We start from the raw sequence: 72089 nt of genomic DNA on the forward strand, positions 1-72089 counted from the left end.
TAAACAGATAGGGTTGCTAAATATTGAGCATAAAGATAAGTTGATAAATCATCACTTATGTGCTTCCATGACTTTGAATACTGACCTCATGGAGAAAAAAATGCTTCTAACCATCACAGATACTGATGAAAAGCATGGAGAATTTACAAAAAAAAAATCTGATTTCTTAGAGCATCATAGAGAATAATTCAGTGTCACTGAATCTGAGTAAATATTAGAAGACGCAGGAACTATATGAACAGTATTCTGTCAGTTGGACTCATAAATCTTGGTCCTACCCATTTAGGGTTAGAGGACATGTCTGAGCATCCAGATGGCTTTTCAAAACCTGGCATTTTGTCCAAGTTTTGAAAAGCTTCCAACTCAGGATCGCATTGGGAGGGCATCTGTGCATGCATGGATGTGACGCGATGGCATCACGTACATGCCCATGTGTGTGACACGGTGACATCACACACATGGGCACATGTGCAGGTGCCCTCTCGACACGGCTCTGAGCGCAAGAACAGGTTGAGGGGGCGGGGCTGGGGGGGTGAGGCTGGGGCGGAACAGGGTGTGACAGGTGGAATGGGGCAGGGCTGGGTTGAACTGGGTGGGCCTGGGGGCGGGCCATAGGTCTGGATTTTACACTAGTAAAATCTGGTAACCCTACACCCCCTATGCTCAGATGAGATTTACCCATACAGTATTCAGTAGAAGCCAATCAAAACTGAAATTGCCACCAACACTGTAGTCAAAACTCATCACCTAGTTTTGACAGAAACTGAAACCGTGAATGTGAATCAGTTGAGTTGCTGGAGATGGTCAGAGTTTACAGTATGCATTTCTCTGCTAAACCTACAGTATCCAAGCCACAATATAATATTTAGCTAATAGTTTTCATTTAGTCTATCATTACCTAGTAGAACCTATTTGTTGTATGTATGTTTGAGATTCCTCCTATACGACTTTGGAGTTCCTTTCCATTTTATTGTAAACCACTTTGACCTTTTATTAGCTAAAGAAATATATCAAATTTTAGAATAAACATAATTTAAATAATGAAAGACTGTATTTTACCTCCAAGCAAAATAGCCTCCACACACATGGAACACAGCTAATGAAAACAAACTAAAAACCACAGTGCTCTACGTACAGGAGCTGACTTTGCGCCACACTCAGAGCGACAGCTGATGTCATAGTTCCTCAGAGAGGCTAATTCCTAAGCCGTGTGTCATCCCAAATTTAAGGACTTTAATATCTGCTACATTTTTGTATCAAAAGCATTTATTCAGGGCACTGTACCATATAGTCTATTGCACAAGATCACAACTACAGTATTTAAAAAGCGGCAATACAAAGCCTTCTCCAGGATTACAAGTTTCAAGTTTATTTTAATTTGATAAATCGCTTATTTAGATTTACTAAGCGAGATACAACATTAATAAAAAATAAACATATATTTAGACATACCATTTAAAATTTAAATATGATGTGTTAGACCAACAGACTTACAGACTAATCAATACACATGGTAAGAAGAGACAGAACTACAATTCAATGCTTTTTAAAGTACAGAGAACCATAGATGGAAAGAACATTAGTGAGGGAATTACCTTACAATTCCTGGTAGTCTAGTGGTGTAGTCAGGCCTGGAGCAATTTCTCAGTCATGGCAGCCATTTTGAGAGCAGAGCCAGAATGGGCAGGAATAACTGGGCACCTCTCCTGTCCCAAGTATACCCACAGGCCACCAAGTATTTTAAGATTGATTTTAGAAGGATGGTATCAGAGTAGAGAGACAAATGGGACAAAACACATATTTTCAGCTTCTACCAAAAACACATGGTCATTTCAGGCAAAACTGAAAACACGGTGAGCCAAGACGGGATGGGAGCAACACCCCCTAAGGTGAGGCACTGGGCCCCATCCCAGCCACCAGCCAGCTGCAGAAACACTACATGCCCCCTCTCCCTCTATCCCTGCCACATGACCAATGCACATTCCCTCCCTCCATTCCTCCACGCTGCAGATATTCTGCATGAATAGTATGCAAATTATATGCATGCTATTCATGCAGAGAGCCCTGTAAAAGGAGGAGGAACTGTTCCTGGTGCCTGCTCAGAAAAGAAATCACTAGCCACGGATCCCTCCTGTCAAAATTTAAAACTGCTGCTCTCCCTGCCTGCTGAGCTAAGCCAGCAGGGGAAGCCCCAAACAGCTGAGCCTGTTGGAGAAACCTGAAGCCGGAAGCTTTGGGAAGTCCTGTCAGCTCATCCCTTCTGCCGGGAGGGGCTTAGGCCCCTTCTAGTGCATCCCAGGATGCACCAGGAAGTCGAAGGCCTGCCATTTTGAAGAGGCAGGCTTGTTGGCAGGCCACCAGTGCCACCAGTGCCACCAGTGCTCCTTCCCATGCCCTTAGTGCCCCCAGTGCCTCCTTCCCATGTCCATAGTGCCCCCAGTGCTCCTTCCTATGTCCTTAGTGCCCCTTTCCATGTCCTTAGTGTCCCCAGTGCCTCTTTTCTATATCATTAGTGCCCTCGGTGCCTCCTTCTTATCTCCTTCCCACTGCCTTCCAGCCTTTGTCCGTCCCCCCACTGCCATCCAGTCTTTGTCTCACCCCTCCCCCGAAGCCAGCCTGCCTGCTTACCTACCTCCCTGCCATATCAAAGCAAGCCAGCCTGCCTGTCTGCCTACCTACCTCCCTGCCTGCCGTGCCAAATCTAGCCTCCCTCCTACCCTCCCTCCAGTGCCGATTCAACCCCTCCTCCACAGTCCGCCACCACTGCTGCTTGCCACCCAGAAGCCTTCTTCCCGAAATCAATTCTGACATCGGAGAGGAAGTTCCAGGCAAGCCAATTGCTGCCTGGCTGGCCTGGAACTTCCTTTCCAACATCAGAATTGACATCAGGAAGAAGGCTTCTGGGTGGCAAGTAGCAGCAGCCGGGGGTGGGGTTGAATCGGCGCTGGAGGGAGGGAAGGGTGGAGGCTGGCTTTGGAGTGGCAAGGAGGGAGGGGAAGCGTTCGCCTGTCCCGTTGGCCCCGCACACAGCTTCGGGATGCTGTCTCTGAAAATGGGATATTTCAGCATCCCGAAGCTCTTTGCAGAGACAACGGGACAGGGGATCTAAAAACGGGACGGTCCCATTCAAAACGGGACGTATGAAACATAGAAACATAGAAAGATGACGGCAGATAAGGGCTATAGCCCATCAAGTCTGCCCACTCTCTTGACCCACCCCTTGGAGTCAACTGACCCCTTTAATTATACTGCCACTTTACTTTACCCTAGTGACCCTATTCCTGGACTTGGTCACCTTACTTATGATGGGAGCTACTTTGTAGCTGGATTGAATTCCTTTTCTTATGTACGTGTACTGCTGCTCTACTCTGGATTGTTGCTACATTGTTGTTCTTGGTTGTGTTATGGTTACATTGCTTGACCCAATAAAGATATTATTATTATTTTTTTTTTAAAGGTAGATGCACTGAGGGCAAACACATCTAGGAAATGGCCATTTTCCATACAAAAAGTTGGACTTTTTCTGGTTTGAAAATGGCCTTTTTCTTTACTAGATTTAGGACCGTCTGCATATTATTGATGGTTGAGGCTTTTTCTCCACTTTTGAGTAAATGGTTTTCAGCGGGTGCTTCCACCACTCTGGCAAATAACATTTTTCTTAGATTTTTTAATTAATTGTTATTTTGATTTTTGTTCTTGAGAGATGTTTAAATACCTATGTAATATAAATGTGCATGAATCGAGTCTCTTTCATTTGAAAGGAAACTCTGCAATGAGAGGGCATAGGATGAAATTAAGTGGTGATATGCTCAGAAGTAATCCAAGGAAATAGATTTTTACAGAAAGGGTTAAAAGATGCATGGAACAGTCTCCCGGAAGAGGTGGTGGAGACAGAGACTGTGTCTGAATTCAAGGAAGCCTGGAATAGGCACTTGGGATCTCTTAGACAGAAAAAGAGATAATGGTTACTGCAGATGAGTAGACTGGATGGGCCATTTGACCTTTATCTGCCATCATGTTTCCATGTTTCTATATAAGATTATTCTCACTATGTGTACTGAGATGTGCTGAGGGGAAAAAAGGTAGGGTAATTTTCTGACAGCTGACATATAAATTACTCTTCATATTGAAGGTGTTTTTACAAAAGATTAGCACAAGTTATCTGCAGCAGGGCCCAAGGGAATAAAATGGGTCCTGTGGTACATAATTTCCATTAACCCTAAGTCAATGACCTTTGTTTTAAAATTGCTGTCCCCAGGAATTTCAGTAGTGACTGTAATGAAAAATGCTATTCCTTTTTTTACGAGTACATGATGGTATCAGTACAACCTTTGTATAATATAAAGATTCCATCCTATTAGGTATGCTAGCTGTCTACATAGAATTTATTAAATCTAGCTATTGAGTATTAGAAGTGTTATAATTCCTGCTGAAAACATCTGGAGAAATTGGATTGCGGCATTCTGCCAACTACAACACAATGTTATGAAAAGACCCGGAGGCTAAAAAAAGAAACTTAGGATCTTTACAAGACCTGATATGTCATGAAATGATACATGACTTTTAGAGGATCATAGTGAACCTTTAAATTTATCTATAAGGCTTTAATGGTGCTTAAATTCAAGTGGTGCATTTTTCTACCTTGGGAAGGACTGGGTGGGTGGTCTTATGTCTTAGAATTTGTAGATAGGGCTACCTTCTTGGTCTCCCCTATCTCCTTCTTTCTCCTTCCTTTTGTGCTCTCTCTAAGGATGCACCAAGGGTGAGGCAGTGGGTGTTGTCTACCCCAGGTGCAAGCCATAAGGGGGTTCGTGGAGAAGCCACAGGGCCACAGTCCAGATGTATGTGGCTTTTGGCTCCGCCAGCACCCCACCCCCTTTGATGTCAGCTTCCAGTTCTGAGATACTTATACAGACCGTACTCCTCCTCTGCCTGGAAGAGGGGGATGATGCACCTCGAGAGACGGTGTTCCGCCCTGAATAGAAATTCAAGCCAGGTATACTACTGAGTCTTTCTGGTTTTCTTAGAAATGCATATTGCAGAATTTCATGCTGGTGCAGAAGTCAAATTAATTTTTTTTTTTTTTTTCAGGTCAAAAGAACAATCATATCACCAAGGAGGGTTTTTTTCCCCACTTTATTGTTCAATTATCAAAATACAACTAAAAGAAAGTATCCAATATTACAAGCAATAAGCAAAGATTTCAATGGTTACTATAATCCATATCACAGAGTAAAGGAATCAGAAGAATATGATCTCAAAAATAGCAATATGTGGGCTTCACTCTATATTGAAACCCCAATCAATCAACTTAAGCACCAAGAAAAAAGTACAGGAAAATTAAATCAGACGTCATGATATGTTTTCGGTAATGGCGCCCCAACTCTGGAACACTTTACCTCAATATATAAGAGAGGAAAAGGACCTTAGTCGTTTGAAAAACAATTTTAAAAGCTTCCTTTTTAAAGATGCTTTTAATTTTAAAATTAAAATTTAAACAGTAAAGTAGTTATCCTCCTGAGAGACATTTGCCCTTCCTCGTGTCCTTTCCTTACATGGTTTTCTTTCTGCTTCTCTAAAGCACCAATTTTGTAACTTTTATTCCCTCTTTCCTTGTGTATCCATTGTGTCTGTAAGTCTGTCTGTCTAACCCATTATATTTAAATTTTAATTAGAATATCGAAAGATATGCTCATTTTTGTTTTCCTGTAACTCGCTTAGTAAATTTTGAATGAGCGATTCATCAAATCAAAATAAAACTCGAAACTTGAAACTTCATTTCCCCAGTAAAAAAAAAGATTCCAGTTGCAATGGGTCAAAAAAAGTATAGATGTTCCCCGGATAAGTAATAACATACTTGTAAGGAAACCTAAGGAAAAAAATTGCACCCAGCTGTAATCCTTTAGGCTTCGGAGGGAAGAACTATCTCCTACACACCTGTGTAGCCCTGGACACATCAGAGAAAATGTTAACTTTTTGACAACAAAAAAATTTCATCCTATGTTGGAAAAAAAGTTTTCATACAGCTATTTCATCTTGTTCTTTAACAAAGGAAACCAGAAGTGTGTCTCTAAAAAAGCTTTTAAATCAAATGACATTTCATGCACCAGCTCCCTTCCTTCCTCATTATTTTTGGAAACAATTTTAGCAGAAGAAATATAATACATACTTGAAATCAAAACAGAATCAGCTTAAGGAACCTCCAAGACTTCTTTTTAACCCTTTAATTGGCAGATGGTGAAACGGCTGCTTTACGTAACTTGATGTGGAACAAGTGCAACAGTGCCAAGGTAACAAGCATTTGGAGATGCAGATGTCCCATAAGAGCCATAGAAGACACATGTTGCTTCTGAGCAACAGTGCCAAATAAAGGGTTAAATACTATATTTATTATTCGCTCTTTCGAGGCCAGTAAATGAAGTTTGGGGAAATTGTGAGTCTTAGATTCCTTGACCAATATGAATTTTCTAAAAGCTCATCCTGCTTTTGCAGGAACAAGTTATCCTTAATAAACAAAATATTAGCAGACTGGATAGCTGAAGCTTGGTTCTCCAAAGTCTCCCCCAAATTCTATTTAGCCAGCTGAGAGTCCTGTTCTGCAAGCTTATTCACAGTCTGCTAAGAGAACTGAGCAACTTGGGAAAGAAACTGCCGAATCATCATTCTAGTCTCAGATACAAAAGTTCATTTATCCTTCAAGGAAACATCCTCTTGAGAATCTCTACTAGGAATGTTCTTGCTCCCTCCTAATCCAGACAATATTACAAGAACAGATGGTAAAGGAACTGACTCCTTTGGTGTGGGTACAGAAGAGCAGACGCTCATATATATCACCCTCACTGGGACTGGAATGGAAAAAGGAGGGGTCCTGTCAAGCCCCTGATACAGAGGAAGGTGAACAAAAAAATAGCTGACACATTCTTCATTACTTGAGAAGCATGCATAACTTCCCTGATTCTATAAAAGATGCCTAAAGTTAGTTGCCTAGATCAGCGTGCATAGCCGATTTAGACACATTGGGTAAAGCACCCTGGTGTTGTGGGTTTAAACCCACACTACTCCGTGTGACCCTAGGCAAGTCACTTAATCCCCCCTGATTGTGAGCCCGCCAGGACAGACAGGGAAAAATGCTTGTGTACCTGAATAAATTAATGTAAAGTGTTCCGAGCTCTTCTGGGAAAACAGTATAAAGAAATAAATAAATAATTCAATTAGGCTTAATTGGTGCCATTAATTAAAAATCACAAAAAGAGCTTGGGCATCTCCTCTTCTTTTTATCTTTCTTTATTACATATGGTTGTTATGTTGTTCATATCTCCTATGCTGATGGTGCTTGTTTTCCATTGCTCACATCCGCTTCTGTTTTGCATCTGCTTATCCTGTATTCTGTTTGTTCCTCTGGTTGACTTTAATTAAAATGATCTACAAAAAAAATAAATAAATAATAATTAGATGGTAGACACCTAATTTGGTAGATGCCTTCAACTTCCAGGAGACACCTAAACCAAGTTGCCTACCAAAACGTAGGCAGGGTTAGGGGCAGATTGTGGGCAGATCTTGGCATGTTTTGCATATAGGCACCTAAATTGGACTTAGGCAATGGTATTAAGGCCAAGAAAACCCTGCCATAAATAGGGGGGCTTAAGGTTTTGATGCCTACCGGCACCTAAGTCCAATATAGGCTCCCTAGGCACGATTCTATAAACGGCACCTAACTTCAGATTGACAGCTGCTATGCGTTGCGTGCTTGGCACCTATGTTTGACGTGTCATTTAGACAATTGGGGCCAACATGCTTATCTCTAGGACAGGACTTACAGGAGCTGAAGCTTTGGTATATTCCCTGGATTTAGGTTTTCTCTTCAACATTATCAGCAAATTATTCTGGGTCTCACAAACTCCACATGAGCTCCAAAGGGTGTGACCTCAGAGGGGTTATAAACCCTTAGATCATACATTTGGGCAAGCACAGCTGCACTTATAGGGGGACCGTTGAGGTTGTTTGACTAAACATTGCCTATGAGTGGTATATGGTTAAATGTTATGAGGTTAAACATCAAAAGTGGAGTAATGAAAATCTCAGTTTAAAATTGTTGTAACATCAACATTCAATAATCCTTATACTACTCATACTGGCAGTAGATTTCTATTCAAAAAGAAGGGAAAAGACCTCAGACTCCTTTCAAATCATTAACACCGGGATCTGGACAGGCCCCATTGGCCTCTTGCCCCCCCTTCCCCCCCCCGCCCCACACCCACATATCCACACCACTCCACTTCCTTAGCAGTCAATATGTATCACTTGACAATGTACCTGCATAAATCAAAACATAGACACTTTTCAGTTGGGAAAAACCGGCCGCAGCTCTGTTTATTGGAAACCACAATTGGTGCAAACATTAACATTAGAATAATGATTCCTGAGCTACAACATAAGTGCCATGAGAAATCGAAATAGATATAGCCCCCTGGCCCCACCATATCTTGCAAGGGCCTAGAGGGTGGCAAGAACCTTCATGCCCCATTTCTGGGTCACCTGACCCAATGGCATCAGCTCCCACAGTTTACTGCCAGCCAACCGCTCATCGCCGGATGAGCCTAGTACCCAGTAACTCAAGATCACCACTAATGTGACATCCAGTGCCCATATACACCACACCACATAGAAGGAAAGGCGGGAGGGAGGGAAAGCTGCCTCTGAGGATCATGAAAAGGCCCTGAGCTTCAGAGTTCCTGACCTTTTATGCCCCTCCTAAGACTCACCGCTTTCATTCCCCTGCCATTCAGCTCCCTCTTTCCAACTCTTACTGCCCAGCAAGTCCACGATGAGCACCAATGAAGTCTTCCCTACATATTTTCATAGTTGCAGAGCCTAGTGTTCAACATATCTCACAAAAACATCAAGAAACACAGCTTACTCCATACTTTTATAATAGCAAAGCATGGTTCAAATCTCAGCACGAACGCCCAACTGTTATGGCTAGATCAGTGCTGTTGGAACCCTTCGGTATAACGCCTCAATAATGGTGTCCTAAATCAAAAAGGGTGCCAAGGCAAAATATAGCCTCTCTCTTAAGCCTACGTCATACAATGCTGACCTATCATCAACAACCACACCCTAGCTTGAAATGTGAAGGGCAATTCTATAATTTGGTGCCAAAGAGCAGGAGCTAAAATGGAATTCGTGTAGCCCCAAGGCTCTAATGGCCCTTGGATGCCTAAGTCATTATACTTAATCCTGGCAGAATTCTGCGCAAAATTTTTGAAAATTCTGCAAAGTTTATTTGTAGTGTTTTGCATAGAATTCTCCTACCCTGAGGTCTGAAATTCTTTCCTGCCTTTTCCTCTCTCAGGTTCCAGCCTCCTCAGTTCCCCCCTCTCACTCCAACTGCAGTTCTGTCTCCCTCTAAATCCCACCCCTCTCTTACTTGCACCTTGAATCCTCTCCTGAAGCCGCGGATTCGGAGGGGGAAGCGTATTAGATAAAGAAAATAAGTCATAGGGTGTCATAACATATAATCCAAACTAAACATAATAATATTTAATCCTTGAAATTAAGCAAGCAATCCCATACTTTCCTAAATTTTCTCAAATTACCACATTTAGGGGTCTTTTTACTAAGGCGCGCTAGCCATTTTAGCGTGCACTAAATGCTAATGCGCCCATTATATTCTATGGCCACATTAGCATTTAGCACACCCTAATATTTAGCAGGCTAGCACGCCTTAGTAAAAGGACACTTTAATTGCCTATATTTTTTCATATTTATTGTATAAACGTATAGAGTGTTCCTTCACATATTATATTCCAGTTTAGAAAATTATTTACAATTAGATAAAATTGATGTGTTATCATTATTAAGTTTTTCAATAATTGTGTTTTATAAGAATTTAATGTAGAATTTAACCCTAAACCCCCTAATATGATTATCAGGTAAGTTAATGGTTCTGATATAGAAAACAAGGTTGAAGTTGTTGACCAAACTTTACTTCAATAAGATACCACACAAGAACATTTGAAAAACATTTTTCCCATTGTACCAGTTCTATTCTTACATGACCAACAGAATTTCCCTTTGGAGGTATCTATTTTTGATAATTTAATCGGGGTCCATAACACTTTATGCATTAAAAAGAAAGAAGATTGCATTAAACCTGCTGAGTGTAATGAAGTAGTGATTGATTTCCAAACAGATTTCCATTGAGATTCATCCAGATGTTTATTCCTTCCTTTAAAAAAAACAAAAACAATGTTAACCTGGATGACTCATTGTTTCACCTCATATCATACCCCACCTTTCTATTTTCTAAATATTAGACCAATGGAGTGAAATACTAAAATGCCAGATGCTGTCTAAATGCAGGATTGTCTCATCGGTAGAAATGATAAATGTTGGAAACAGGGCAGGATTAATCCTTTGATGTACCCTCAGCATACAAGTACACTGGGACCCTGACCCAGCCCAGCCCAGCCGCAGCCCCACTCGTCTGGCTATGCCACTGAACAATGCAAACTTAATATATTCCAGTTAATTCCAAAATAAAATACCCTTTTTCTACCCTTGTTGTCTGAACATTTTGTTTTTACATTGCATACACACACACACACCTCAGCCACTCTGCCCTTCTCTCCTCTGCCCCTATCTCCCACCTGCCCTTGGCCACTCTGCCCTTTCCCTCTCTGAGAGCTTGTTGATTTTGCTGTCTTGTGAAATTGGGAGTTACAAGATCAACAGGCTCTTCTTGTACTTCCATACATATCAGTTACTGCAAAATGTCTAAAACCCTGAATGCATGAGGGGATCAGGATTGATTAGGATTGGTATGAATGAGATAGAGGGATTGTGTGATAGGCTGTTAGCCAGTATGATGAGGACGTCAGGGGAGGGGCTTATTTAAGGCTTATTTAAGGCTCAGGTTTGCTGCTGCGGCCATCTTAGAATGTCAGCAGCAGTGTGAAATGGAACAAGCTTTTGTTTATCCTTAGGTAAGGGTTGTTGTTTTTGATAACTATATTGAAAATAGGGGAGTATTTGAAGATATAATGTGGTTTTTGTATTTATTGCAATTCCCCCGACCTTTGATAAAGATACTCGAAACCTGTCGGGAAGGGGAACCAGAAGGACTAAAAAAATAAGTTAAATTTTAAACTACATAAGTTATAAAGAAAATTAAGTTATAAACTAGAAATAAAAATTATAAAAGGGAATTATGAAGAGCACCATTCCATTCCAGTTAAACATAGTAACATAGTAGATGACGGCAGATAAAGACCCGAATGGTCCATCCAGTCTGCCCAACCTGATTCAATTTAAATTTTTTAATTTTTTCTTCTTAGCTATTTCTGGGCAAGAATCCAAAGCTTTACCCAGTACTGTGCTTGGGTTCCAACTGCCAAAATCTCTGTTAAGACTTACTCCAGCCCATCTACACCCTCCCAGTCATAGAAGCCCTCCCCTGCCCATCCTCCACCAAACGGCCGTACACAGACACAGACCATGCAAGTCTGCCCAGTAACTGGCCTAGTTCAATATTTAATATTATTTTCTGATTCTAAATCTTCTGTGTTCATCCCACGCTTCTTTGAACTCAGTCACAGTTTTACTCTCCACCACCTCTCTCGCCATTCTCTCGTTTGAATTGGTGGAATCTGAACTCCCAATACTCATTAAGTATAAGAATTACCTGAGTGTGTATTACTGGGTGTTTTTCATTATATTGGTGTGTGAACAAAGTTAGGTTGATATCCAATAGACTGACATATTCCAATTAATAAATTCATGAATCAAATACTTTTTTAAAACTTGTTGTTAGCCTTTTATTTTTCCATTTGCTTTGGTTGCAGTGTTTGTCTCTCTTTGGCTATTCTCTATTTTCCCTTCTCTTTGCAGGGTGTCCTGTCCATTTGACTTACTGTCTTTCTCTATGTTCACCTACTATCTTCCCTCTGCATCTCTGTCTATTCTGTCTAGCTTCTAACCTCTGTGTCCTTGACCCTTTGTAACCCTATGATCAGTATTGCCCTTCTGTGTCCCCATCCCCTCACCTTCCAGCATTCCCCTTCTGTGTCTATCCCTATCCTCCCTCCAAAAACAGTATCCCTTCTCTCTGCATCACCTTTCTATTCTTTTCTGCTCCTCCCCCCCCCCCCCCCCCATCCTGTGGCTTGTATGTCTTTCTCTCTCTCTCCCTTGCTCTCCCTCTGCGGTCAGCATCTTTCTCTCTCCCTAAGTCCAGTGTCCCTCCTTCCTCCAATTCACTCTCTCCCCCCTCCATCCCCCTGCTTCTCCACTTCCTTCCCCGCAATCCAGCAGCACCTCTCCTTTTCCTCTCTCCAGATTCAGCAGCATTTCTTCCCTTCTCTGCTTCTGACCAGCAGCAGCTTCCCCTTCGCCATCTTTTTTCCATTCCAATGTGGCCCTTCTCTCCTTCCTCTAACCAGCAAAAGCAATTCCCCCTTCCCTCAACCAGCTCCAGCTCCTCCTACCCATTTTATCCCTACCATCAACAGTTCCTCTTTCACCTTCCTCCTTTCCAGTCCCAGTGTTATACACCTCCCCTTTTCCCCCAACCAGATCCAGCTCTCCTTCCCCTTTCATTCCTATTAGCTGCAGCTCCCCTTTCCACCTCCAAAAGTAGTAACAGTACCCTCCCTTACTCAGACTATCAGCAACAGCTCAACATGCCTACATCAGTACCGGTAGCATCAGCGCAGCGATTCACTCACGCAGCCTTGGGGCCTTTGCTGGCTTGCAACCTACCTCTGAGGAAAGAGGAAGTTGCATCATCAGAGGTGGACCGTGACACAGCATAGGCTCCGAGGCTGTCTAAATCAATCGCTGTGCTGATGCTACCGGCACTGCTCCAGGCAAGTTAAAACACTGAGAGCTGTTGAGAGGAAAAGGGGAGGAAGCCACTTCTAGTCTGGAGGTGGGGAAGAGAGCCACTGCTATTCGATAGGGGGGATACGGGGGAAAGAGGAAAGCAAAACAGTGGCTGATGTGGAAGAAAGAAAGAGGGTGCCCAGCTCATCAGGCCCCCCTGACCTCCTCGGGCCTGAGGCACAAGGGGCAAGGGGCCTTTAAACCAAACCTGTTTGGAACAAATGAGAAAAGGATGCATGAATGGAGGGAAGCACTGCTATTTGAAAATGCTCGAGTGGATGCCGTATCTATTAGCTCGGACTAGTGCTTGCTACAGCAGTGTTTCAAGTTCAGATGAATAACTCTCATCATTGTTTCGGGCTGCCCTGAAGTTTTTCATCTCAATGCTATACTTGAATGACACGCTGTCATTATGCTATATTTAGGTAATGAAAGGTATAATTAGCTTTGTTCTGCTGGAAGCTGATCCTGCTCTGTATGCATTATAGGAGGTAATAAAATAGGTACACGGATATAAAAAAACCCTGAATAAGCATATTATTCAGTGCAATTTCACGAGCCAAACTGATGAAAGAACTGGGGTAAAAGAACCTCGAGCTCTTCAAAGCCCGACAACGAGACTTGTCAGTACAGTCCATGCAAGAAGCTGCACCAGAATCTGTCAAAGTACCAACAGGGCCGATATTTAATCAATCCTCCTTCTGTGACGGCTTTTGAATAATTGACAGCATTTTTGCAACAATTGCTTTTCTATGACAGTATCTTTATCTCTCTTGGAGGACATTGCATGGGAGGCGGTTTTGTCTCATTGTCAGCTGCCTTCCCAGGCCAACATTAGCCAGGGTCTATCTCCTTTGTCAAGCTGTCATCCTGTCCTTAATTGTTCCTCTGTATAATTGTTTCAGGGTCACTATAGCCATCTGCTTTATCACACCCCATCAAACCTCTGTGGAGATGAAAGTAAGTCACAGTAAAATAAAAAAGCTTCATATGAAGGATATTTAGAACAGTTACCGTTCTTGCTAAGTTACTTGGCTTGTGATAAACATCAGACATTTTTAAAGAGTATCTATACCTCACCCCCCCCCCCCCAAAAAAAAAAAAAGCCTGCGATATGATTTTATCCGGCCCGTGGAATAATAATGCAGAAATGTGCCAATTGGACTAATTTTCCAATGAGAATCCACAAAAAAAAAAATAAATAAATCCACGGGGTATTGATAGATTTCAAATGCATTAATTAAAATTGTATTCAAAATATATTGATATTCCATATTATGTTAATATTAATATTATTCACAACTTTATTTAATACTGAATTGTAATTGTATACTTCACAGTATTTCTTCGTACTTGTTCAGCCTCAATAGACAGTGTCAATTTGCGGCATTGTAGGTAGCTGTGGCACTGTGAGTAATCTTTACATTGAACCTGGAAGTATGTTACCAGTTGTTACAGTTAATTGTCCATAAGAATACTTGCAGTGTAATACTCAATTTGTAATTGCATAAATTTATATTTAAAGGTGCGTATTCACTTATTCGCATATATGCTTGTACGGAGTTCTCGTGATTTCAATAATTTCACAATTATTCATAAATGTATTCTCTTTTACAGTTTTAACATGGCTGGGAAAAAGAAAAGAAAAGTTGATCATGAAGAATGGAGCGTAAAATTTGTGATGAAAATATGAGAATTTGCTGGTAGTGTTCATCGTCGTTAATATACAATAATTTAATCTCACATACTCTGTGATTAGTTTATAACATTTTCTGCTTTCAATAAAACTCATACATCTGGAGTTATTTATCTTTTCTTTTTTACTATGGCCCTCTGAAAAGTGCTGAAGTACCCAATATGGCCCTCGTGGCGAAAGGTTTGGAGAACCCTGACCTACTATAACTCTGGATGCCCAAAATGCAGCAAGGGCAGTAAATAGCAGCAGTGCATTAATGCACTATGCCATGTACATGCACCCTCACAGACCACCAATTTGTTGCTTTGCTACCGCTTACACAAATAAGTGTGCCCTTGTGAAAGTGCTGGTGTTCTGTACACTAATATGTGTAAGTGGTGAGTGCAGTGTAAGTGGTGAGTGCAGTGTAAGTGGTGAGTGCATGCTGGCGTCCAATTCTAGAATTGCCCTTTATGAAGGCAGTTCCATAACTGGGTGTCTCCATCTGGGTAACCCAAGGCCATGCATTAGGTGCCAGACATAATGGAACCTAGGTGCCTAGATATCAATGCATCTATCACATAGGTGCTCACATTTACTCCAACCATAGAGCTGGTGCAAATGCAAGTACAGTACTAAATGTGGCAGAGACATGTGTAACTTACACTATTCTGTAAATCTTGGGCCTGATATTCAGCTGGTGGCACTCAGTATTTTGCTGATTGTTTGAAGGTGGGGTGGTTGTCATTGGCACACACTGGCCATCAGTGTTGTGATCTTGCATGGGAAGATATTTGACGACTCTCTTTCAGCTCATTGGCTCAAACATAGCCCCATCTTAAAAATTAGTGATGACCACTGCTCTATACTGTTGTAACATGTAGATAACTCCAGGTAATATGTAAAGCTCTATGTAATGTATTTTTACCCTTCCCGGTATTTCTATGTAATATCATGCTGCTTGTAACCTAACTAGAACTCTGATTTGTGAGGATTTGGTGGATATAAGACTGAATATAACATAACTTTACATTACATAAATGGGGCTCTTAGGTTAAAGAATTGTTTTTTATCTGGATAGTGTGAGGTGGTCTGAAAGAGTGTAAATCAGACATGATCAACTCTGGTCCTCGAGGGCAGGAATCCAATCGGGTTTTCAGGATTTCCGCAATGAATATGCATGAGATCTATTTGTATGCACTGCTTTCAATGCAAACCCGATTGGATTCCGACCCTCGAGGACTAGAGTTGCCCATGTCTGGTCTAGATAAATGGCATTGATTATCAGACCTTTCATTTATTAGAGAAATATTGGAAATCAATAAGCTCATAGTTAAAAAGAATTACACCAGAAAAAGTGTTATTTGTTACTATGCTGCAGTACAAATTGGCCTTAGTGCATGCTTAAGGACATTTTTACCACAGGGGATAAATGGCTGATTTTCAGAATTTTCCATGAATGGATACACGCTAATGGCTCATGTGGCCATTAGCACGTGAGCCCCTCCCACCATCTAGTTTGCTAAATTTGTGCATATTTTTAGGCGCAGCAATGCTGATGCACTAACCAATTTGCATAAACATTCTCGCTCTCTGCACCCAGACATGTCCCTTGCGCCAAAAATTAAATTTCATTTTTTTAGCATATGTGTAGCGCATGCACATGCCAAAACTACTGCAGGACTCCTCATGGTACACCATTTTTTTTTTTGTAAATCTTTATTGACATTTCAAACTTTTATAATGTATACAATTGAAAGAATCAGAAAAACTATATGAAAATACATTATTATCATTACAATTATTACCTTAAACAATTTTTCCACCCCTTCTTATTTATTGGGTACAACCAATAAACAAGCAATTAACAATTGCTTCATCTCCTGAGCTACAACACATTGCCATTTGACAAATCAAAATTATATTCCACCTGACCCGTCATGCCAGCATGAACCTCCATGCCCCTCTTCTGTGACACATGCCTAAAGCATTTTCGTTCCCCTGAGCTCACTTCCCCTTTCTACGAATGAGCCTGTGAGGGTCTGTATGTATCTCCATGCCCCCCATTTTGGGTCACATGACACGTGATGTTATAAGTCAGCTGATCTCACTACCTCATGACCACTCATCTTCCAATGAGCCAAACCTTGTAGCTCGGGATCACCCCCGCTGCGACAGTCCCATGTGTCCTACATCCTAAACGAGCCTCCTATGCCAAAAAAGGGAGGGTGGGAGGAAAAGCTGCCTCCGATGGCCAGGAAAGAGCCCTGTACCTCGGAGGCACGTATTATCTATCCCCCTCCCATCATGCCCTGCTCCTCTTCCACCATAGCCCCCCCCCCCCTTCTCTACCACCTATGAGCTGCTTCTCCCTGGGTGACCAGCTTGGGCCATCCAGCCCATTGTTATAGTCCCCCATCGAGACCAGCTCTCAGGCTCTTCTTTACTTTCACAATGGAAGAAAACCCCGAATGACTCAACCCATCCTCTTTTTGCATGAGCCATATGGTAACCCTGCCTGTAGAGTTTTGAAATACTAAATTGTAGACTATTAACCCCTCTTTTACAAAGCTGCGTTAGCCTCTATCACACGGCAAAAGCTCCCAAACCCTTTAAATCCCCATGGGTTTCGGGGCAGTTAATGCGGCGGCAGCTGCGAGCACAGCCTTGTAAAAGAGGGGGTTAGATCTCTAATTAACCTTTTTACATTACTGAGCAAGAGATTATTTTAAAAGGACTCTTAAACTACAATAAAACTTCTGAGCTCCTGCCCAGTCACTTAAAACGCACAATGACTGCCAATCTACGTCATGTTTATTTATTTTAGCAGTGAGGCCATGTAGCAAACAAATGTTCACAGCAATAGTTTGTTCAAGGTGTCTATTAAAGAAAGTATCCTTCCTTTTTATTTTTATACATTTTTTTTATTTTGTATTCTGCCCAACCCTTCAACTATGGGCAAGTACAGTTATTTAAGAAAATAAAATTGAAATTATACCCCACCCCCTTTTTGAAGCTACGTTAGGCTTTTTTATCGCTGTCTGCGGCAATAAAAGCTCCAGTTCTCATAGACTTCCTATAAGCATTGCAGCTAATACAGCCACGGCCAGTGATAAAAACGCCTAATGCAGCTTCATAAAAGGGGACCTAAAATAATATTGTAATAAAAAATAAAGAACAAGCCCTCTGCTCCCTCCCCTATATATATATATATAGGATTTGCCTCACTGTATATATAGAAATTGCCTCTCCCCTATATAGATAGATAGATACGATATATATAGGATTTGCCTCTCTGTGCATAATAGGTAGCCCGAGAGCCCATCTCGATGGGCGAACCTAACGCGGAGCTGGGAGGCCCACGTGGTAGCCCATTGGAGATGCGGGGATGGTGGGGAAGTAGGAGGTAGGTGATTGGCCGGCGGGTCTTTCCCGCCGGCAGGAAGACCTGCCATAGGATAGTCGCGGCTGTGGAGAGCGTCGGGAGGGGGAGGATTTATAAGCCGGGGCTTGGGAGGACTAAGGGCATACCTGGTCCTCCGAAGCGGCTTTAGCTGGGATGGAGACTGGTGTGGGAACCAGCAGCAGTGCGGTCGAGCTCTCCTTCGCAGCCGGTGATTCCTCTGACGAGGAGGAGGTGCCGGTGAGTAGCGTGCCGGACCGAGAGCGATTACTGCCACCGAGGCGTTCTCGCGTTGATGCCCGGGAAGCTATCGCTCATGAGGTTGGGGGAGTTAGCAAATCTGTTGCGCAGTCCGGTGGGAGGGCCCGTTGGGGGGGTAGGTCCGTTGGTAAAGGCTGGGGATGCACTGTGGTGATGGCGTCTGGGAGCGTATTGCTGGCTGCAGGGGAAGTGCCGAGTGTGGAGGGGCCTGAGCCACATGCAGCCACAGCGAGCAGGCCGGCTGTGGTGCATGTGGCTTCGGTGACCGGGGATTGTGCCGTCCCTCAGTCGGATGGGATTCCATTTCGGGGCAGGGGTGAGACTGCTGTTGCTGCAGTGGGTAATGTGCAGGTTGGGATCCCGGTTGCCTTGGGGGCGAGTGTGGTGGTGTTGGAGTGCCGGTGGGGAGTTTAGGTGCTGGCGTGGCTGCTCAGCCACAGGGCGAGTGGCAGCCCCTGGTTTCCTCTCCCTTCTGGCCGCCCTGGGCTTTGGGCCATGGGGTGTGGGATGTGGTCCTGTGCCCTGGCCAATGGGTGGGTCGAGCTTTGCTGGGAATGCAACTGAATGGGGCAGGAGGGCTGGTAGAGGCAGTGGTCTGGCGGATTGGTGGGCCCTCGGGAGAGTATGGGGTTCCGGGTGTCCCTCCGGTGTTAATCCTACTGGGGCTGTGCAGTTTTCTGTTCCCTCTCTGGATTTTTCTTCACAGGAATTCAGCGGATCTCCGGCAGGGTGAGAGGATGTGGCCACTATTTCCCATAGTGGCGTACGTTGTTCCCAGGAGGCTGTGCTGAATTCCAGAGGAGTTTAGACTGTGGAGCTTGGTCGGAGTGGTCTTGGCCCCGTGGTTGCTGCGGATGGTGCCACTGGTAGAGGAATCCCGACATGGTGGCTGCTGCGGATGGCGCTGCTGGAGCGACAGGCAGAGTGGTCATCACTGGAGGAGCACAGGACATGGGTAGCATGGTCTTAATGGCTGCTGCGGGGGGGGGGGGGGTTCTGGGGTAGGGGGAAGGGGAAGGGGAAGCACAGGCGGAGAGATAGGGAATCCTCTTCTTCTTTGTCTTCTTCCTTTTTAACCTCCACTTCTTCTTCGTCTTCCTCCCAATCTCAGGCGAGGGTGGCGAGTGCGCAGGCGGGGCAGGAGGGCAGGCAGGGCAGGAGGACCAGAATAGGGGGGCTCCGGCATTAGTGGCACTCACCGAGCTCTGGGAGAAGGTGCCCAAAGCATTACGCCGCAAAATTCGGAAGCGGGCATGTATAGATATTTTCCGGCTCCTCGAAGGTAGGAGGAGCAAAAAGAAGATTAAAAAGGAGGAGGGTAGGGTTAAATCGGGTCAGGTCTCCCGTAATGTGGTTAACTGGATGCTGGCATTTCTGAGGCTAGCTAGCGTGTGGGGCCATGAATGTCCTCAGGATTATGGCCTGCTTTTGGCTTATGCTAACTCGTTCTCGATTCTTATCATCGGCTTGGCTCAATTATGACGAAGCATTTCGCGATAAGATGGAGGAAAACCAGCACATGTCGTGGGGTACCCAGGATATCAACCTGTGGTTAACGCACATAGCTCGGCCAGGTGGCGCTGCTGGGAGTGAAACAGTACGGTCGGCGCAACAGGGATCGACGGGTGCGAGTCATTCCTTTCGTTCCGCAGCAGGGCAAACAGGACAGGGTTAAGGGGTGGGAACGACCTCTGCTGGAAGTTCAACAAAACGACCTGCCCGTTTCCGGATTGTAGATTCCGACACGCCTGTTTGCTGTGTGGGCAGGGTCACTCCGCACTTAAATGTCCTAAAAAAGGAGCTGCTGTGCCTCCTGGGCTGGCCAAGTGAGGTGGGTACCTCTGTGGTAAATCGGTTCTCCCGGTACAGGTTCCCAATGCCTCCTCGGTAGCTAGACTCCGGGAGGTGGTTCGGTCTAAATTGCAGGAGGAGATTGGGTGGGGGCGTATTGCGGGGCCTTTTCGAGAGCATCCTTTCTTAGTTATGATGGTCTCCCCATTGGCAATCATTCCCAAGAAGGACCTTGGTAAGTTCCAATTGATTCACAATGTGTCACGGCTATTGGGTCGCTCCGTCAACGAGGGCATCCCTCGTGACCTTTGTGTAGTTCGCTATTCCTCCTTTGACTGTGTGCTTCAACTTATTTTGCAGGCTGGGCGGGGTGCACCGCTGGATAAAAGTGGACATTGTGTCTGCCTTCCAGCTTTTGCCTGTACATCCCTCCTCTTACCCACTCCTGGGTTTTCGATTTGAGGGTGCATTCTATTATGATCTTTTGCCGATGGGCTGCTCCATTTCTAGCGCATACTTTGAAATGTTTAGTACGTTCTTGCACTGGGTCATGGTGCAAAAAGCGCAGGAGGATTCTGTAGTGCACTATCTGGACGACTTTCTATTTGTTGGAGCGGCGCGGTCTGCGGTGTGTTCCAGGTTAAAGACCATGTTTGAAAGTGTGGCCTCCCAATTCGGAATTCCTTTGATGATGGATAAATCGGAGGGACCCACTAAGGTGCTTACTTTCCTGGGTATCGAGATCGATACCGTGGCCATGGTCACCAGGTTACCGCTGGGTAAGGTGCGGTTGCTGTTGATGCAGATATCTCAGATGGCCAAGTCTCGCAAAGCTACAATCCGAGATGTTCAATCGCTGTTAGGGTCGCTTAACTTCGCTTGTCGGGTACTGCCTATGGGTCGGGCCTTTGCACAGCGGCTCCCTGTGGCAACTTCGGGTGTGCGGGATCGTCGCCATTTCGTGCGCATTTCGGCCGGCATTCGGGCCAATCTCCGGATGTGGGCCCTTTTCCTTACCCATTTTAATGGGACGCTTCTGATTCAGCAGCACGAGTTGTCTAACTAGGATTTGGAGCTGTACTCGGACACGGCCGGTAAACTGGGTTTCAGCCTTTACTGCCAAGGGGACTGGTGTGCAACGCCATGGCCGTTGCTTGGCAGCGGAGTGGTGTTACACACAATGTGACTCTCCTGGAGCTTTTCCCGCTGTCGGTCACCTGCGAGCTCTGGCCTGCCCGGTTATGCAATAAGCGCGTAGTCTTTTGGTGTGACAATATGAGAGTCGTGAAGGTGGTTAATCGGCATGCCACGAAGTGTTTACAGGTTAACCAGTTGATGCGCGAGATTGTCCTGCGTTGTCTGCCGCTCAATTTGTATATCAGGGCTAGGCATGTGCCAGGGATGCGAAACTGTATTGCTGATGCTCTCTCTCGATTTAACTTTTCGCAGTTTCGTCTGCTGGCTCCAGAAGCGCGCCTCCAAAGCCTACAGATGCCGGAGTATTTATGGAGCCTGGTCGTGAAGGGCTCTGGGACATGCTGAGACAGTCGGTGGCTCCTGCCACCTGGAATCGCTACATTGCCGGATTCAGACAATTATTCGCCTTTCTTTCATCTCTGGGATGGATCCCGAGGCACGTATCTGAGGACCTGTTGGCTGATTTTGTGTTAGACTCCCATCGCAGGGGTTTGTCCTGGGGAGTGGTGGCTGACCACTTAGCTGGCTTTGCCTTCTTCTCTAAGGCGTTGGGGTGGCATTGCCCATCTTCTGGTTTCTTGGTTCGCAGACTACTGGCTGCCATGGCTAGGATTGCGCCGCAGCAACCGGACTCCCGGCGGCTGATCTCTCACGATTTGTTGGTGAGGATACTCGTGGAGTTGCCGGCTGTGGCACGGTCCCGATACGAGGAGTTGCTGTTTACAGCAGCTTTTTCTCTAGCATTCTTTGGAGCCTTCCGTATCGGGGAACTGCTGGTGCATCCTGCCGATTCCGCGGGTGCACATGGCCTCTTGTTGCAGCATATTCAGTGTGGTGACAGCTCCATTAGTTTATATGTTGCCAGATCCAAGACGTACCAGCTGGGCAGGGGCCACACGGTGGTTTTGCGTAAGATAGTGGGCTGTGTTACGTGCCCGGTAGCGGCTCTGTCTGCTTATATGGTGGTTCGTCCTCCGTTGGGGCTGGCCTTGTTGTTGCATGTGGACGGGTTGTACCTTACGTGCTATCAGTTCTTAGCCATGCTGTGCCTGGTTTTGCGCTGGTGTGTTGAGGACCCTGCGCGCTACGGAACTCATTCATTTAGGATCGGGGGGGAGGCATTCCACTTAGACACGAGTGGGTGGATGTGTCCTGTACAGGCTTGTTCGCGAGGGATCGAGTGCACTTGTCTGATGTGGGCTGGGATTTTCGTCGGGTTGTGAGCGTTGGGCGCTGTCTTAGTCGCAGCTCTGTTTATTGGGGGGCGGGGGGGGCTGTAATGACATTACAGGCCCTATGGCGGTATTCCGAGCTACTGCCTGGGCTCATCAGGGGATGAGCGGTGGGCCAACTGGGAGCCATGCCTGGTGGGTCAGGTGACCCTGGATGATGGGCATTTGGGAGACATGCCACCCCTCAGATCCGTGCTTCCATGGCGGGGTCGGGGGGCCATAACTTGTTTACAGTAGCTCGGGAATTTTGTGTTATAATGTTAATATGTTGTTTATATGTTATATTTATCAATCTGTTATCACCAATAAACAGGGCTGTGGCTACTTTTCACCACAAGTAGAGTTGTGTTTTTGTGGTAGGAAAAAGGTGGTGGGGTGTAGGTTAAAAGGTACATATAGGGAGCGGGCCTATCCAGGTTCCGCTGTTATAACTGAATCTTGTCTAGTGGAATGCATTTAATCATTTTCTAGAAGATATCTCTGAGATATGAATGTTAACAGGATGTTTATAACTGAGATAAGACTAAGATGAAATCCTATTCCAGTCTGGGAACTAACAAAAGTAAAGAGCTGGAATTAAGTATCACTTTCGCTGAGCTGCACACCAACAAGGAAATGGGGGTCAAAAGGGCAAGCTGCAACATTGTAGGCCCTTTATCTGAAACACAAACATTACTAGAGTGCATTCTGACCAAATTAACTCTCTCAGATCTGCAGTGTTAGCATTCCTGTAGTACTTAAGCCTGCCAATTTTGCCACTACATAGACAGAGGCCTGAACTCAAGATTGGGGGATTTTGTAAAACTTGTAAACAGGCCCTTATACCCAGATAGCCAGAGGTTTATCACTTCTGCACTGGAACTCTTTTACATTAGCATGAGATAAATTCTTAAGCTATATGTCACCATGACAGAATCCATCCATAAATATAATTATAGATGGTTATGACCTTAATTTGTCCAAATTTGGAATATGCTGTAGAATAATAACACCCCCCTTCCCCCCCCCCCCTTATCAAGCTGTGCTAGAGGTTTTTAGTGTGGGCCAGCATGGTAAATGCTCCAACTCTCATAGAATTCCTATGAGCATTGGAGCACTTACCTCGCCGGCCTGCACTAAAATCCTCTAGTGCAACTTGATAAAAGTGTCAGTATTGCCAAAGTAAACATTATCCAATTCCACATTAGAAAATTGTAGCCCCAAAGCTCAGGTTTTCTTATTAAAAAAAAAAAGAAAAGAAAAAGAAATAAATCTTAAGCATCCCTTGATGCTGAGTTCTAGACTAGGCCCAACTGAAATAGCAAACTAGATTTTCAATCTCTATACAAAACTGTTGATTCCATTGTCCTATGATGTGGTCATATGTGGGGCATTGCTGAAAGTTAGAAATCCATTAGACAGGTATAAACAGGGCTGGATTAACCAATAGGCCCAGTAGGCACGTGCCTAGGGCCCGAAATAGTCAGGGGGGCCCACTGAAGGATGACTTACCATGCCATTTTTTTTTCAGATGGCAACGGGCCCCCCACCCGCCGACAACAACGTTGGCCTCCCCCCAGCATCGATGGATAGCAATGTAGCCAATGCAGCTCCTAGAAGGTCCTGCGATGACTGCGTCTGCTGGTCCATCCCCCTACGCCATCACTTACTTCTTCCGGCAGACGTGTTCAGAGATGTTTGGGGGTTGCATAGAAGAAAAACTATGCACTGGTATGCTAATCTTTGTTTGTTTTGAATTAAAAAAAAAAAAAGAAAACCCTACGCCCCACCCACCCCTCCCCATCCCCCCACATAGAGAGAAACACTCATAAGCAGGGAATAGCAGAGACATCTAGAAGCACAGTTTCAGAGGTGGAGTCTATTCAAGACCCGGCTACGACTCGGGGGGTCAGGTAGGTCCGGGGAGGACATAAGAGTCCAGTCCTCCGCGGGTGTTTGCTGAAAATGTATACCATGGTTATTATTGTAGTTGTACTTACTGTTGCTTAATAAAATAGATTTAAACATTAAAAAAAAGAAAGAAATATAAGTGGAAATAAAAAAAGTAAATAAGAAAACAGATAATTGGGGTGGGGTGTGGGCAGGGCAGGCCCAGGAGGCCCCAGTGTACTTGTGTGCCTAGGGGCCCTCGAAGAATCTATCCTGCCCTGGGTATAAAACCAGACTTCTAATAATTATGACAGAATTGCCATGCAAATGATCACCAAGAATTGGAAAAACTGGGACAGGCTAAACTTTTTCTTTTGGTGGGAAACTTTGGACTCCTTTTACTAAGGTGCACTAGCGTTTTTAGCGTGTGCAAAGCACGCGCTGAACGAAAAATACTAACGCAAGCTTTATGGAGGAGTTAGCCTTTAGCACACGCGGCATTGTAGCTCACACCTTAATAAAAGGAGCCCTTTCTGTTAATGTTACAGATATGAAAAAATGAATAAGGAAATATTGGGACATAATAAAATATTTAAAGCAACATGGGGTTTGTTAATGGAATTTGTTAAATCTGATTAATTGTATAAGCCTTCAGTTCCTACTTGATTTTCACACACATCCAGGGAGGGTGGGAGGGAGGGGGGAATATATTTTGAATTATTATTTGATTGGAGGTAGTGGGAGAGAGGGGGGAATTATATTTTGTATTATTATTTGATTGGATGTAAGTGCTGTTCTTGTTTGTAAAATTTTTTGCACTTTGTACTTGAATTGAAAATCAATAAAGAATTATTTTAAAAAACCAAAAAAACTGTCAACAGTTTTTAGGAAAACAGATCTGCCTTTTTCATATTTTGATCCTTTACTCCTTGGATGATGGCCTTACTTTTAAAAAAAACCGCAAGGCTGTCATCAGGACGTACACATAACTAAGGTGACCATACGTCCCGTTTTGAACGGGACCGCCCCATTTTTGGATCCCCTGTCCCGTTGTCCCCACAGATTTTACAATATCTAGTAACCCTAGGTTGATGGCTATTTTTCAATGTAAGTTTAAAGTTCGTGTGTTGCATATGAGGTCTCTTAAGGGGTCAATATTTAGAGTGATTTAAGTGGGCAGGAGAGACTCCTGCCTACTTAAATTACTCAGGGCCAGGTATGTGCCAATATTTGGCAGCACTTAACTGGACAATGCTGCTGAATATCGGCAACACCAGCCATTTTGGAACCAGGCCGCACTGAGGCATCAAGTTCAGGGTCAATTTATTTGATATATCGCAAATATAAAGCCAGGTTAAAATCTCAGTGGTTTACAATATAAAATAATATTTATAAAAAATAAAAAGGGAGGGAAGACGGGCAAAATCATCAAAATTGGGGAAAGGATATAGGGAAAGGAGAAGAATGGGTTGGTTACAATAAAAACAAAAGAGTGGGGAAAAGGAAGGAGTGAAACATAGAAGGTGGTGGTAAAGCGTTAGGCGTGTATGATTTCCGCCCATGCATGTTTGATTTCTGCCCATACATATTGGAATTTAATGAAAATGCCAAAAGAAATGAAATGGCCCACAGATTATGTCTGGAGACCAAAGAGAACATTCAGTGCAGAAGTAGTACAGTTATAAGCAAAATGCCAGAAAGAGGTCATGTTCTTCAACTGCGTATTAAGGCCCTGATTCTGCAAAGTGCTCTTATCTTTAGGCGTCTTTTATATTTATCAACAAAAACTCGACTGGTGGGTAAGATATATATAGTAAATTTCTTTTTTTCTTTTTTTCTTAAGCAGCACCCTCAGATACCTGTGCTGTTAATCACGAATGATTTCTTTTAAACAGCTTCAACAGGTTAAGGATATCGTTCATTGGGTACTGCTTTTTTGTGCCAATACTCTGTGCACATACTTATGTTAAATATAAATATAAAGTGATTTTGTGCAAGGAAGTAAACCTTTTATATGTATAAGACAGCACTTATCTTAGAGCGCTGTCCTAGCCCAATGGGACCCGTTTCGCCGATTCTTCGGCTTCTTCAGGGGTCGTGACACTTAATAGCTAAAAGAGAATAACATAAACAAGTGTAAAGTTTAACAACTCTATAATACTATAAATTATCTTAAAATTTTTCAAAGCGCGGTACTTACTGGGCTGCTCTGCCTCTGATTTGTATAGCAGAAAATGGCGCTAGCACTGTTAGTACGTCACGCATGCGCTATAACAACAAGCTCATTAAAAATTCATGACGTACTCGCGCTGATACTATCTTCTATATCTAAATTAAACTTCTGCTAAGAAATATCAAAGCTTATTAAAAATAACTTTACGGAAGCCAAATAGGATTGTGCATTTAACCTGCATTTAAATTCAAATCCAGTACCACGATAGAACGTGATTTAGGAGTAATCATTAGCGATGATATGAAGGCTGCAAATCAGGTGGAGAAGGCTTCGTCCAAAGCAAGACAAATGATGGGCTGCATCCGTAGGGGATTTGTCAGCAGAAAACCTGAAGTCATAATGCCACTGTACAGATCCATGGTGAGACCTCATCTCGAGTATTGTGTTCAATTCTGGAGACCACACTACCGGAAAGATGTGTTGAGAATTGAATCGGTTCAGCGAATGGCTACCAGGATGGTCCTGGGGCTCAGGGATCTCACATATGAAGAAAGACTAAAAAAACTGCGGATGTACTCGCTGGAGGAGCGAAGAGAGAGGGGGGACATGATTGAGACCTTTAAGTATATCACGGGGCGTATAGAGATGAAAGATGATATCTTCAGTCTTACAGGGCCCTCGATAACCAGAGGACACTCGCTGAAAATCAGGGGAGGGAAATTTCAGGGTGATGCTAGAAAGTACTTCTTCACCGAAAGGGTGGTCGATCATTGGAATGAGCTGCCTCAGCAGGTGATTGAGGCCAACAGCGTGTCAGATTTTAAAAGAAAATGGGATATTCACATGGGATCAATAGGGGAGTAAAAGTCAGGGAGTGGGTCATTGGTATGGGCAGACTCGATGGGCTATAGCCCTTTTCTGCCGTCAATTTCTATGTTTCTATGTTTCTATTAATTTAAAAGAACGAGCTCCATTCCAGGGTGCTGCTTAAGAAAAAAAGAAATTTACTATATATATCTTACCCACAAGTCGAGTTTTTGTTGATATTCTAACTGGGAGACTTGTCTACATTGTATATTTGTTGAGTCTTTTATATTTAGGCATCATATGGGTGTCCCCAATAATATTTTTTTCTGTTCTAGGCGCCGGATAGACGTCCCTGCAACATATTTAGTTATATGTAAAAATGTGTTTTTCTCTGATTTTTTCTTCATTATTTCACGATTGTAAGCTTTAACATAATAAAAACAAAAAAAAGTACCACACTATGCCATCTTCAAAAGGATATTTATAATATTTTTCTTTCAGTGAAAGGTACTGACTGGGAGTTGAACTGGGAACATCAGTGTGAATCTTAAGTGTGGTTGAATAAATGTGACATGGAGTCAAATACTGCTGTTTATATCAATTGCAAACTCAACTTTTGTAATGTATTGTTTCTAGTATTGCTAATGTTGTACTATTTGAGATGAAAATTAGATTGGATTGGTCTGTAGCTTGTAATATTTATTAAAATGAGTATTGTGTGAGCTGAAGTACACCAGCATTACACACTAACCATTATTCTAACTGCTGCGCTACAGAATGAGCTATAAAATAATACCAATTCAGCTTTTATTATACTGTTCTGTGTAGGCATCGTTATGGCATGCTTGTCTATCTGGATTTCAGCAAAGCATTTGATAGCGTGCCACACCGCAGGTTGCTGAACAAGATGAGTTCTTTAGGTTTGGGCGACACTTTAACCAAATGGGTTGGGAACTGGCTTGGAGGTAGGCTTCAGAGGGTGATGGTGAATGGCACTCCCTCCGAGATGTCGGAGGTGATAAGTGGAGTGCCACAGGGCTCCGTCCTGGGCCCGATCTTGTTCAACATCTATATAAGAGACCTGACAGAAGGGCTTCGAGGTAAAATAACATTGTTTGCCGATGATGCCAAACTGTGCAATGTAGTGAGCAAAAGCACAACAGACAAAAAAGCAATGACAGACGATATGGTGCATGACTTACTTCTGCTGGAGCACTGGTCTAGGTCCTGGCAACTCAGTTTCAATGCCAAAAAATGCAAAGTCATGCACCTGGGAAGCCAGAATCCATGCAAGATCTACACCCTAAATGGCGAGATCCTGACAAGAACTGTAGCAGAAAGAGACTTGGGAGTGATTGTCAGGGAAGACATGAAGTCGGCAAACCAAGTGGAGCAAGCTTCATCCAAAGCAAGGCAAATCATAGGTTGCATACGCAGGAGTTTCATCAGCCGTAAACCTGAAGTCATTATGCCACTATATAGATCCATGGTGAGACCGCACCTGGAGTACTGTGTGCAATTCTGGAGGCCGCATTACCGCAAGGATGTGCTGAGACTGGAGTCGGTCCAGAGAATGGCCACCAGGATGGTCTCGGGACTCAGGGAGCTCCCGTATGAGGAGCGGTTGGGGAATTTGCAGCTCTACTCACTCGAGGAGCATCGAGAGAGGGGAGATATGATCGAGACATTCAAATATCTCACGGGCCGCATCAAGGTGGAAGAAGACATCTTCTTCTTCAAGGGTCCCGCGGCAACAAGGGGGCATTCGTGGAAAATCAGGGGCGGGAAACTGCACAGTGACACTAGGAAGTTCTTCTTCACTGAAAGGGTGGTTGATCGCTGGAATAGTCTTCCACTTCGGGTTATTGAGGCCACCAGTGTGGCGGATTTTAAGGCCAGATGGGATAGACATGTGGGATCTATCCGCAAAGATAGATAGCGAGGATCACTGGAGTGGGCAGACTTGATGGGCCGTGGCCCTTATCTGCCGTCTATTTCTATGTTTCTATGTTTCTATGTTTGTATGTGGTGAGCGTGTTGTTGGGGCAGCGGCTGACTTAGGAGAGGAGAGAGGTGAAGTCGCGAATGCTCTTCAGGATGGCGGCCGGTTTAGATGGGAGCCGGGAGAGCGCTGACATCACCGAGAGGCATCGCCGAAGCAGGAGGGCAGCCGCAGGGGACCCCGAGGCAAGGAAGACACCACTTTTGAATCGCTGTGAAGCACCTGCAGGCAGGTACTCACCCCTGGGCCACCATTGCAAACTTTGGTTGTGGAACGAATCTTCTGAGTTTGCATTAAAGCCTATGGGGAACTTTGCTTTGCAAAACGAGCATTTTGGATTACGAGCATGATCCTGGAACGGATTATGCTCGTAAACCAAAGTACCACTGTATAAGTTCCGGATCGGGGTGCTGAGCTGAGCTGTTATCAGTTCAGTGGCCCAGGCAACCCGTTCAACCCCTGCCCCCCCTCCCGCAATGATTGCTGACAATAGGGATGCCAATCCCTCCTGCTCGATCCTGCCACGATCCCCCCAACCTTTCCCGGCAGGAGGGATGTCCAATACCTCCTGCTACAATCCCCTGAACCCTCCTCTCCCTCCCTCCCCCCCGCACAAGCATTGCCAGCAGGAGGGATGCCCAATCCCTCCTGTCGGACATCCCCAAACCTCCAGCAAGCATCGCCAGCAGGAGGGATGCTTAATTCCTCCTGCTGGATACCCTGAATCCCCCACCAAGGTAGGCTGACTGACCCCTAGCCCAGCTGGAACCCCCCAACCCAGCTGTAATACCCCTGCCTAGCCCACCCGAACAATCCCCCGCCCACCCGAACCCCCCTACCTTTTGTAGTTGGCCGGATGGAGGGACCCTTCCAGCCTCTGGCCAGCAGGTCTGCCTTCTCCAAAATGGTGGGCCTTCCCTTTCCCAGTGCCCTCCATGGCCTAAGGTATCTGGCCAATTAGAATCTTAGGCCACTCCCAGCGCATCCCAGAATGCACTGGGAGTCAGGCCTAAGATTTTGGTTGGCCCAGGTTCCTATGTCCCCTCATATGGGAGGGTTCTCAAGTGCCTGGTCCAATCAGGGCCTTAGTCTCCTCTCCAGTGCATCTTATGATGCACCAGGAAGAGGAAGGATCACCATTTTGGTGAAGATCCGTCGGAGGCTGGAAGGGTCTCTCAGGCCGGCCAACTACAAAAGGTAGAGAGTGAGTAGGGTAGGCTGGAGGGGTTCAGGTGGGCTAGATTTTAGGCGGTATATAAATTTTTTAAATAAGTAATAAATAAAAGGTTGTTTTGAGATTGTTGGCCCTTCAACTATCTAACTGTAGGAAGATAGCTTGGAACCTTAGCACATATCTTAAATTTAAAGTGGGCCCTAACCGGTAGCCAATGAAATTTACATTTAAAAGAAGTAATTTGATCTTGATGATTCAGACCATAAATAACTCTGGCCACTGCAATTTGCAACAATTGGAATTGATCCATATTCATATACTGTACAAGTATATGTAGGTATTCAAATTATTTATTTGTGTGTTTGCACAAAAATGCTAGTGCCAATTGTATAGAATGCCTTACTGGCCCGGTCATACTTATGTATCCTCATTTACAGAAACTCATAGCTATGATGTATATCTGTTTGTCACTCCTTCTATAGTCCCCTTAAACTATCTAGCTCAGGGCCGCAATCCAGTCGGGTTGTCAGGATTTTCCCAATGAATATGCATTGAAAGCAGTGCATGTACATAGGATCTCATGCATATTCATTGGGGAAATCCTGAAAACCCGACTGGATTGCGGCCCTCAAGGAGGGACTTTGAGACCCCTGATCTACCTCATCATTCCCTATATAATTCCCTACCTGAGCAGCATGCATAGACTCATCCTTCTGTCCTGTTTGTCTGTCATAATTAGATTGTAAGCTCTTTCAAGCAGAGACTGTCTCTTGCAGGTGTAAAGTACAGTGCTGCGTGCGCCTCGTAGTGCTTTAGCAGTGTCTCACAAACTTTGTCAAGATGCGGCACAGTAAACATAGTGGCCGTGGCTTAAGGCATCCGGAAGCATGCAGACATCAATGCGATGACATCTACATATTGATGTCCACGCATGCGTAAAGGCCCTACAGTGGAAAGAGGCACGGAGAGGAGAGATCCTGGCGCCGGCTGATTGCCTACAGGATGTGCCTCTCATCGCGAGAGGCACGTTGTGTAGACAGTCAGCCGGTGCCAGCGCCTCTCCTCCTCAGCATCTCGCGGCACACCTGAGATCTCAGGAGGCATACTAGTGTGCCACAGCTCACAGTTTACGATACACTGCGCTATAGAAATCATAAATAGTAGTAGTAATACTAGTACAGTGGAACCTCGGTTTGTGAGTAACCCGGTTTGCGAGTGTTTTGCAAGACGAGCAAAACACTCAGCAAACTTTTGACTCGCAAACCGAGCACTGCCCCGATAAACGAGCACTTACAGCCCAGGAAGCGCCGCTTTAGGGGATTCCTTTTCCATCTTCCGGCCAGCCTTCTACGTCGGGTGCCTTCTGCATGTTGGAGGGCCTCTGTCTGGGCCTGCGCGGCTGGGTGCCGTCCCGCCTGCACGTTGCATGTGATGCACACAGCGTCAATCATCAGTGTTGTGCGTTTCATGCGCGGCGTGCGGGTGGGGCAGCGCTCGGCTGCATGGGCTCAGGTGGGGGCTCTCCAGAATGCAGGGGGCATCCGACGTGGAGGGCTGGCCGGCGGATGGAGGAGACATCCCTCTGAAGCGGCACTGCGGGGTTCTCCGGCGGCTGGCGGACTTTAGATGCATCCCCCCCCTGAAGCGGCACTGTGGGGTTCTTCTTCGGATGACGAACGGAGGAGGTGGACGGAGGAGACGGCGTTGCAGCACCCGGCACCTGACAGGTATAGACCCCAGGTTCTGGAACGAATTGTCGGTGTTGCCACTATTTTCTATGGGGAACTTTGTTTTGATAAACGAGCGTTTTGGATTACGAGCATGCTCCTGGAACGGATTATGTTCATAATCCAAGGTACCACTGTATATGCATTTTGACAGTTCAATATAGTTTGTGCCAGAAACTGGCTCTTAATTTACCAATTGAAATGGGCCTAGAACAAATTAGCAATAGGCAGAAATGCTCTACTGTATTTCATGCTGTCTAAATACTTTAAGGAAGCAAAAGACAGCAGCAATAAAATACCATAAACCTTTTTAGCAACAGTTTGTCATAATACCATGAGAAGCAAGCCATGTGAAGGCAAAGGCAAGCCCAAAACCACTGACCTGAAAAGTGCATTCTCTTTCCTTAAGTCATCAGGCCAGAGAGCAACCAATTTTCAATCTGCGTTTCCTTCCACTGTGACCGATTCCACTGAGCTGCAGCACCATGGCTGGTTCGACCGAAACCCCAGTAACCACTTCAGAGCCCTAGAATTTGGCAAATGCACAGACAGCAATCCTGTCACTCTTGCTGTGTGTAAGCCCAAAAGCAAGTTGGGAGCGTTGCGTTAAAAACAAACAAAATGGAAACATGAAGACAAAACAGCTGCATAGGCCACAGAGAAAGTTAAAAAATGCTACATCCACTTCCTGTTTAATTTGGCTATTATGAAAACAAGACAAGTATGTTCGGTTTATTATATTTAAAATAAGGTCTTGCTTAATTTTATAAATATATGTGTAATCCTGGTGTATCTTAAGCAGTTGTCAGGGTTTTTAGAGGTGGGGGATGGGGGGGGCTGGAGCGAGGGCTGGCAGATCATAGCCCATACTAATCCCCTGTTTTACTAAGGTGCGCTAAGCTAATGGTTCTCAGTCTTTCTTCTGTTGTGGCATATCTAATAGATTGTGTTCATGTGTGTGACACACTGAACACTACAATTTAAAATTTTTTTAAAAACAAACCAACCAATTTTTTAAAAACAAACAAACCCATTTTTATCATAGCTAAAATCTAACTATTCTTAATAAATTGTATTGTTTAATAAACTGTTACCAAAATCAAAGCTATCAGGTGGAGTGGCATTCTAGAAAAGATGTGGAAATTGGAACTGAGACGTCCAGATCAGGACATAACAAGTTTTGATATGTCAAAACAGATACAAAATTATTTTAAAAAATATATATATATATCTTTATTCGTTTTAAAGCCCAAAATAAGTGCAACATATTATACAGACATTTTACACTTTAACAGCACTTAAATTCTATCAAATTATATCTTATGACAAATGCATATATCATTCCCCCTTTCTACATATCCAACAATTGCACTCAAATTAAAAGTATCTCCCCACCCACCCTGGATGTGTATGATCAAAGGGCAAAATCAACAATCACTCCTTACAGAATTTTGTCAATGGCTCCCAAACATCCATAAATTTCCTATAGTGTCCCTGCTGTATGGTAGTCGTACGTTCCATTTTAAAAATGTGGCATAAAGACTCCCACCAGAAATTATAATTTAACCGATCCCAGTTTTTCCAGTTCCTCAAAATAAGTTGTATGGCAACCCCTGTCATAATAAAGAGAAGTTTATTATTATGGGAAGATATTTCACTTTTAGCCCTCATTAATGTGCCAAATAGCACTGTATCGTGGGAAGGGGTAAAACGCGGTCCTGACGGACCTCGCGGATCTAAACCCGCACGTCCTTAAAAATCTGAGGTCCGTACCACTTGTAGTTAGTTTCTGGCTCTGACAGACCTCGGTGACAATTTAGCTCTGACGGATCCGTCTCAGCCATAGGGAGGGAAAAGTATTAAATTATCACCGAGGTCTGTCAGAGCCAGAGACTGCCGTTGCGGGGATGGGAGAGCTTTTTTTTTTAAAAAAAAATTCTTTATTCATTTTCAAATTTACAATAAGATGGGAGAGCTTTGCCATCCAGGAGTGATGTCTCCGGGCTTTGGTGCAGTTTGGAATTGGGGTTTGACACGTTGCAGCAGTCAGAGCTGATGCGCAGTGTGTAAGCGGAAAACAGTAGCAGGAATGAATCATCCCAAACAGTTCTGCGGCTTTTAATTGAAATATCCTCAGACATTGTAGCAGGCATACCTATTTCTGGCGATCTGTCTTCCCATCCCTGAATAACTTACACTGACTGATTACTTATTCTGGCAAGCCTCTGGTTCCTCAGGCATGAAAAACATGGGGATAAGATTTATGGGTTTAACAGCTTCTTAAGCGAATCTCTTGCACAAATCCCACTGAAGTCTTAAGGCACAACAACTTTTTTAAAAAGAGATGTCTTTTTGGATGGGAATTTAAACCTGTGGAGGGGAATATTCAAAAGAAACGTCTAAGTCCATTTTCGGCTAAGTTGCAAGTCATCCAAAGTCAGACACAGCTTAAGACATTTTCAAAAAATATGTCCAAAATATATATATATATTTTTTTTCGAAAATCGTCTAACTATACGTCCAGCCGTCTGATCATCCAAGCTGCTAAATCGTCCATTTTTATACCACATTTTCATCCAAATATTCATCCAAGTCAAAAATACCTAGAAGAAGCCCTGTTGGGTGTGGGAGGGGTCATCAAAGTTGATGGACTAGACACCCAGACATGGCTCCTGAATAGTGGGGTGCCTTACAGGACACTGCTGTGAACTTCACAAAAAGGGTGCCCCGTAAACATCTCACTACAGCTCCCTTATAGGTCATGGTGAGCCCCCCAAAACGTACTATACCCACCTGTCTATAACCCCAATAGCCCTTGTGGCTGCAGGAGCCACTTATATGGCAGTACAAAAGGGTTTGGGGATTTTTTTTGGGGAATGCAGTGATTACAGTGGCATATGGGCCTGGGTCCTCCTCTCCATGGGTCCCTAACCCACCCCAAGACTATTTAAGCTGCCTCTGTGCAGCTGTACTAGGCTTTCCTATGGCAGGTGCTGATGTTCTGGAGAAAGATATTTAAAGTTGTGATTACGATTTTTAGGAGGGGGTCGGTGGGGTAGTGTGGGGGGGGTCTGTACTATGTGTTTGCAGTGATTATCTGGTCAATTTATATAGGTTTTTGTGACATAGACCATGTTTTAAATGGCCTAAGTCACAACATCCAAGTTCCGTATAGGCTGTGTTGTAAAACTTTCAGTTATACATTCAGTACGACTAAGTCTAGCATGGCCCACCCAAATCCCGCCCTCGACACTCCTCCTGAAATGCCCTGTTTATCTCTGGTCGTTCAGCGGCATTAGGAAGGCCTTAGTTGTTTGTAAACACGTCCAAAACCTGTTTCGATTATCGGCACTTGGACGTCTTTCATTTATGATCGGCCAAGTGCCGACTTAGGCTGGTGTTTGGACATTTTTCTCTTTCGATTATGAGCCCCTTAACATTGTAAGACAAGAAAGTGTGATTAATCATACCCAGCATTATACCATATTCTTATGCCTTCCACAGCCATAATATCCATTCTTAACCACTTACACCAATTCCATTCCAACATTCTAAACCTCCTCCCACCCTCTCTCAATATACCAGCATCCCATCCCCTTGCCCCCCTAATCCTACCTTCCCAACCCCACCTTCTGCAGGGGCTGCCAGCTTCCGCTGGAAAGGCCCATGCACAAAGGAAGTTTAAAGAACACCTCTCTCAGATGTCACCCAGGAAAACAGTTAAGTTTAATGTATTCAATTACAATATTTCTCTATTTCACACCCCATCCCAACCAACAATATAAAATATAAAAAAAGAGTTAAGGCAAACACATCCAACAGACAAAAACTGAGACCAAAAGTCCTCACACTTAATGTAGCTCAAAGCATCTCCACTAGTTTGTGTAGAGGCAATTAACTTCACAACCTTTTGCTATCCAGTACAGATTTAGACTGTGGTGATTGCAAAGGAGCTGGTTCAATGACCTGCAGTGATAAGATTTAGCCTTCAAATCAGGGACTGAAGTTGCTGAAAAGGTTCTCCCTCTTGATGTGAATGCAAAGCCAATAGGAAACAACCATCGGTATCTGATCTTTTTATCTCAAAGCAATTGAATCCAGTCTTTATACAATCTGTGATGGACCAGAGTTGACTGAGCAATATTAGGATAGATCTCCACCTCAGCTTCTTCCCAATTGACAGAGCCACCATCGCAGTGCAAGGCCTGAAGCACCTGCTCTTTATCTGCATAGCAATGGAAGCAGGCCAAAATATCTCAAGGCCTGTTCCCAGCCCTTTGGCCTGTCACTCTGTGAACCCTATCTGAGTGGTTTACCCAGCTTTGCTGAAACACTTGCCAATTGTAGTGTTATTCAGCACAATTGGTGAATCACTTCCATGCAACTAGTCGGGTACTCCCTGGAACCGCAGATTATACTATCTGGAGCGGTTCTCTAAGTCTTCAAGTTTTGAATTTGAGTCCTAAGCTCTATGACCCAGTGCAGCTACTTGCTCCTTTAACTGGGTTATGTCTTCACTTTGTGAGTCCAGGACATCCTCAGCCTCACCAAGACAGTTGCCTATCTCTCCGACATCCTTTTTAATCTCTCCTGAAAGGAGGCCCACTTCAAAGCAAACTATGACTTCATCTCCTGGAACCACCCACACATCTCCTCTCACAGCTGGAGCATAGTGGCACTGGACCTGCTCACATCTCCTGCTGCCATTTTGGCCTTGTGGTCTGCCGTCAATTTCGGTACAGGGTTAGAGTATGCCTTAATATTGGTTTGATGTTTTCAAGCCATTAACTCACCAGGACTCCAGAACTTCTGATGCTCTGTTGCTTCACTGTCAGCAAGGAAAACACCCCCCCCCAAAAAAAAAAAAAGGGGGGGGAGTATGCTTGCAATTATCCCCAGGTGACACCGGAGCTAGCTCTCTAGGTTGATATTAGCCACACTGATGTCACTTCCTCCTCAACATGGTTATGTTTTGAAGATAAACTGCATACATAGGGGTAACAGTGGGTGATGAGCACTCCCAATATTGAGCAAGCTTCTTCATGGTATCCATGGAGGGGCAATTTGTACTATGTTTCACAGCCCTAATCATTTTGAAACATTGGTGCCTAGGACTGCATGTGACACCATATATACAAAACTTATTGCTATTAGGGTTTGTTTACCACACTCTTTGCAGCTTTCTTTCGGATAGCCTCAAATGGATGCCTCAAATGGATGCCATGTTGTGGCAAATTAAAAAAAAAAAAAAGTATGTACTTCTAAAACCAAGAAAACGGTACAGATGTTGATACCTTTGTTTGCTGAGAGATTAATGAACATTCATTGCTGGCCATGCAGTTTGCCACAGAAAATAACAAGTGGTGTTTGGTTACTTATTTGATTATATAACTCTTATCTGACCATAGCTAAGGCACCACATATTGTAGAATGTGGTCCAAAGTAAATACATGGAACAGCTGTGCAGCAGAAGATCTTCTACTATAATTATTTTCATGTGTGCATGTGGCTTTATAATGAATTTTCATCAATCTTTCCATGAAGGTTTGGTCCTCTTTTGTACTAACTGTTCATTACCGCTACTCCTAGTAAGGAGTAAAGGAGAATATCACCATTCCAAATGCATTGGTAACATTGCCGTTCCAAGGAGGTTTCCTTGTTGGGCTTAATTTCAAACCTATCTCATGTTAAATATATGCACGTAATATGTTGCAGAAGTTGTTCTGGTTTAAAACAACATGCAGAATCTAATTAGGGTGATCCTCGCCATTACTTTTTCCTTCCGTATTTCCTTTTCCTAATTATAACTCACAGCACTCATCTGGGTCCCTCAGATTTCCCCACTTCTAAGAAAACAAAAAATGTTTATGAGTGCCACACCCACCAGCCACTGTTCCATTCATTTATCCAGTTTTCATTTTGTAAAGCACTTGCACGGGGCACCATGCACAAGAGAGGCATTTCATTATACATACATAACATTGGCACTCACGTTTCCAGCTCATTTCAAGCACTAACCTTTAACCTTAAAATAATAGACTCCATCACATTAAAACTTAGTGACGAAACACAGTGGCGTACCTAGGGTATGTGGCACCCGGGGCCCATCATTTTTTGACACCCCCCCCCCCCTCATGTAAAATTTTTTTTTTTTTTTTTTTTTGCAATAACCATGAAATGGAATAAATGGTCAGAATAGAAACAGGCAGTGAAAATTTTCTTTTTTTTTTTTTTTTTTTCCAAAGTATTTTTATTGAGAATGGCAAAAGGTCCAGACAAGCAACCATGGTCTGTACAGAAACTTATACATTATCAAAAAGAACACAGAATGAGAGTAACAGCAACAACAAGCATGAACAAGCCTCTCCCAAGAGAAAATTGCCAATGAGAGGCATAGCAATACACAACAAAAGGCCAAAACTTGGGGCAAGCAAACAAATCCCACCCCAGAACCCACAAGAATAATAAGCCGGACTAGACCCTCAGCCATATTTTATAATGAAAAAAACCCCCACAAGCAACAACACCCAGACCGCTCACCAGACACACCAATCCGCACAACAAGCACCCAAGAAACACCCAGCCACCACCCAGACAAAACTACCAGACACACCTACCCCACCAAGCCCAGACCCAACCCCCCCTCCCCAGAGAGTGCAAGCGCAAAGTGGACCGTGAAAAGGGCAGCTGCAGAAGTGGAAAGCCCCAGATAAGTAGGTTAGCTAAAGAAAGCCCACAGATAGAAGAAATCAGGATAACAGAAGTTCCAACAAATGCTCCCACAGAAAATTTTCTTTTATTGAACCTCATTTATGTAACCATTATTCCAAACATAACATAACATAAATTATGTCTGAATTGTCATGACATCAGAAGTACATATGGAGTAGTTGCAGGTGATGCTTGGGACAGTTCTGATTATGTTAGTTTGGTTTTATGTGTTTTTTTAATAGAAGGGTTTTTATTTCTTTTTTTAAGGTTTTGTAGTTTGTGGTCGAGGTCAATAGGTTGTAGAGTTGGGGGTCAAGTGTTGCAGCTCGAATGGCTAGGAGGTTGTCGAACAGTTTTTTTTCTTTTGACGTTTTTGGTTGGAGGGTGTGTGAATGGTGCGTGAGTTCTCCTATGTCTGTTTGAAGTGGATTGAATTATTTAGCTGAAGAAATTAGTTACCCCCCCCCCATTCCACACACATTAATTCTCTTCCATTTTTGTTCCCATTATAAAAAAACACTGATAAGTTCCCAGGAAAAAAATACATTAAAATAAGAAGTGAAAACAAAGGCCCCTACAGATGAGAACATAACATAAGAATAGCCTAACTGGGTCACACCAATGGTCCATCATGCCCAGTAGCCCATTCTCATGGTAGCCAATAGTGCTGCCCGATTCAGAGAAAAATATTTCATTCGATCCGATTCACCCTGTTGAATCGATTTTTTCGATTAGATTCACTGTTAATGACACCGCTTTTTAAGTTTAAACAAAGTATAACAATAAATTTCACAACAACAATAAATTTCACAAAGTACTTAAAAAAAAAAAATCACATTTTTCCATTAAAGCAGTTCTGGAGACATTTGCTTGAACAGTCTTTTTTCCCAGTCCATAAGCAAGCAATATGAAAAAGATTTCCTTAATTATCTACTCAAACATTTTTGCTATTTACTTTCATTGTACCTATACTATTATTCAGTAGAAAAAATGGACTTAACTGTGCAGGAAATGAATCTCCTCATACACCCACCATATAGTGCAAAAATGTGTAAAGGTCTGTTTTTTTTCTTTCGATCACTACATAGCCTAATGCCACACAAGCAGCGCTGTTACAAACATATTCTGAAGGTCAATGCTAAGGTTGACAAAGTTTCCTTCCTTGGACCAGAAGGAGATACTGACAAACCACTGGAAGAGATTCTAAAACAACTACCCAGAAATAACACCCAAAGACCCACTCAGTGTGTGAACCAGTTGAGTGGAGTGGACTAACTGGGGGTGGAAATGGGCCCAGAGTTTGCTCAGCAGAATTTCCCAGACTACCTCTTCCTCTCAACACACTGACATGCTACCACCACCACCAACACTAGGAACACCTCACCGAGTATGCCAGCAATGCTTATAAACTTTATAAAACACATTATTATATTTTCTTATAAAGCATATATTTTAACTGAACTCAGCCTTGCCATTCACAAAAATAGAAAAGTTCCCATTTCAAGCTGTCTCATGTACACTTTTCAAATCTAACATATTGTAATCACAAAACAGAAAATAAAATTATTTTTTCTACCTTTTGTTCTCTGATCAATATTCAAATCTTGTTGGTCCCAGGCTCTTGTTGTCTTGCTTGCCAGGGTCTCCTTTCTCCGTGCTAACCATCCGTCTGCCATCTCTGTTCTCCCCTTCCGTTTCCCTTCCCTCTCCCGGAGATCTGGCATCTTTCCTTTTTTTTGTCTCCATCCACAGATTCACCTTTTCTCAACTCCCCACCACCCCAGGATCCACCATCTCTCCCTTTCTGTTCCCAACTATCCTCCTATCCAGTATCTCTATCCCCCCTCCACACCATCCCCTGTTTCCAAGTTCTCTCCCTTTCTGTTCCTTCCCTCCCTAAATCCCATTATGCACCATCTCTCTCCCACTCCTCTGTTTTTAGACCCATTATTTCTAACCCCCAAAGTCTGGCATATGCATGTATCTTTGAACCCCCCCTTCCCTCTCTCCCTCTGTGTACTTTTACACCAGGACCCCCCTCCCCCGAAGGTCTGTCCCCCCTCCGAAGGGCTACACCCCACCCCTGAAGACCTGCACCCCCCGAAGGACTTTACCTCCCACCCGAAGGTCTGTCCCCCTCTGAAGGCCTAAACCCCACCCCTGAAGGACTGCACCCCCCCCCGAAGGCCTGCACTCCCTTGAAGGTCTGCACCCCCCCCGAAGGCCTGTCCCCCCCTTGAAGGCCTGTCCCACCCCCTTGTAGGCCTGTCCCCCCTTTAAGGCCTGCCTGCCTGCCTTTCCCCCCCTTGAAGGCCTGTCTCCCCCTTGAAGGCCTGCACCCCCCTTGAAGGCCTGCACCCCCCCTTGAAGGCCTGCCCCCCCCCTTGAAGGCCTGTCCCCCCCCCTTGAAGGCCTGCACCCCCCCCTTGAAGGCCTGTCCCCCCCCCTTGTAGGCCTGTCCCCCCCCCTTGTAGGCCTGTCCCCCCCCTTGTAGGCCTGTCCCCCCCTTGAAGGCCTGCCTGCCTTTCCCCCCTTGAAGGCCTGCACCCCCCTTGAAGGCCTGCACCCCCCCTTGAAGGCCTGCACCCCCCCTTGAAGGCCTGCCTGCCTTCCCCCCCTTGAAGGCCTGCACCCCCTTGAAGGTCTGCACCCCCCCAAAGGCCTACACCCCCCCCCCCGAAGGTCTGCACCCCCCTGAAGGCCTGCCTGCCCCCCTTGAAGGCCTGCACCCCTTGAATGTCTGCACCCCCCCCCCCGAAGGCCTGTCCCCCCTTGAAGGCCTGCCTGCCTGCCTGTCACCCCCTCCCCCTTGAAAGCCTGCTTGCCTGCCCGCCCGCCCCACCCTGAAGGCCTGATGCCCCGACCCACCCCGAAGGACCGCTCGCCCCCCTGGCCTCCCCGCACCACCTATGAACAGCCGCAGCAGGATCGCGAAGTCAGCGTCGGGTACCAGCCCTAAGGGGGTGTTCCCGGCCTTGCCGTTCAGTCCCCCGCCACCCCCGAAGGACCGCTCGCCCCCCTGGCCTCCCCGCACCACCTATGAACAGCCGCAGCAGGATCGCGAAGTCAGCGTCAGCGATCCCTGCTGCTTCCTGCGCCACGGTCCCGCCCCTCCTCTGACGTCAGAGGAGGGGCGGGATCGCGTCGTAGGAAGCAGCGCAGGGATGCTGACGCTGACTTCGCGATCCTGCTGCGGCTGTTCATAGGTGGTGCGGGGAGGCCAGGGGGGCGAGCGGTCCTTCGGGGGTGGCGGGGGACTGAACGGCAAGGCCGGGAACACCCCCTTAGGGCTGGTACCCGGGGCGGCCCGCCCCCCCCCGCCCCCCCCTAGGTACGCCACTGACGAAACATTTGGCTGCAGCTTTATTAAGTAACACCATAACACTAGCCATCCATAACAGTGTTTAAATCAAATTTTCCCACTCCTACTTTCCCTTTTCTACCCATAAGGTTAGTTAGTAAAATCCTAGCCTCTTTGCACACCTTCAGTTCAGACCAAATTGAGGACACAGCATGACCAACTGTGCCACTGGGCCTCACCTTTAATTTATCATAAATCCCACTTGAAAAAAAGTATTAATCAATCGAGGCCTGAGTTGCCATCATGCCACAACACCACTTGTGGTGGTGATGCCTACAAATGTCGATCACATTGTCATTTCATATTCCATATCAATAAGTGTAAACTAATCAACTAAGGAACTTCTCTCTCCTCCATGCCAAAGTGGCGAAAGCCAATGGCTTGTCACTGCACACCCTCACCAATGCTGATACTGTGGTCATTCTGCTGTAACAATCCTGCAACAAGTCCTATAGCGTACTTAAAAAGATGTCGAAGCCTTTATGAGAAAGATGTACACCATCAGGGCAGTAAAACCCGGGACAATCCTGCATGATCAGTTCTTTCACTACCACTAATTCCTCCAAAGCATACACTAAAAACAATCCACATCAATGTATATATGCCTATGCACAGCACTGACTTTCTTAGCACCTCTTCAGTCCTACACCAGGCCCCGCTGGCCAACTGCAAGCCCAGAAGGCTCCCATCCCCCCCCCTCCAAATTCCTGACACACTTGGTCACCCTCCTATGGAGCCAGGCAATGCAGAAGAACTTCCCCCTGCCCCAGCATTCCCAAGGAATACGCAAGCCCAATAGGGTCAAACAATTACGTTAGGTGCCTGTAGGCATGATCAAGGCACCTACTGGCACCTAACTTACAGTACCATTTATAGAATATGGCCCCATATACACAATTTACCTCCATAATGCTTGATTACACTTAAATTTTTCAGTTCATTTTACAGGGCACTATATTTTGTGTGTGCAGCCATGAGAGTTTTTCGACTTACTGTATCATTACAATGGGGGCCAGTTGAGACAGTACAAGAAGTTATGAGCCCTGAGGTTACATTGTTATTAAGTTTGGTCCACTGAGTTCTTTTTCTCCTGCAAGTGGTGTATTGAATAAATTAAACTGAAAAAACATAAATAAAATTTTTAGGAAGTTTGTGGGTTTTTCCACTACTTTTTGGAGTATTTGTTCCAGAGACTTGCTATTTCTATTGTCAGGTCTCGATACTTTGTTAATTGTTCTAATTCTTTAATTCTTGTGCCTCCTGATACTGTAAAATTGATGAAAATCAGAGAATTGTCTTCAGTTACTGTGATATCAAGTGCTAGTTCATCTGTTTTCATCCAATGCCCTTTTGAATTCCTTTACCCTTTTGTCTCCACAGCTCCCTCAGGAGGGCATTTCGGGGATCTCCATGAAAAAGAATTTCCTGATGTTACTCCTAAGTCTATCACCCCACAATTTTTAATTTATGTCTTCTAGTTTTACCATTTCCCCATCTATGGAAAAGATTTGGTTTAAAGTATTCAAACATCTGTATAATTATTTCCCCTATCCCTCCTTTCCTCTAGGACAGTGTTTCTCAACTCAGTCCTGGAGTACCTCCTTGCCAGTCAGGTTTTCAAGATATTCATAATGAATATGCATGAAAAAATTTGCATATAATGGAGGCGGTTTATGCAAATCAAGTTTATGCAAATTCAATGTGGATATCCCGAAAACCTGACTGGCAAGGGGGTACTCCAGGACCGAGTTGAGAAACACTGCTCTAGGATATACATATTCAGGTCTTTCAATCTCTTCCCATATATCATAAGATGTATTTATGTCACCTTCCTCTGAACTACTTCAAGGTATATATTTTCACTGTTATACAATTCTATAAAGGAAAGTAGGCACTTGCATTTCTTTATAGAATAACCCCCAAATTCTATAAAGTGCACCTAAAGTTAGCTGCCTATATTGGTGCGCTTATCTGATATAGGTGCCTAACGCAATTGAGTAATTGGCTAAAACAGCACTGATAATCATCACTCAACACCTCTTAATTGGTACTAAGTGGAGTTAATTGAAAGTTAGGTGCCAAATTTGGTAGGCATGGTTTTGCAACAGTTAGGCGCCTAGCCAGGGCAGGATTAATTCGTCGAGGGCCCCTAGGCACACAAGTACACTGGGCCCCCCCGCCCTGCCCCACCCCACCATGCGCCCAGGTGGAAACAGGAAGCTGCGTCAGAGGGAAGCTTTGGACAAGCAGCACCGCAATTACAGTTCCCGTTACCTTTTTTACCCGCGTTGCTTGCTTGTCTTGCTTTCCGTCGATGAAGGGGGGGGGGGGCTGCGTTGCCGCTCGATGCTAGAGGGGCCCATCGCCGTTTTGAAAAAACAATGTTGATGCCCTCCTTCATCGGGCCCCCCCTGACCATTTCGGGCCCTAGGCAACGTGCCTACTTGGCCTATTGGTTAATCCTGCCCTGCGCCTAGCACAAAGCACATACTTAAAAGTGGGAGTGGTTAGGGGCAAATCGTGGGCATGTTTTTGAGTTAGGAGCTATTGGGCACCTAGCTTAGATGCAGCATTTAGGCCACAAAAACCCTGTCATAAACAGGGTGAGCCTGAATGTTAGAACGCTTAGTGCCGCCTCAGCGTGATTCTACAATGGGTGCCTAACGTTTATAGAATCGCGCTTAACATCACACCAGTTGGTGCTGATTTTTTAGACAACATGTTTAGATTTGGATCCTAAGCACCTAGTTATACAGTTGTCCCCAGATGTTTACAGTACATACCGCTTTATTTCTTATCCTTTTCTTAGAAATAAATGTTTATTTCTGTATATTTATTTATTCAATTTTCTATACAGTACTGTTCTTTCAAGGGAGCTCAGAACAGTTTACATGAATTTATTCAGGTACTCAAGCAATTTTCCCTCTTTGGTGGGCTCACAATCTATCTAAAGTACCTGGGGCTTTGGGGGGATTAAGTGACTTGCCCAGGGTCACAAGGAGCAGCATGGGTTTGAACCCACAACCTCAGGGTGCTAAGTCTGTAGCTTTAACCATTGTGCCACTCTAGAAATAAAAATGTAGTACAAGTGAGCCCAGTATAGGACAGTGAAGCCATTGTGACATCACTGATGAGGATGGCTCTTAGGCATTGGTAGAATGAGGCATAATGACATCACAATCTCAGCTCTGGTTACCAAAGACAGAAACTTTTCACACTATTTATTTATTTAATTTTCTATACCATTCTCCCAGGGGAGCTCAAAACAATTTATTCAGGTATTCAAGCATTTTTCCCTGTCTGTCCTGGTGAGCTCACAGTCTATTTAATGTACCTGGGGAATTAAGTGACTTGCCCAGGGTCACAAGGAGCAGCATGGGTTTGAACCCACACCTTCAGTGTGTTGAGGCTGTAGCTATAACCATTGCACCACACTACCTATCCAACTGGGCTAACACAGTAACCACACATAATCCACTTCCTCTGAGGACCCTTCCTAGATAGGACCGACCTTTGGTTTAATCTAGCTTGACAGTTCTTATGGATAAGAAGCAGTGTTTCTGAAAACCAAGGAAACTCTTAAGTTTGTCTTTTATATTCACGTTCTGTCCTCTGTGCATATGGCTTTCAGGCAACACAGGAAACAGCTGTACCTTGAACTCTTGCTTTACAGACAGGAGTATAAAAGCAGGTCTTTCTAAATTTTTCTAGACTACTTCATCACAGAAACTAGATAACATCAGATCCATCTTTGTTGTGGTATCAAGTTATGTTGATTATATGCCCTAGCTTGGATGCTCAGTTTAGTTTAAAAAAAAAAAAATCCCAGGCAAACTCTGAAAGGCCTGTCAATTCTCATGAAAATCATCATCGTAATGTGACATAGACTTTCCATTTGTGAACACACTAGCTCACAGGAAATCCTTGTATTTCAAATGATTTCAGATGGGTGTTTTTTTTTTTTTGTGCTTACTGGCTTTCAAGTTTTTCAGCATCTATCTAACATCAGACATGAGCAAGAGCTGTGTATTACCTACTGCAAAACCATCAGAAAGACATATTAGGATAGCAAAAACCAATGGAATGCTATGAGGGCAATTTACAAAGGAATTTCTGGGCATAAAACCAGTTTTTTTGTGTGTGCAGGAATGTGTTATAGAAAATTGCCCATACTATTATGTTCATGTATCTAACGTAAAGATAATTCTATAATATAGGTGTGGATTAATGCTGCAAACTTACACACTGATATCTGCTTTATTGTAATTTATGGTTTGGAATGCAATAAATAGAAGCTTACTGTGACTCTTGAGTGGAATATCTTTTAAGGACTGTGTGATTCAAGGTGCAGGCATCATCGCCGAAACATGGCTTTGTCAAGTCTTATCCTTTGTACCACTGACTGAACTGTGATATGATTGTTTCCTATTGGATTTGAATAAAGGAACGTTTAAGAGTACAAGTCTGTTCATCTCTTGTCTCTTTTTGGTCCATTTCCTCACTTTTCTGATTCCCATGGAAATTCCCCAACAAAATAATATTTTGTTCATGTAGCTCATAGGCACCAGTTGTGTGGGTGCCTGAGCACCCCCAATATTTTTGGGACCTCAAGTGATCAGGGCTGGCATGCGGTCCGGGCATCTCTTCCCTTTCTGTCCATCTCCCTCCCTTCACCTCACCTTCACGGTCTACTTTCAAAATCAAAATCTTCTTTTTCAGAGGGGCTCCAGCACGGCAGTCATTCTCACAGGCTTCACAGTTTTCCCTCTGCCGCAATCTGCCTCCCTCTGACACAACTTCCTGTTTCTGCCTGGGCAGAATGCAGCAGAGGAAAAGTTTGGAGGCAGCACTGGCAGCCTGTGAGAATGGTTGTCGCACCAGGGCCCTTCTGAAAAAGAAGATTTTGACTTTGAAAGGAGACCGGGAAAGTGAGAGGAATGGAGGGAAGAAATGCCTGGACTTTGGGGTTAGCCTAGGAGTGGGGGTAGGGCAGGGAGGCATGCAAGCAAGGGGAAATGCAGACCGGGGGGGGGGGAGGAAGGAGAGATAGGCGCGACCATGGAAGAGAAGAGAGATGCCAGGCTATAGAAGGGAGAGGAGAAAGATGTCAGATCATATCAGGAGGGAGGGGGTAGGCAGAGATGTCAGATCACAGGAGAGGGAGAGAGAGGGAGGAGATTGTGCACAGGAATGGAGGAGAAGAGGAGGAGATAGAAGAAATGCTTTTTATGGGTAGATGGGAAGAAGAAATAGGGAGGGGATAGTACACATGGATAGATGGGAATAGAAGGTAAGACATGGAAAAGTAGATAGATTTTGAGAAGAAAGCAGAAAAATGGAAGAAAGTTGAATGTTAAGTTAATGCCAAAGATGGATGTAGGGCTAAAAGTGAAGGAGAGAAAAACAGCAAATTGATAAGGCAGCCCTGGAAACACAGTTAAGAGTACAGACAGAAGGAAGTGCAGACAGAGAATGGGAAAAGATGGTTAGAAAACTAAAATCACCAGACAACAAATTAGAGATGATTTTATTTTCAATTTAGTGATTGAAATTATCAGTTTTGATAAATTATATCTGCTGTCTATATTTTGCACTGTTCAGGAAGAAATTATTTTCTTTCTATTTATGGTGTTGTATTGTGTGTAGAGTCTGGCATCTTAGGATTTGTTTATGTATATTAATACTTTTACCATGTATTTACATCTGTGTTCTGCATGTATGACCAAGACCAGGTGTTCTGGTAGGAATTAATGTTGAGAAGCATACAGTATAGTTTAATTTTGTGGTTAACCATTATGTATTGTTAATAAGATTATATTGTGTGTGCTGTGGTGGGGCTGAAGCCCACCAGCTTGACAGAGGACCCAACTTCTGCCACAAATGTAAGGACCATTACTCTCCGGAGTGACCACAAGAAAATGGCTATTTGTGCAGCAAAAAGGACCCAGTTCACCAGCTGAGCAAAGTTCAAAACAATTATTCTGCCACTTAACAGTTCACTGGAACTCCTATAGCAAATTATAACTTTCAATTTCTTGGCATATCTCACAAATGTAGTTCATACAGTTGCTTGAAACAACCCCCCCTAAAAAAAAAAACAGTCTTGCAAGTATGCAGAAAAAATCCCAGCACTTTTACATTGCAAGTCTTTTCCATCAAGTCAAACTTTATGACACAAAGGGCTAGACTCACTAAGGACACCGATTGTGTCCCGACCACTTTGCGACCCAATTTTCCTCTGACCCGATTAACTAACCTCGTGGCCGATCATCCTCCGATCTGATCTGCGCATGCAAATGAGGGAAAACAGCATGTAAAGTAGGCAGGCAGGGATTCACTAACAAAACACTGGAACACCGACTGGGCTGGCCGATCAAGAAACAAGCGACTGCTGGGGACCAGTTACTCACGTCCTTTCCGACTGCATCTCCTGCTCTCTGCCCCGACTCTCCTTTCCTTCCCCACAGTGCAAGCCCATGGTTTTAACCAATGGGTTAAAACCACGAGCTCGAAAGTGAAATTAAAAAAAATAAAAAATATTGCTGCTTTTGTAAGCATGCGCAGACCATCTACAGGCAAAGAAGATGGTCTGCACATGCTTCAGGATCGCTCACTGGCGATCCGTGTGGTCGGAGGGGGGCATTCCTCCAATCGCCACCATTTAATTACTGACCCATTGTGGATCAGTCGGCCTGCCGCAGATCGGCCATGATTGGCAGGTTAGTGAATCTAGCCCTAGGTTCCTAGCACAAGCTATCATTGCACACTCCTTCCAATCACTCTAGCTGAACACCCTAATTACTTTATTCTTCAGTCTTAAGGACCATCTGTTTTGTTACGACTTTTATCAAACTTTACACACTGTGCATAGCAGTTTCACACTCTGTAACATCAGGGAAACTTTCTTCCACTTCCATAGCAATTTCTCCTCATCATCTAAATAAGAGGACATATAATCTTGGTTCCCCTTTAGGGAAAACCTGATCCTGTAGCCATTCTCCCCAGCATGGTGCTCTCCTGGAACTTCCTTCTAGCCAGCCTTACTGTTCCTTTGAACCAGGTTTCCTCTTGGTAGAGGCACAGAAGCTCTGCTCTGCTTCTGATATTCTGAGCTACCTCTGGAGGTTTCTCCCCTCTGAGGCCCAGATTCTCAAAACTTTAACATGGTCTCTAAACTGGTTTCCAGACAGTTTACCCTGAATGCATTTTAGTGGCGGATTACCAAAACGGCTTCTCTCAGTCTTTAGCAAGCTTTCTAGCAGTCTCCGACACTGCCATATAAATGGGCTCTTCAATAATGAAATAAGCACTCCGGTGGATTCTTAAAAATTGCCGAGCCATTCTCCAAGAGCGGTGTCAGCCTTTTGCTACAAAAACCAGCAACTGATCTGTTTTGACTGTGGCTAATGAAAAAAAAAAATACATGAAGAATCATAAACGTCTATTTTATTATTTTGTGGGAGTAGTAAAAGCACGCTTCTTGAATGTGTGTATTATAGCCCCCTTTGGCAGTGGGAGAGATGCCCAGTTTCTCCTGCCACCAACCAACACACACCACTGGCAGTGGGAGAGATGACAAATCTCTCCTACCCAACCAACAGACCTCCTCTCCCCCGGGGGAGAGATTCCCTTTGTCTTTCACCACCAACCAACACTCCCAATTCCCCTTGGTAGTGAGAGAGATGCCCAATCTATCCCACCCAACTGACACCCCACTCCCCACAGTGAGAGAGATGCCCAATCTCTCCTGCTAACAACCAACACCCCCTCCCCAACTCCCCTTGGCATCAAGAGAGTTTCCCATGCTCTCCCACTACCTTGTAACCTCTCCCCTTGTCTCTGATGACCCCCGCCCTCTCCCTCTTACCTTATTTTAAGATGGCTGGCCAGAGGGATGCCTACTCTCTCCAGTCAGCTGGCCCACCTCTTCAAAATGGCAGGCCTTCCCCTCCCTGGTGCATCCTGGGATGCACTGAGAAGGGGCCTGAGGCTTTGAATGGCTCAGGTTGTTTAAGGCCCCTCCTGAGGGGCATCTCGGCCAATCAGAGCCTTAGGCACCTCCCTTGCCACAATTGGCTTAGCGGCCACATCTATTTGAAATGTAGACTAGCATTTTGCTGGCTACATTTTAGGCACCTATTGCGGTCATAGGGAAATGCCTAGGAATGTCTAAGCTCGCCTAAGGCTACTACCGGGTGAAACCACACCCATGCCTAGCCTTGGGCAAGCTTAGGCAGCCCACGCTCTTCCCTAGGCTCGCAAAAATGCCTACAATGTAGGCAACCCTCCTCGGGGTGTTTAAAAAAAAATGTACGTCCCGATGACTGATTAGACAGTGGTAGATCACCTATTGCTGCCTACAATCGGGACGCTTTTTATAGAATTTGTCTCACACTTTTTTCAGTAGTAGTTAAAGGTGAGTTATATTCAGGAACACCAGGCAGAGATGACAAGTAAAGTTAGAGCATATAGACAGACATGAAGGGTAAGACAAAAGCATGTAGTTTGAACGCATACCTTTGGCAATTATCTTAGGATGACTGTGTATCTAATTCAGTTTAGTAAAAGGACTCATAAATACTGATTATAATATAGTAAAAAGACTCAAATACTGAATATAATGAAATATTTGTTGGATTGTAGTAAAAATTTCTACCTGGCTCTTTACTCCTTTTTTTTATATTTTCAGTTCAAACAGGGCTGGCTGCAACTAGTTAGCTGGCAGAATAGGGGAGGCGGCTATGATAAGGCTTCTGTGTAGCAGGAAAACAACACTTTAATGCTGCTCTCGGTGTTGCATGGGGTCTATCTGCGCTCAAGCCTTGCCATGTCCCACCCCCTCAGGCAGAAGATCTTCTGTGAGAGAGAAGAATTCAACAGTGATTGTACTGACTCTTCTTCAAACCCTAGGTGAAAGTAAGGAGCAGAGGCAGAAAAAAAAGGAAAGAGGGGGAGAAGCTGCATTTGTGAAGGGGATAAGGGAAGGAAAGATGAGATGGATGTAAAGAAATGAGATACTGGACATAGAGAGTAGGGAATAGGAACTGAAATGCTGGCTATTTGGAGGTAGGGAAGGGGAGATGAGATAAGGTTCTGGACACCTTGGACGGAGGGGAAGGAAAGTTGCCGACTACCTGGGGGCAGGGAAGAGAAGGAGAGATGCTGGAAGCATTAGGAAGAGAAGGAAAGGAGAGATGCTAGATAGGGGTGGGATGTCCTTAATGGAATGAGAGATGTTGGACTATGGAGGTAAGACCTTGATTCACCCTAGGAAAGCACACAGCTAGAGATTTACCTTTGGTCAGCTCTGAGCTCAGATGAATCCAAGGCTAGGATCTGATGCCATGTGCCTCCATTTGTAACTGGGGATTTTTACCACTTATTTTGTATACCTCTTCAATATTCCTAGTTTGGTCATTGTGAAGACAGTGATCAACCAGGGGTCGTGAACCAACGCACTTTCTGGAGCATTTCTATCACAGGCCCTGAATTTGGCCACTAGATGTCACTCTTATATAGTGACTATATCTCCCTGAAAGGGGCTGTGGATGCTGCCTCTGCAGCATGAGTATTTCCAGCCTTGACCAATCTGAGGAGAGGAAGACCTGACATACTGGGGTTCATCTGCCTGTGAGCACATATCCCTTGGTTTCTAAGCCACCATGCTGGCCCGGAATTGCAAGTTTAATTTTGTGGCACTGTCTCATAAAACACCGCTAGTGTTAGTCAAATCAATACGCTCACTGTAAAAGTCTAATTATACCCGGGTATTTTTTTTTCCTCCTTCAAGAGGTGTTGGATGGTCTCTAGTTACATATAATTTCACCAAAGAATGCTTGGTATTGCCTGAAACGCTGACTGAACAGGCAAGCATCTAATACAGACTTCCTCCTTGCTGACAGCAATGTTCCTATGTGAGTAGGCCAGCAAGGGAGACGTGTTCACGATTAGGCGGCCAGTCCTTCCCCAAAAGGCTGCGAAAACAATATGTACTATTAGAGTGTTCTGCAGCAATATCAGCTTCCTAGAGGAAAGAAAAACAAGAGCTATGAATTTAATCCTTAATCCAGATTTCCCACAAGGCAGTTGACGGAACACACCGCTGCCAGCATCTAGGTCACGGTTCCACAGAGCAGGTATAAGAAAATGGAAAAGGAGAGAGGAATTGGTGAGATGATGTAAACATATCATTCTGGGGGTTTTCCCATAGGAAGATGCATATTTAGAAATGGTTAGAGTGTTAAAGTAGAAGAAAAAAAAAAAGTTCTAACACTGTAGCTGCATTGAAAGCACTGCTTATAGTATACCCTTTGTCTGAAGAAGCAATATTTTTTGCACATAACATTTTACATATACTGTACATAAATAGATGTTAAAGTTAGATTTCTATTTTAGAACATACTGTATGTTTAAAAGGAATCAGATATTTGATAGATAAAAAGGCCCCCGCAACATGCAGCGTCTTCCACTCCTTAGCCACAGTAGCATAATGAGGTTTTTATTTAGACATTTGTTCCTGTTCCTTAAATATTTACAATATAGATTTAGGAAGCAGTAATATAATTAGTCTTCCACTGGTTACCGTTCGTGTGTAATATCAGATCCAGAAAGAACAATGATTCATGCTTTCTTTAGAAAATTAAGGTAAACTCTAATCTTAGCATAAATAAACAGAGTGAGAGGACGTCTTATTCTCTTCATTAAAGGATTAAAAAGTCACTTGTGAGAACGGGCAGATGGCGAAAGTCTGCTTGACATCCATCAATAACATAGAAATCTTGACCAGTTTAACTAATTTCATGAAAGGCCTGCTGAAACACCTACAGGAAATATTTCCACTGCATTTACTAAGAAAAGAACCAGATCCTGTGAATCTTCTTGCATTGCAATATAATAATGCTTTCACTTCAGTTTTATCCATAGTTTTCATAAGGTGGTAAGCTTTTGCTTTTGGAGGCTTTTATTTTTTTGTTTGATGAAGGCTCCTTTTTATCAAGCCGTGTTAGGGGTTATTTTTATCGCTGACCACAGCAGTAAAAGTTCCAACGCTCATTGAATTCCTGTGAGCGTTAGAGCTTTTACCACAGCAACTGGCGATTTTTTAAAAAAAACCCTAATATGGCTTGTTAAAAGGTAGCCTAAATTGTTTATTAGGAAAAAAATAGCTTCAATTTGCGCAGGAGTTTATACAGGAATGGATCACAAATTTATGGGCTCCTGAACCAATTAGCACATAGGGTCTCCCTTCCCCTTCTCGGCCGTAACTGCCAGTATATAGTTTTACTATCTATCACGGTGTTCTTCAACCACTGGTCCATGGACCAGTGCCGGTCCACAGAAATTTCCTGCCGGTCCACAGGGCCAGCATGTGCATCAGGCCCAAAACAGAGTTCTTCAACCGCCGTTCCACGGTGCGATCGATGTGGCGTTATCTTCGAGCCAGCTCCCTCTTCCTAACTGATTCAGTGCACAAAGCCACGGGCAGTGGCTCCTACGGGCATCCTGTGCCTGAACCGGAAGCCTTCTCTCTGACATTGCAACGTCAGAGGGAAGGCTTCCAGATGAGGCACAGGACGTGCAAGGTGCAATTAGTACTATTATGGGGGTGGGGTTTGGGGTGGAGATTGGGTAGAAATGGGCGGGGTCTGGCCCAAGACTTAGCCCAGTGTTCTTCAACCGCTGGTCCACGGACTGATGCCGGTCCACAGAATAATTCTTTGATTTCTGCCGGTCCATAGGTGTAAAAAGGTTGAAAAACACTGATCTATCACACAAGGATCACAGTATATGGTACTCCCCCACAAACTTGCAGTTCAATGTTCATGGCACCAGTCGTTCGCCTTTTTTTCCCTCCTCAAAAATATATTGTTTATCATATTACCCCGCGCGCTTCTCTCCCGTGCTGCGAATACCCAGCACTCCGTGCAGTCACTTTCTCCAGCGCCCAAGGTTGTTCTGTTGCACTTTTACCTTCCAGGGGTTCTGCAGTAAAGAGGAGGAAAGGGGTGAGCCCAAAACAGAGCACCTCACCGAAGTCGGGCAACCTGCACGGTGCGAAGACAAAGAAAAGCCGGCCCTGCAGCCTTCTCCCTCCTCCCCTAAACCGCATCCAATTATCGCGGTTTTTCAAAATTCGCGTGTGCTCCTGGAACAGAACCTCTGCGAATTTCGGGGGAGTACTGTGCATTCAACTGTGCAAGTATTTTAAATTTATCCAAATGCGAGTGGGGGGGGGGGGCTGAAAAGTTCTCAACCCAACCAAGAAGAGAATGACGTGGATATGGTTCAAGCAATGATATAAAACAATGTCAAAACATATGTAGAATTTTGTTTCTGCAGATTGGCACTCAATGAAATAAGATAACTCTTTTCAGATACAGTGGTAAAATAATGTTCAGAATTTAGGAAGTTGGTTGGTTGGGCTGAGAACTTTTCAGCACCCCCTCATACTTGGATAACATCAAGTTACTATTAATATAATAAGGTACTGCCAACAGCATTAATAAATGTTAAACGTCAGGGTTTCAGCAGATGATAAATAGCTTTATCATGTTCTTGAGCACAATTGAAGTGAGCCTCCTGCCTACTTTGAATCACTTGGAATATCAGAGAATGTGCACTCTTCTGAAACGTGTGCACTCTTCACAAAAAAAAGCTTGTCCTATTTGCAAAGAGTGTGTTGCATTCATAACATTGACACTCACACAGCTTCCTTTGCACACTTAATCCATTAATTAATCACTCCCACAAAATAAACACCAATTTCAAATGTGGATAAAACTATTTTGGCCACAGCTTTATTAAACCACAATCATATAACCTTGCAACCATTACCCCGTGCTGCTCCTTGTGACCCTGGGCAAGTCACTTAATCCTCCATAGCCCCAGGTACGTTAGATAGATTATGAGCCCACCGGGACAGATAGGGAAAATGCTTGAGTACCTGATTGTAAAACCGCTTAGAAAACCTTGATAGGCGGTATATAAAATCCTAATAAACTTTAAAACTTAATAACAAAGTTACTTTGTACTCTCTTCCAGAGCAGTCTCCTGACCCATACTCCTTACAGCTAGTCAGTAATGAACTAGCCTTCTGCCCCCAAATCTGTACTGTGCTTTACACTCAAAATTAATCCAGTCATTGCCCCCCCTCCCCGTGAGGCCTGCGGTGTCTTCTGGCCTCCCCAATACTTGTGGCGGTATCGCACACAAGTATCTCCTATCCATAAATTAATATAGTAACACCAGAAACATATTATTGACTGTCTGGAAGAATCCCTATCTCCGCTCTGAGCTGTGACCCCTCCCCCCAAAACCCCAACTAAAAACACTGGTAAAACCAACAAGTAACACCCAAACCCACCAAATCTACAATCCCAACACAACAGGGCGGGCAAATTTCCTATTCTTTCCTACCAATCTTTCCTTTTCACCCCACATACAACTCCCACTACCTAACCACCCTCTCCTTCTCTACCACCCAAAGGTGAACATAACATAACATTGTGCTTATTGACCGCATAATCAGATGTTCAACGCGGTTTACAAAAAGTTATAAAAGTAAACATGTTACATGAAATAAGATGATTCATTAAACAGTCAAATATTTAGAAAAAAGATAGATCTTCAATTGTTTTCTAAAATGGCCATAGGAATGGGTAGTAAGCAACAATATTCGGAATTCATTGTCATGCGATTCCAAAGTATGATTTTGAAATTTCTTACTCCTGCAACCTTGGACAGATGGAAAATTAAACAAAGGATGAGTTCTTCTACTATGTCTGTATGATGATAAAGAAAATCTATTGACTAAGTAAGAAGGAGCTATATCATAAACAGCCTTGTAACAGAAACAGCCTAGTTTAAACAATACCCGGGCCTCCATTGGCAGCCAATGCAATTTGCAATAAAAGGATATAACATGATCAAATTTCTTCAGGCCATAAATCATTCTGACCGCTGTATTCTGTATTATTGTAAGTCTTGCTAATTCTTTCTTGGTGACTGTCAGATAGATAATATTACAATAATCGAGAAGATTCAGTAGTAACAATTGAACCAGTAATCTAAAAGCAGCAAATTCAAAATAAGATCTAATTGTTCGCAATTTCCATAACGCGAAGTGGCATTTACGCACTACAGCATCTATTTGAGCATGCATTGTAAGATGCTGGTCTAAAATAACTCACCACACAGCCCCCTTGAATCCTGCTCAAATCTCTTCCAATCAGGGCAGGATTAATTCGTCGAGGGCCCCTAGGCACACAAGTACACTGGGCCTCCTGCCCCACACCACCATGCGCCCAGGCGGAAACAGGAAGCTGCGTTAGAGGGAAGCTTTGGGCAAGCAGCACCGCTTGCACAATTACAGTTCCCGTTGCCTTTCTTACCCGCGTTGCTTGGTTGTCTTACTTTCCGTCAATGGGGGGGGCCGTGTTGCCGATCGATGCTGGAGAGGCCCATCGCCATTTAGAATAAACAATGTTGATGCCCTCCTTCATCGGGCCCCCCTGACCTACTTGGCCTATTGGTTAATCCTGCCCTGCTTCCAATCCCAAAAGACCTTTCAATAACCAATCATCTACAACCCTTCCTCAGCAACATCCACATACACTGCTTCAACCATTCCCTGTCACACCAAACTATCATGTACAATCCATAGCAACATCCCTTATCCCCCACCCCATAACCCCCAACCCCCCATGCATACACACATTAACTTGGCAGCAGCTCATCTAATGTTATTGGTCCACTACTTAGTTAGCAGGCTTCTTAAAAATACGCAAGATTGGTAAGATTGCAACGAGTTGTTGAGGTTGTGGTAAGAGTGGATAGCGTAGCTGGTTGTTATAAAGGTTTGGACAATTTCCTGAAGGAAAAATTCATAGTCTGTTATTGAGAAAGACATGAGGGAAGCCACTGCTTGGAAGATCGGTAGCATGGCATATTCCTACTCCTTGAATTTTGATCAGGTACTAGGGACCTGGATTGGCCACCATGAGAAAGGGCTACTGGGCTTGGTGGACCATTGGTCTGACCCAGTAAGGCTATTCTTATGTTCTTATTCTTCTGAAAAAATATGGACTATTAGTAAAGGACATGCACCATTGACAAAGAATATGTACTCTTTGACATTAGTGTGTGTATAAGTGCACTATATGCACATGTGCACACAATCAGAAAAGACGGAGCATTATTTTGAAAAAGTATGCACTCGTGCAAAGAGCACATGGTCTTCAAAAATGTGCAAATAGTGCACATCGCTTTGGACAAATGGCGCTTTTTCAGAAGAGTGTGCACCATTAATGATGCAACCCCACCCCCCAAACTTTCAGGGTTTTTTTTTTCTCCTGTTGTTTTAGTCACAAAATGAATATGAGGTAACAAGGGAAAGGTCACTGACATGACCCATGTCATTTCAAACAAATGCCAAGCTTAAAAAAAGCTCCTTGTAAACAAGACAAACAGAGACTGACTGACTAATCTAATATACAGAGAGAGATAAGTTCAGTAAAACGGCAGTATAGACTGCTCAAAAAGCACTATATAAAGAGCAATAAGCCCTTGACAGTGACAGCAGATGTTAAATCACAGTAAATTTCTCATATATATTTTCTAACTTGAAAATAATAATTAAATACTTGTATGAAAATTCTGTCTGCGTCTCTGTGCAAAAACATGTCTCTGTGCTTCTGACCTTAGCCCCATAAGTCCAAACACACTTCTATCATATCAAACTGTAATATTCACTTAGTTTAAACTCATTATAGAACATAGAAACATGACGGCAGATAAAGGCCAACTGGCCTGTCCACAATGTTCGCTATCTCTTACTTTTCCTAAGAGATCCCAGGTGCCTGTCCCATGCTTCCTTGAATTCAGACACAGTCTTTCTCTCCACCACTTTACTGTGAGATTATTCCACGCATCTACCACCCTTTCTCTTTAAAAAAAAGTATTTCCTTAGATTAATCCTGAGCATATCACTTCTTAAGTTCAAACAAGTTTTATTGAAGTTTGCAAGAACAAAAATCATACACATATGATGCCCAGCGATACTGTGCAATTATGTCAATCAGCTAATAGTCAACAGAACAATACAAACAATGTAATGAAAGCCTTTCAATCTCCAAAGAGCATCAAATGTTAAATATTATCAAAGAAAGCAAGTAAGAAATAGGGGCAATAACTTATAAAGGGCAGGGAAAATGAAAAACCGATGATACAAACAAAAGAAGGATAAACTTATTGACAGAGAACATGTATAGTATTGAAAATAAGATTGATTGAGAATGGCAAAAAGCCATTTGAAATCACAAGTAGGAGCAGATCAACATGGATGCCATTTAAGGAGTAATCATAACCGTGAGAGAGCTATGCACACAGATAATGCAGGTATCACAGTTGACATTAATAACGACTCAAGTATAGCAATCAGTCCATAGAGTTGTAAGGAAAAACAGTCTAGTAATGGAGCCCATAATTTTTCAAATCTCCGCAAAGCATTTGATCTTTCAGCTGCAATTCGTTCATATTTGCCCACTAAGCAAACTGAATTCCACCATGATCCATATGTTGGAGCGGCCAAGTTCTTCCAGTTAGAAAAGATTATTTTAATAGCAATAAGTATAAGCATATGTAGCAGGTTATTAGCATCCTCAGATATGGCTAAATGATCCTCAGAACAACCTATTATGAGCCCTTTAAAAGAGATAGGATAATTTATCTTTAATATAGAGCAAATGTCAGCCCATATCTTATCCCAGAATTTTCTTAATAGCGGGCAATCGTATATCATATGTCACAATGAGTTGCCACAAGACCAACATTTATCCGATAGATCAGAGTTGAGTTGAGTTAAACGACTGGGTGTCCAATAAGCTCTGTGAAGCAGAAAATATGATGTTTGTAGAAATGTCGCAGATCGACATAGTGTAGAAGTACATGTCCAGAGATTACGCCATTGATCTTCTGTAAGGTCACATTCAATTCAGTAAGCCAACAATGTTCTATTGTTTCTGTTCCTGAGTTTCTCTTGAATCTGATAAGCTTATACCAATTAGATGCCTCTTTTTTCTTGAAAGCTATAGCAAGCCCTAAGCTAATAATATCCGGTGTCTTGTTAGCAAGAGCATTGTCCTGCAAAAGTGCCTGTAATCAGTGCTTAAGTTGGAGCCACTGATAGTGACAGCTGGGTGGTAATTTATATCGTTCACAAAGAGTATGGTATGGAATCCAACCATTTTCATTATACAAATAACCAATTCGCCATACGCCAGCTTTCTGCCAAATTTTCCAATCAATCATGGAATTTTGTATCTTGATGCGGTTATTCTTCCATATGGCCATGTGAAGTGTGGAGTTCCACGGCATATCCAATAGACTCTCGAATTCCCGTAAGATCTTTACCATAGACGAGAGTATGTGATCTCGTTTCTCACAATTTTTAGGAGTTGACATAAAAGGGAGATATTGAAGATGAGCCAACCCATAATGTTCTTTTTCAAAGTCAGTCCAAATGGATATAGGCCCATTTATGTCATCCTGTAACAACCAGCGTGTCCCTTGTCATAGAATAAAGGCACAGTGGTAGTCAAAGAAGTCAGGGAAATTTACACCACCATCCGTCTTGTTAGCTTTCAATTTTTTCAAGGCTATTCTAGGTACCTCTTTATTCCACAAAAATTGAGTTAAAGCCGTGTTAATCTTTTTATAGAATGAGGAGTGTAGTAGAAATAGCAACATGCTCAATGTGTAATTGATCTTAGGAGTAAGAACCATTTTGATAGATTCTAATCTCCCCCACCATGAGAGTTTCAAGGGGGTCCATCTAGTGGCCAGAGTATCTATGATCTGTAATATATGACTAGTACAATATTCCATAGTTAGAGGAATAGTATTACCAAAGTTTATGCCTAAGTATTTCAGCCAATTAGTAGACCAATGAAAAGGTAGATTGGCAACATCTGATTTCGTGACAAAGTTATTGAGAGGCATTAGTTCCGTCTTATGAACGTTGAGTTTGTAGCCCGAAAATTTGGCATAGTCTTCAATTACATGTAACAAGACGAAAGAGTAGTGTAAATAAGTACGTCATCTGCATAGGCCGAAAACTTCACCTCTGATTGTCCACTTTTCGCACCTGAAATATTGGGGTTATTAGTGATGGAAAGCAACAGTGGTTCTAAAGCCAGGTTGAATAGCAACGGCGACAGTGGACAACCTTGTCTGGTTTCTTTGGTTGCTCGAAAGGATGTAGAAATAGAGCCATTGATTCTGACATTTGTAGTGAGAGCAGTATATAATACTTTAAGCATATTGATCAAAGAGTGATTGAAACCAAACCATTTCAAGGTAGCAAAAATAAAATCCCATTCGACTCTGTTGAAAGCTTTTTCTGCATCTAAGGCCAGTGCTAACAAAGGAAGTTGAGATTTATTCGCATATTGAATCACATTCGTAAACATCCGAGCATTGTCACTTGCGAGTTGCCCAGGCATTAATCCATTCTGTTCTTTTCCTAGAAGCTTGGGTAAGATCTTCTGAAGTCGAAATGCAAGAATCTTGGCATATATCTTAGCCAAGTTAATTAGGGACAGTGGTCTGTAGTTAGGTATAAGGAGGTGGACCTGGCAGACCCGATGTAACTTACTTCTTCCAGAGCAGAGCCAGCAGACGAGTCATCGTGTTTACCTTCCTGCACCTCAGCGCGGCTACCGACTCTGCTGAAGAGAAAGTAAGTCAGAGGTAACGTGACCATTTATTTTTTTCATCAAAAGGGGACATCTATTAATTGACTGTGTATCCTTTCTTTCGTTTCTTTCTTCTGCACTCAGGCCCAACAATTGTCCCTTTCTATTCCATCCCTCCTTCCTTCCCATGTCCTTAGTGCCCCCAGTGCCTCCTTCCCGTGTCCTTAGTGTCCCCAGTGCCTCCTTCTTATGTCCCCCCACTGCCTTCCAGATTTTGCCCACCCCCAAAGCCCTGCCTGCCTACCTATCTCCCTCCCTCCCTGCCGCGCTAAAGCCAGCCAGCTTGCCTACCTACATCCTTCCCTCCCTTCTGCGAAAAAAAAAAGCCTCTCTCCTTCCTTTCCCCCGGTCCGCGCCGCTGCAGTCTTACCTCTCCGCTGCTGCTGCTAATCACCGACAAGAAGTCTTCTTTCCGACGTCAATTCTGACGTCGGAGAGGACGTTCCAGGCCAGCCAGGCAGTGATTGGCTGGCCCAGAATGTCCTCTCCGACGTCAGAATTGACATCAGAAAGAAGACTTCTTGTCAGCGATTAGCATTAGCAGCAGGGAGGTAAGACTAATGTGACCATTTATTGTTTTCATCAAAACGGGACATCTATTAATATTCAATCCTGTCCTAGCCCCACCCCAGCCCCGCCCCCAATTTCTTCCATTCATTTTCATGTACACACAATATCTTATTAATTCATAGTGATAAACATAAAATATATTTAAAAAAACACAAAGCACACGGATTTTTTCAAAGATGTCAAACAGATTACTTTAAAATATGCAATGTCACCTCAGTAACTATAGAAAAATAGACACATATAGTGCAAAATATAGACAGCAGATATAAATTCTCAAAACAGACACATTTTGATCACTAAATTGAAAATAAAATCATTTTTCCTACCTTTGTTGTCTGGTGATTTCATGAATCTCTTGGTTGCACTTCCTTCTGACTGTGCATCCAATCTTTCTTTCTTTCTTTTGCATCCAACATTTCTTTCACACTCCAGCCCCATCCCCTTTGGGTCCAGGTCTCTCTCTCTTTTCCCTCTATTACCTTCCCCAGATCCAGTGTCAGTTCTCCTTTGTACCATTGTTCCAGGTCTCCCTCTCTCTCCCTCCCTCTCTGTCTGAACCTCCCATAATCCTGCATCTTCCTCCTGTCTTTCCCCTTTCATCCAGGCCTTTCTCTCTGTAGTCTTTCTAATCTGCTTACAACACCCCAACCCCTTTCTCTGCCTCTTTCTCTCCTTCTTTCCTTTCTCCCTCCCAGCAGATTTTAGCATATCTCCTCCTTTTTTCCCCTCAGATCCAGTATCAGTCTCCTTCCTCTTTTCCTCCTCCTAGGTCTGTTATCTGTCTCCTCCCCTTCCCCCTGCTCTGGCATCTCTCTCTCCGTTGCCTTCCTCCCGTTCTTCCCTGGTCTTCCTTCTCAATTTATTTTCTGTCCTCAATTTCCCTCTTTCACTGTGTCTACCTATAGCTTGCCACTTCTTTCCCTCACCCCTTCCAGTATCTAACTCTATCCTCATCCCTTAATCCAGCATGTGCCCTTTTTTCTTTCTCCTTCCCACTTCCTTCCAGCATCTGCTCCCCCTCTCCCTCACACTTCCATTCATTGGTTGTCCCTCCTCTCCCCCACACTTCCATTCAGTGTCTGTCCCTCTCTCTACCCCTTCCATCTACCTTCTGTCTCGCCCCTTCCAGTCACTGCCCTCTCTGCCATTTCCATCCAATGTCTGCCTTCTCTCTCTCTCTCTCTCCCATATGACATCTTCCTTCTTTCTATGCTCCTTTCATAACTATCTATCCTGTGCCCCTTCTCTCCTTTGTACATTATTGATTTCAGCTCTGCCACCTCTCCATTTTTTTCTCTCTGTCACCACCCCATCCCCTATGCTCTGGCATCTCTCTCTTCTCCTTTCTTTCCTTCGCACCCCACAGTCTGGTATCTTCCCTTCCCTGATTCTCTGGCATCTCTCTCCTTTCCTTTTCTTCCATCTTTCCCTCCCCCTCCATGCTCTGACATCTCCCCCTTCCTTTTCTCTTAGTCTGGCATACCTTCCTCCTTCCTCCTTCCCTCCAAGCCCTGGCATCTCCTTTCATTCCCACCCATTGATTTTCAAGGTATTTGTGGGGAAATCTGAAAAAGACCTCCTGCCCCCACCCCATGAAATAACTTTCTGATACATAGAGAAATATTTTATACTTATTATGAGCTGCCTTGCAAATATCTAGAAAGATGTACTTTTTTGTGTGCAAGGGACCAACATTCTTATGTCACCTAGACATTTTAGAGAGTTAGTTACTAAATTGCAATAAAATATCACATTTTGCCACAGCGTTTACTTATCATGGAAGCCTCTAACCTGTAGTAACTCAGTACTGCAAATTAGGAACTCTGCAGCATTGTGACAAGCACAGGGCCTGTCATACCAAGAAAGGGGTCTGTGGCAGGTATAAGGCCTGTCTTGCTAGGAATAAAAAGGGTGTTTTCCTTTAAGAAACTGAAGAAAATTATCAGTCCCATAATGCACTGCCCTAGGGCAGGAAAATCAAAGAAGCTAGAGAAATGTGAGATCTCTAAGAATAAGAGCATAAGAATTGCCATATTGGGACAGACCAAAGGTCTATCAAGCCCAGTATCCTGTTTCGAACAGTGAAAGGAAAAGGGATTGGGACTTGTATACGTCCTTTTTGTTGCTATACAACCACACTCAAAGTGGTTTATATAAAGTACTTCAGGCATTTTTCCCTATCTGTCCCAGTGGGTTCACAATCTATCTAAGGTACCTGGGGCAGTGGAGGATTAGGTGACTTGCCCAGGGTCAAAGGGAGCAGTGCAGGCTTTGAACCCACAACCTCAGTGTGCTGAGGCTGTAGCCCTAACCATTGCACTAAGTACCTAGCTAGATCCCAAGTAGTAAACAGATTTATGCTTCTTATCCTAGAAATAAGCACATTAGTAAATGAGGGGGTAAGGTAACCATTTAATGGGAGGCAATGATTCTGAAGTGAACTTGAATAACTGACATTCATTAGAATGATCCAAACTACCGTATTTTTCGCTCCATAAAATGCACTTTTTCCCCACAAAAAAGTGGGTGGAAAAAAAGGGTGTGTCCTATGGAGCGAATACCCAAATCTTCCCCCCCCCCCCGTTACCTTGCAGGACCGCCCCTTGCCTGCTGCCACCGCTGCAGGTAGAAGAAGGGAAAGGCCAGGCGGGTGCAGCGATTGCACGCCATCGGCCCAGAAGCCTTACCCCTGACATCAAACCTTCTCGCCGATGTCAGAATTGATGTCGAGGGTAAGGCTTCTGGGCCGGCAGTGTGCAATAACTGCACCCGCCTGATCGTTCCGGGTGCCGCGCTGCTGAGCCAGAGTTCCCCCCCCCCCCCGCTGCTGCTGCTTTGGCGACGTGTCCTCACAGCAGCAGCAGTGGGAGGTAATTAAATCCAATGGGCGGGTGGGCAGGCAGGCTTGGGGGGGGGGGGCGAAAGAGGTCAGAGGCTAGAAAGCAGTGAGGGGAACAGGAGGGAGGGAGGAAGGGACAATTGTTGGGCCTGAGGAAGGAAAGAACAAAAGAAATAACCAGACAATGGGGGGGGGGAGGGAGGAAGAGGACAAAGGCTGGAAGGCATTGAGGGGGATATAGGAATGAGGGAGGAAGGGACAATTGTTGGGCCTGAAGAAGGAAAGAAAGAAAGAAATCACCAGACAAAGGTTAAAGAAAAATTTATATCTGCTGTCTATATTTTTGCACTATATATGTCTATTTTTCTATAGTTGTTACTGAGGTGACATTGCATATTTTAAAAAGTTATCTGCCTTGACATCTGTGCCCTGTCCCTGCCTGCCCTATGCCCTGACCGCCCTGTCCCAGCATACCACTAGACCACCAGAGGGGGGGACAGGGTACAGAGCCTGGCAGGGAAGGGGGACAGGGTGCAGAGCCTGGCAGGGAGAATTTAGTTCAGAATGTTTTTTTCTTGTTTTCCTCCTCTAAATCTAAGGTGCGTCTTATGGTCAGGTGTATCTTATGGAGCGAAAAATACGGTATGTGTGAGGCCACCCAAATACTAGTCAGAACTACTCCTTTTAAATCACCAGATACAAAATCAAGTCAGTTTTTCAGCATACTTTTTATTTTATTTTATTTATTTATTTATTTATTTAGATTTTTATCCCGTCCTCCCAATAGCTCAGAACGGTTTACAATTGAACATACACAGTGGGGAGTAACTAGACATATAAGTGGTACAACAGGTTTAGTGATTGGGTTTATAGTTTTTGGAGAGAATTAAATACAGGGAGAGTAAGCAGAGAGAGAGAAGGGGGAAATACAGTAGTTTAGCTTAAGGAAAGTTATAAGCGTATAGGTACACTTTGTTAGTGGATAGAGTAAGAGAGGGTCATACTGGAATTTCGGGAAGGTGATAGGAGAGTGGAGGGTGGGGCCTAAGGGGGGGAGAAGACAGAGAAGATCTTTAATTGAAGAGGAGGGTCTTTACCGATTTACGGAATGTTAATAATGAGTTCTGTTGTCTAAGTTGGGGGGGGAGTTGGTTCCAGAGGTGTGGAATGAAGTGGCTGTAGGATCGTTTGTGGGCAGTTTCTGTGAGCAGGGATCTTCCGGGGGGGGCGCATAGGCGTATCTCTGACTTTGAGCGGAGGGTGCGAGTGGGGTTGTAGATGGGAAGTTTGGATTTTATGTAGGAGGGGGTGGTGGAGTAGATTCTCTTGTGGGCAATTGTCAGGGCTTTGAAAGTACAGCGTTGGCTAATTGGGAGCCAGTGTTCAGCATGGAGTGCCGGGGAGATGGAATTGTGGTAGTTGAGGTTGTGTAGGAGGCGGATGGCTGCATTTTGGACCCGTTGGAGGCGTTTGATATTATTTTTGGTTAGTCCATTATATAGGGAGTTACAATAATCCATTCTGGAGAGGACATATGCGTATAGGAGTTGGGCGAGGTCTGGTGTGGAGATGTAGGGTTTGATCCTTTTCAGTTGGCGAAGGTAGTAGAAGGAGGTGGAGACTACTTGGGATATGTGGTTGGATAAGGATAGGTGTCCGTCTAGGGTTACTCCCAGGCTGCGAACTTGATCTGCTGCCGTTAGTCGAGTTCATTATCAATGAAGCTTAACATCTCAGAGATGTCCCTCCTGAGATGCTTTTTATTTTTTTGTCTGTAAGTGCATTGATTTTGAAAGCACCATAGATATGCAAATGCACCATCAGAACTGATAAAATAATTGTCAAAAATTCCTGCCGCAAGAGATTTCTTAGTTGTACTTTATGCTTAAACTAAGTAAATTGTTTTTTACATGAAACATTTTTTGTCCCTGAAAACCTTACCACTAAATGATGTAATAATTCAGGGTCTCTGATGCTGGCCAAAGTCTGGCCTTCTATTCCCAACACCAAAGTAAAACACAGTGCCAAGCAAAACCATGAACTGGCTTTCATGATTATAAGTTACTGTAACAGTGAGGGAACAAAGATATCTGCAAATATCATTCTGAACACATTAGACTGACTGAAAGTTTTTCTTAGAACACTCTTGTTTTAGTGGGGCTGGAGACCCAGTTCAGTCATGGTGACCAGGATGGAGAGACTTTTCTAAAATAAACAGAATTTTAAAAAAATGATAAATATTTTTTTAAGAGTTCTAACTTTTCTTCAATAATTCAAAAGAACTTTTCCTAATACCGTTTTCTTTCTTTGATAATAATGTTGCTTTTAGAAGTTTATTTTGAGGCCATACTAAAAGTCAAGTGGCTTTATTTCAGAGTGTACTGCTTTTCCTCTTGGCCTCAGTTCAGGGTATGGTTCATTTGGCTGGCTCTGGGAATGTTTCAGAAGCAGCAATCATGGTTTATAGTAGAGATGTGTTTTTGTTTAAAATGACACAGGGAACTTCAACATTTCCTATATTGTTGTGTTTCCATCTATACACAGAAATCTTGAATTCAATTTACTTCTAATTCTTATGCAATCTACACCACTCCTTCCTCAATTAAACCCATATCACAACTACTCCATAACATTTTAATGAGTCTGCCCAACCCTTCCTTCTCCTTGATAAACCTTCTCCCTGGAGTCCTCATGATACAGGAGCAATCCCCAAGTTGTTCCAGCCCCCATTGGTGTCATAATGCCAGATAATAGCTAGTACCATTTACAAAAATGACATCTATGGCCCCATGTTATTAAGGCCCTCTATAATCAAGCTGCATAGGGGGTTCTTTATCGCAGGCCACTGCGGTAAAAGCTTTGACACTCATAGGAATTCTAAAACATAGGAGCTTTTACCGCAGCATCCGGTGATAAAAAAAAAAAAACAACAACAACCCTAGCATGGCATACTGGAAGATAGAAGAAAGAGTTCTTGGTTATAAATGAATAAACTAAGAAATTAGGAGTCTCTTTTTTATTGGACTATCTGTACAAATACAGTACTTAGACCCTCTTTTACTAAGCTGCGGTAGAGGTTTCAACCCTGGTTCAGAGTGCTAAATGCTCCAACGTTGCTCTGACGCTCATAGGGATTCTGCGAGCATCAGAGCATTTAACGCTCTGAGCCGTGGTAGAAACCTCTACTGTGGCTTAAAGAACTACCCTCTCCCCCCCCCCCCCCCCCCCCCCCCACATTTATTATCTTGGGATTAAGTATGTTTTCTATACTCCATCCCATCTTAGAGCCTTTTTAGACCGTAGGAAAATTTCTGGTGGAATTAAATTTTAGTTGGTATTAGTTTAATTGAGGGAGAGGGGTGGTTACCATATAGCTCCAGAGAAAGGAGGATGGATTGAGCCATCCAGGTTTTACTTATATTGAGAGCAATGGAAGCAAAACTCGGATGTCTCAGTCTGTGCTCCTTTTTCTGACTATGGAATCCTTCTATTCTATGACAAAGACAAATATACACTGCGATATTGTATTACTATTTAAAAAAGCAATAGAAGACCTTCAATCACTATCCTCACTGGACAGAATGCCAGGAAATCAAAATAGTATACATATTAAGTTTTATTACATATATACAATATTTCTAGCCATAATCATTGATTAAGTACAGAGTTTGAATCAATACATTACCGGTTATTGCATCACTCCGATAGGGGAACCATCAGGAGGCTTATTCAATATATCATCACACAGCTCGTCAGCAATGGAAAAGAAATGTCCCCATTTGTCTTTCTGAGAAGGCAATATTTATATGCATCCCCTCCTTGTAACTGAATGCCAGAGGGGGGGAATGTTTACCAATCAGTATGTGTTTGCCTCATGAGCTAATTTCCCATCCCCTGTTTACCAATTAGTATGTGTTTGCCTCATGAGCTAATTTCCCGTCCCTTCCTTGGATGTTTACCAATTAGTATGTGTTTGCCTCATGAGCTAATTTCCCATCCCTTTCCTTGTGGATTGGGTTAACTGAATACTTGTGGAATGTTATGTGTTAGTCTGCCTGAGCTGGCAATGACTTGCTCAATAGGTGCTGAAAAATTTCTGGCCTTGCTCGTGCATGTTGGGCTGATGTGCTTTTGTGATCAATCAGTATGTGTTTTCATAGTACCTGTGTTTTCCCTGTAACAGCTATCATGGATCCTAGGCAGTGTCACTCAATATTAATAATCCTTTCATATCATACGTTTCACATACGTGTCACAGATATATGGAAATCCCAATGGTTGTATTGGCTCATCAAACACATTGTTAAAGTTGATGAGCAGGTAAATTAGTAGTCCGAGGGTGAAAAGACTTCAAGTGGTCACCAGTGCCGGATGTTTCAAAGTTTATTAAAAAATTTGTTATACCACCTAATTAGGCTTCTAGACAGTGTATATTAAAATAAAATACATATATTATAGTTAAAATTAACAGATACAGGCGGCACTGGGGGCTTATTGTACGACAAAATAGAGGTGATCAGACAAGAGTTATCTAACATCTGGTAACAGTGAGCACTTGAAATCTTTTCACCCTCGGACTACTAATTTACCTGCTTAATAATAATAACAATTTATATACCGCAGGACCGTGAAGTTCTATGCGATTTACAATGATTAAAGATGTTCCAGACTGAGTGGAATAAACAAAGTTCAGACTTAGTGATTAACAGTTCTAGAGATCATTTGTTGAGGACTATGATTGTATTGGTTGGTTTCCTAAGTATTTCAGAAACAGATGTGTTTTTAGGCATTTCCTGAATTCCCTATAAGTAGTAGGCACGAGTAATTGTTCTAGATCTTTACCCCATAATGCTGCTTGATGTGAGAGAAGATGTTGGTGATGACTTTTAAATTTACAACCTCTAACCAGTGGAGAAACAAAGTTTGGGTGTACTGGCATACCAAGGGGGGGCAGTCTGCCCGGGGTGCATGCCCCAAGGGGGTGCACAACTGGCCACCCATCGGGGAATAGGCTGCCGCCGAGGAATAGGCTGCCATTTCGCCATAGGGAACAAGCCAGTACCGAGTTCTCCCTGCTTTTCTTCCCCACGGGGCCGACCAACTCTTGCCACCCGATGTCAATTCTGATGTCAGAGAGGACGTTCTGGGCCAGCCAATCGCTGGCCCGGAACGTCCTCTCCGATGTTAGAATTGACGTCGGGCGGCGAGAGTTGGTCAGCCCCGCGGGGAAGAAAAGCAGGGAGGGAGAACTCGGTGCCGATGGCTGCAGTGGCAGTCTTTCCCCGGCGGTGGTGGCAGCAGCATGTTTCCCAATGGCGGTAGAATGGGGGGGAGGGCAGGGAGAAGGAAAGGGGGCAAGGTGAAACAAAGAAAAAGAAAAATATGGGACACGGAGAAAGAGAAAGACAGACATAGAGAAAGAAAGAGGGCATGGAGAGAGAAAAGAAAGAAGGGGGCAGGGTGAAAGACAGAAAGAAATAAATGGGGCACGGAGAGAGAGAGAAAGACAGACATAAAGAAAGGGGGCATGGAGAGAGAAAGAAAGAAGGAGGCAGGGTGAAAGAAAGAAAGATAGAAATGGGACACGGAGAGAGAGAAAGACAGACATACAGAAAGAAAGGGGGCATAGAGAAAGAAAGAAAGAAGGGGCAGGATTAATCAAAGAAAACGTTGGGGGAGGGAGTGAGGTCTAGAGGAGAGGAAGCATACAGGAGGCTGAAAGCACGGAAGAAATATTAGATGCACAGTCAGAAGAATAAAGTGCAACCAGAGACTGATGAAATTACCAAACAAAGGTAGGAAAAATGATTTTATTTTCAATTTAGTGATCAAAATGTGTCCATTTTGAGAATTTATATATGCTGTCTATATTTTGCACTATGGCCCCCTTTTACTAAATCGCAATAGCGATTTTTAGCACAGGGAGCCTATGAGCGTTGAGAGCAGCGTGGGGCATTCAGCGCAGCATCCTGTGCTAAAAAACACTATCACGGTTTAGTAAAAAGGGAGGGGGTATATTTGTCTATTTTTGTATAGTTGTTACTGAGGTGACATTGCATAAAGTCATCTGCCTTGACCTCTTTGAAAACCCACGGAATATAAATGATAATTAACATTTTCTCTGGTACAGTGTGCTTTGTGTTTTTAAAATTTTATTGTTGGTAGATCATTTTGACTTGGCCACAAAGGTAAGGGGGAGGGAGGGGAGCTGCTGAAAGACATCTAGTAATCCTTGCAGGCTTGACTGTGCAGGGAATTGTTTTTGTAAAATCATGTTTTGTTATGTGACTGGCATTATTTAGACTTTAATTTCTTTGAATGAATAGAATGAAAATGATATAAAATTACTTGCTTGTTTTATGTGCGTGCGCTGAAGGAAAGTGGAGAGAGAGTGGGCTGAGGATGCTGAAGGGAAATGGGGAAGAGAGAGTGGGGAGAAGACGCTGATTTATAAATTGACAATTGTACAGAATATTGTTTTTTTTTATAATTTAATATAATAAGTTCAATATAAAACAATTCAAGGCTTGTGTGGATGAAATCAGGTGGTTTGCGGGGATGGGGACCGAGCTTATGGGGATTTGTCCAATAAAATGGTATTTTCTTATTTCTCATTATTTGTTAATTTGTAAAGTGGTGATTGTTATGTATCATTTTTTTCAAATTTATATCTACTGTCTTTATATTTTGCACAGTATTAGAAGACATGTGTTACTGTTTTTGTGGTGTTGTGGTGTTGCATTGTATGCAGAGTCTGGTTTCTTGGCGGTTCAGTTTAACTTTTGTTTACATATTTCTATTTTTAGCTTGCGATTATTCCATATTGGGCGAGGGTGTATCTCTGTTCTGTGTGTATGAAAAGAACATAGTTTTCAGTTGGCACTGACTGCAGGATCAATTGACTGCGGGATCTGGCTTGTTTAATTTTACAATGTATGTGTTGGTGTTCATTGCAGTTTTTAAGATGCTGTCTTTTCCTAGGTACACTTTTGTGCGATATGTGGATTGTTACTTAAAATCATATTTTTCATATGGATGTGGGGGGGGGTGTGTCAAAAAATGATGGGCCCCGGGTGTCACATATGCTAGGTATTAGCAATAACCAGCGCAGATATATTGAAAACTAATGTATATAAAGTAAACACTTTCAATTGAAGACTGTTGTGGTATGATGATTTACAGTTTTGCAGAAATAGTGAAGAAACAGTAAAGCTCAATGTTCACTCAAAAAGAAGGAAAAAGCCTCAGAACGGGCCCTCCCACCACCACAAAGGTGGATATAACAGGTGGTTGAGCAATAACCTCACAGGCAAAACCTTCATTCAAAACTGAGCACTAAAACACTTGAGCAAAAACTGTGCTTCACATAAAAAGTTTTTCAGATAGAGGAAAAATTCCACTTATCTCATTGCTGATCGGCACACCAATGGAGGCCAGCGTTTCACCGACAGGCTACATCAGGGTGTGACCCGACCGATCTGTCTTTGTGAGAACGTGAAAAACGTTTCAAAAGTCCAGAAAGGGCTCCCATGGGGTGGCTCCGAGATTCTAGTTTTAAATCCTGGAAGAAATCACTCGCTGTATGCTCCATCCGCCTCTTCCTGCACTAAAGTTGGGCCTTATAAATCAGGAGCTGAGTGTCAAAACAGGGGGGTTTGGTACT

General features: G+C 43.7%; 1 long non-coding RNA gene across 1 annotated transcript; it reads right to left on the reverse strand.

The window, feature by feature from the left end:
* Positions 1 to 5214: 5214 nt before the first annotated feature.
* Positions 5215 to 32759, reverse strand: LOC117357956. The gene is made up of 3 exons (XR_004538910.1): positions 32576 to 32759; positions 10154 to 10228; positions 5215 to 7422 (listed from the first exon to the last, which is right to left on the reverse strand). It is a non-coding gene; the product is annotated as an uncharacterized LOC117357956 (long non-coding RNA).
* Positions 32760 to 72089: the final 39330 nt, after the last annotated feature.

The sequence above is a fragment of the Geotrypetes seraphini genome, chromosome 3 (assembly GCF_902459505.1).
Source record: "Geotrypetes seraphini chromosome 3, aGeoSer1.1, whole genome shotgun sequence".
NCBI lineage: Eukaryota > Metazoa > Chordata > Amphibia > Gymnophiona > Dermophiidae > Geotrypetes > Geotrypetes seraphini.